Genomic DNA, 72,089 nt, shown 5'->3' with positions numbered 1-72,089 from the left:
ATATTTATTTGTTATATCGAAATATCAAAATATTTTCAATAATCTCTCCCTTTTTGTTATAACAAAGCATTTTAGAAATTTTAAGATTTTCTTTTGTAAAATCATTTTGTGAAAAATTTATTACTCCCCCTTAAAATTTATCCCCTTTTTGTTAAATCAAAAAGACTCTATAAAGGTTTAAACAAGACAACCAATTTATATGTATAGCTGCTAAGATCAAGCCAAGAGAAATATTAGCCATTAGTCCACATAATCAATATTCATCAACAATATGCAATAGGAATTGGTCATAATATTTCTAATATGTAAAAGGTGCATGAACTAAAGAAATAAACATTCAATTAAGTTCAAAATAAAAATCATTCAAAATCAAACATTCAAAACACAAAATATCCAAACAACCAAATATTAAAACACACAAATCCATCAAAATGTTAAGACAATGTTTAGTTCTAAGACATAGTTTAACCAAAGAAAACTAGCAAGATTAAGTCAGTCATCCATCAGAGGATCGGATGAAGATAGATGTGCTCGAATCACAGCCACATCTCGTGCAAGATCATCGATCCTATTATTGAGTGCTTGATTTTCCCGCTGTTGCTCTAGATGTTGAGCAGTGATTTGGGACTCTAGAGATGCAAACCTCAAGTCGAATATCTCCATGAATGATCGAAATTATGAACGCATCTGACTATCTTGCTTGGTTGGCTTGTCATCGGGCTGGTTTACAGATCGTCGACATCCCGTAAGAGATCTTCAAGCTCTTGAGCCGGAGCCGGAGCAGCTCATGAAGAGCTAGCACCGGGGGTTTTCTTTGTTGAGCGAACCCATTCGTCTTTTTCTCCATTCTATCCCAATTTATGAAGAAATTTGAGGTTAATTTCGATTCCTAAAGGGATGGCTACATCTAGGTCTACCTTAAGACTGGCTTTGAGGAACATGTTACTTAGTAGGCAACCATACACTAAGGTTTTGACTTGTTTCGAAGGAATGCTATTTACGGTGTCTACAAGTTCCCCAAAGATAATTTGAGGGAGATTTATTTTCTTATTATGTTGGATACAATGTATCCACCATAAGTCAATAGCTCTAAAAGTGGAGTATTTTCCTCCGGATGGTCTAAACCACCAAGAGATCATGAGATGAAGGAAACGTTCTTGGTACTCTAAAACACTCGCACTCGACTTGACATAATAAGGAGAAGGCACTAAATCTCGCCTATTATCTACCCCTCGATTATCTAATCCAAATGCATTAACTATATAGTCAGAGTCTATAGTAATGTATTACCCCAAGAGATAGGAGTGAATACTTTCGATCTCGGTTTGGGACTCATTTTGTACACACACGTCATTGGAATAGAAAATTTGAACAACTTGCTGGTAAACAACTGGTTTTACCTTAAAATAGTATCAAATTTCCAAGATTTGAGGGTATAGAGGTATTTGAATTTAATCTCGTCCATAGCTTGTAGAGACGGGATACACTCTTCCCTAATGTTGTATGACTCAATATGATTGACGTACCTAGTGTAGAGACCCCTATGGTTAGGTTCATTGAAACAAGAATTTAGAATAGTCATATCGGGTTCATTAGGATTGAGATTTGGAGGTGGAATAGGAGGTGGATTTGGTGGTTGAGAGGAACGACTAGATGACGACCTAACACGTTTATATATTATTTAAATCAGAATAGGATGGGATACTTGCAATTAAACAACATATGTATGCAAAAATTAATCCCAAAACTCAATATGAGTCCTCAAATTCAAGGTTCTCTAAAAACTAGTGCCTAATGGGAAAATTTGAAAACTATTTTGAAACTAAGTTTGAAAAATTATAATATGTATAGTTTTCAATTAAATCAAAATCAACAATTTATATATATATTAATTTCAAATTTCAAAAAAATAGAAAAATTATGTTTTTGATGAAATTATTTATAGATTCTAGTGTAAAACCATAATCTACGAAATACACATTCACTAGTTTGAACTAGAACTAACTAAAACTAGTCCTATGTTCAAAAATCAATAAAATAGTGCTTTAGAAATTTGCCTTGAAAAATTGGATTAAGATGGATGTGTTGTTGTTTGCAAGATATTAATGATACTAGCAGGATTTGAAGGAATTCCGATTAGAAATCTTTGATTTTAAGCAGTGTGGAGATTTGGGTAGAGAGGGAGAGGAACGACATGAGTGATATATTTGGGGTTTTTTGGTCAAATGAAGAAAATTTAGGGATTTATGGCCTAAACCCGATAGGTAGTATCGGTACTCCTCGAGAAGTATCGATACTTCAAGGCATTTTCACGTAGTATCGATACAGGGGTATCGATACCCGTTGAAGAAGTATCGGTACTGGGTGACCAATATCGATACCAAGTGCACAAAATGGTCAAAAATCTGTATTTAAACACTTTGCATGCATAATTAATCAACTCTAGTGGTATTGGCAACTCATATTACAAAAATTAATTATGTTCAATCAATCAAAATATACTTAAGCCTAATTTGAACATATTAATTTTCACTAAAGATCATAAACTCCCCCTAACTATTAACATAGAAGGCATTCAAAAATGTTATTTTTACATGCATTTTTCCTTAATCATTAAAAATGCTAAAATTATTTTAAACACAAAATCAAGTTAGGTTTGTCAGACTTAATTCTCTTCTAAGTGTCCAAAATCTATCTTTATCCAAGGGTTTTGTAAACATATCGGCTAATTGATGCAAAGGTTTTATATATTCTAGAATTACATCCTCTTTTAAGATATGATCTCTAATGAAATAATGTATAATTTCAATGTGCTTAGTTCTAGAGTGTTGGATGGGATATTTAGTGATACAAATAGCACTAGTATTGTCACACTTGATAAGAATGGTACATACTTCAATTCCATAGTCTAAAAGTTATTGTTTCATCCATAAAACTTGTGCGCAATAACTACCGGCTGAAATGTATTCCGCTTCAGTGGTAGATAATGCAACTCTATTTTGCTTCTTTGAAAACCAAGAAATCAGCAAATTTCCTAGGAATTGACAAGTACCGGATGTGCTTTTACTATCTATTTTGCATCCTCCATAATCCGCATCTGAGAAGGCATGCCAGCTAAAGCTAGATCTCTAGGATACCAAAGTCCTATACTAGGAGTGTCCTTAAGGTATCTAAAGATTTTCTTGATGGCTTGTAGATGTGATTCCTTAGGGCATGATTGAAATCTAGCATATAAGCAAATACTAAACATAATGAATGGTCTACTTACGGTTATATAAAGTAAAGAACCAATCATTGACCTATAAAGTTTAACATCAACACATTTACCTCCTTCATATTTGTCAAGCTTTGCCGATGAACTCATAGGAGTGGCTTGGGGTTTCACATTCTCCAATCCAAACTTTTTGAGCATATCTTGAACGTACTTTGCTTGATTGATGAAGATACCATCTTTTGTTTGTTTGATTTGGAACCCCGAGAAAAATGAAAGCTCCCCCATCATGCTCATCTCAAATTCACCTTACATTAGCTTAGAAAATTCTTGGCAAAGAACATCATTAGTATAACCAAATATTATATCATCAACATAAATTTGAACTACTAATAAATATTTACCTTTTCGTTTCAAAAATAATGTAGTGTCAACCTTCCCTTTTGAAAACCCTTTTTCAATTAAAAAGTTTGACAATCTTTCATACCAAGCTCTAAGAGCTTACTTTAAACCATATAGTTCTTTTGTCAATTTAAAAACATGATTTGGAAATTTTGAATCTTGAAAACCATGTGGTTGTTCCACATACACTTCTTCTTTTATAAAACATTTAAAAATGCACTTTTAACATCCATTTGGTATAATTTAAATTCATTGAAACATGCAAATGCCAACAACATTCTAATTGCTTCCATCCTAGCTACGGGAGCATATGTTTCATCAAAATCTATTCCTTCTTCTTGAGTATAACCTTGAGCAACAAGTCTAGCCTTGTTCCTTACTATGTTACGACTTTCATCAAGCTTATTCTTAAACACCCATTTAGTACCTATAGTAGATTTATTACTAGGCCTTTCAACTAATGTCCATACTTTACTTCTCTCAAATTGATTTAACTCTTCTTGCATAGTCATAATCCAATTTTCATCGGTTAATGGTTCTTTAACATTTTTAGGCTCTATGCATGAGATAAATGCAACATAATTACAAATATTCCTAAGAAAAGATCGAGTAGTTACCCCTTTGGATTGATCACCTAAAATATCACCATCCTTAACATAGTTGTAATCTCTTGGGTATGTGATTTCCCTTTCTTCAATGGTTAGATTCTTGAAGGAATCTTGAGTTTCCTTATCCTTCATTTCTTCATTTGATGATGATTCTCTCACGTGATTTGCATTTATTATACCTACGTCATCATCAACACAAGAATCCTTCCTCGGAAGGGGATTATCATCGAAAACAACATGAATAGACTCTTCTACCAATAAAGTTCTTTAATTAAATACACGATAAGCTTTAGAATTTAAGGAATAACACAGAAAAATTCTTTCATCACTTTTAGCATCGAATTTGCCAAGATTGTCTTTACCGTTGTTTAAAACAAAACATTTACAACCAAAAGGATGAAAATAGCTAATGTTAGGCTTTTTATTTTTGAAATTTTCATATGGAGTTTTCTTTAAAATAGGTCTAATTATTACTCGGTTAATAACATAACACGCGGTATTTGTGGCTTCCGCCCAAAATATTTTGGCAAATTATTTTCACAAAACATGGTTCTAGTCATTTCCTCTAAAGTTCTATTTTTCCTCTCGACAACTCCATTTTGTTGAGGGTTCTAGGTGTTAAAAAATTATGGCTAATCCCATTTGAATTACAAAAATCTGTAAATCCAAGATTTTCAAATTCAATACCATGATCACTCCTAACACTTGAAATGGAGTAACCTTTTTCATTTTGAATTATTTTTTAAAAAGTGATAAAATTTTCTAATGCTTCATCTTTAGTACTTAAAAATAGAACCCAAGTAAATCTTGAATAGTCATCAACCAATACAAAAAGCATATTGTTTTCCACCCAAGCTAGTTGTTCTAATTCGCCCAAAAAGATCTATATGGATCAATTGTAATACGCTACTAGTGGATACATCATTAATGGATTTAAAGGAAGCTTTCTTATGTTTTCTTTTTGCACATGCATCACATATTTTATCAAGATTAAATTTCAGTTTTGGGAAGCCTCTTACTAAATTGCCTTGATTTAGTCTTTGCAAAACAATCATGCTTGTATGTCCTAGTCTCCTATGTCATAACCAACTATTATGTTCATCCTTGACAACTAGGCATAAATTAGTCATATTAATTGAATCTAAATGCACCATATAAATATTTCCTATTCTATGACCAATAAGAATAATCCTATTAGATGCAATGTCAATAACTTTACAACTGTTTGTTTCAAACAAGACATTGTATCCTTTGTCACACAATTGGCTAATACTTAATAGATTATGCTTTAACCCATTCACATATAATACATTTTCTATTTTTATGGAAGAGGTATTACATATACCTTTAATGTAACCTTTTGAGTTGTCACCAAAGGTTACTACTCCTCTATTTTTGTCGTTAAGCTATATAAACCGACTCTTGTCTCCGGTCATATATCTTGAGTATCCACTATCAAGGTACCATGAATTTGATCTTGCATTTCATGCCTTGAAGAAATGCTCCTTTTCCTACAAACATAGATTAATTTTTTATTTTTGGTACCCAAACTCTTTTGGGTCCATATTCATTAGTCCCTAAAAGCCTTGTCCCCTTGGGTATCCATTTGTTTAGGATATCCTTACCTTTAGTAGTATTGAATCCTTTAGGAACCCATATAATTCTAATGATTTTACCATTCGAGGTTCTTTGAGGACCTCTATGATTGTAAGATTTAAAATTCTTTCTAATATAGTTGGATTTTGAATTTTCTCCTTTTTCAAAACATTTTGATCCAAATTTATCGAAAGAAGCTTTAAGATCATCAATTTTCTTTTGATGGTCATCATTGACTCTTGAAAGTAAGTTTTGCAAATCCGAATTTTTCTTTTCAAAATCTTCTATTTCGATTTGCAATTCTTTAATTTTACTTTCAAGATCATTGTTGGTCTTGGATATGAGATCTTTTTCAATTTTTAATTTTGAAATATCTTTCTTGTATTTTGAAAATAATTTCTCATAATCCGAAGCCAACCCATAATATTCCTCTAATAACTCATCAAACGAATAATCTTCTAAATTAGATGTGTTAAAGGTTACCTGAGAATCCTCCCTAAAGGCCATTAAGCACAAGTTTATTACTTCTTGTTCCTCTTCATCGGAAGATTCATCATCGCTCCAAGTAGCCACGTGTACTTTAAGCTTCTTCTTTGAAAGACCATTCTTCTTCAATTGTGGCCAATCTTATTTAACATTCCTAGGCTTTTTGCAATCATAGAAAATGATTGGGTCCTTCTCATTGGACTCATTTTTTAAGCCTTCATTTCGTTGGAATTTTCTTCCTCTATTTGGCTTTATTAATTTTCTGAGTATTCTGGAAAGCAAAGTCATTTCTTCATCCTCGTTATCGTTAGAGTCACTCTCATTTTTGGTGGATTTGAGAGCAACGCCAACATTATTCTTTTTCTTTATCTCCTTCTTTGTATCATTCTTTTTCTCGTGATCTACCTCATCTTGAATCATCATTTCATGAGTGAGGAGAGAACCAATGAGCTCATCGAGAGTTAAAGACTTTAGGTCTTTAGCTTCGATAATTGCAATCTTCTTCGATTGTCAAGCTTTTGGAAGAGAATAAATTATCTTCCTCACAAGTTTCTCATTAGGGATTATTTCTCTGAATCCCTTGAGACCGTTGACAATTATGAAAAATCTATCCGTCATAGCTTTGATATCTTCATCTGGTTTCATCTTGAAATTTTCATAGCTATGGTTAAGAAGACTATTTTTGGTTTCTTTTACCTTGTCAGTTTCTTCATGTGTGACTTGAAGTTTGTCCCATATTTTCTTGGCGGTTGAACAAGATGACATTCTCTCGTATTCATCTGGCCCAAGTGCATATAAAAGAATATGAATTGCTTTTGAGTTGAGCTGGAATAATCTCATCTCTTCTTCACTCTGCATTTTCAGTTCTGTGGATGGTTCAGAGTATCCTCTCATCATGATTTTCCATGCTCCCATATCACTAGCTTGAATAAAGAGCTTCTTCCTATTCTTCCAATAGGCATAGTTAGCTCCATTGAAGAAATAAGGCTTGTTGACGGGCTGAGAATCAAGAACGAAGTCGAAGTTTGATGTAGAGGTCATTGATGACTTGAATATTGATTGAACTCTTCCCGGATCCTCTCAAGAGGTGATAAAACCTTCAAATAAGACAAGCTCTGATACCAATTGTTGAGTCAATCGATTTGGATGAAATAGCCAAGAGGGGTGAATTAACAATTAAAATTTTGGTGGAAGCTTTGACAGAAAATAGAAATAATTTACACAGCGATTTAGAGTGGTTCGACTTTCTAAACCAAAGTCTACGTCCACTACCTTAACTATCCACACTAAGGATTTTCAACAAATTCACTAATTTGTCTTTCTTTTGAGGACAAGAGTAACCTTACAACTCCCTCAAGAATTATACCCCAAATTCTTGAGACACTCTCTTCTCAAAGAGAAACTTACAAACTTTGAAAACTTACAGAAAAACCTCACAAGGTAAGATGTTTGTACAATTCTAAAACAAAGAAAGAACACTAGAAAATGAATACAATTGAGCAAAAATTGTGTTCTTGAAAGCAAAATGAATATTGAATGGATGTTGGCTTGAATTGCTCAAACTTGATGTTTAAAGCTTTCTCTCTTGTTTGTTTTCTCAATTCTCAATCACAATTGGCTTCAAGACATGTTTAAATACACCTCAGATCAATTCTAGACGTTGGGGATGATCATGGAGTCAATAGAGTCGTTGTTTTGTATGTTTTTCACTTTAAAAAGTTGTTGGGAGCGTATGGGTGTCGGTACTCCACTAAGGGGTATCCATACTACCTGTATAAAATTTAAATATTTCGACCGTTGTAAAACCAACGATATCGATACCGGTAATGGTATCAGTACCCGTTTTGCATTCGATGTTTATCTCGGAGTCAAAAACAAAGAGGTAGTATCGGTACCATTGACTATGATATCGGTACTACTATATATAAGGGTATCAATACCTTTTAGGGTATGAGTACCTCTTTTGCATTTGATGTTTGGGGGTATCGATACTGTTAAGGCAGTATTGGTACTACCCTATTTAAAACTCAATTTTGACTCAATTATGGTTCAAAATACTTTGTAAAAATTGTTTTAAAAATATTTAAAGTATAAATCACAATTTTTCATTTAGTAAGGAGTAAAAATTGATATTTGAAAACTTTGAGTAATATTTGTAATATTTGAATAATTGAATCAATATAAAATTTGAATCGAATATAAAATCTTAAAATTCATTAACATATTTATTTGTTATATCGAAATATCAAAATGTTTTCAACAATATTCTATAGGCATAACGCAATAAAATAACCCTAACGTTTGACAGTGGTGTTAAACTTGCCTGTATTGTTTTTTTTGGAACATTTGACCACTCAACATTTATTTTTGGGTCAAAATGTTTTCAATTTGAGTTTATAAAATTTAAATCAAGTCGAATTGAATTGAATTTTTGAGTTTCTTTTAAATTTAATTATAAATATTTATCATATTATAATATTATTTGATTTTAATTCAGTTCAGTTTATAAAATTTACTTGAAATTTTTTTGATTTGATTTTATAAAATTTAAATCAAGTCGAATTGAATTGAATTTTCGAGTTTATGTTTAAATTTAATTATAAATATTTATAATACTATAATATTATTTTATTCTAATTTAAATAGTTTTTAACCATATACAATACATATATTTATTCATATTTTTCCATATGTGATATACATATATCATACAGAGTCAAGGGACTTAACTCAAACTTAAAAATTAATCCACTAATTACTAAAAATTTTGAGATATTTGAGTTGTATTTTACAACTCGAATTTTTTAACTTGATTTTTTAAAGTTGAGTTTATGAAATTAGAACTAGTCAATTTGTATCAAATTTTTTGAATCAATTCAAGTCGAAAAATATTTTTTTCGAATCGAATTGAGTATTGTTCACTTATAGTTGGTTAAATCTAACTTTTAAATCCTAAACCCAATATAATTACTTATTGTTATGGACCCAAAATGAACTAAATGTTGTTGATTATGTTAGGTTAATTGGTGGGGAAATTTAATATTTAGGGTTATATTTTGAGGGTTTAGGGTTACTGCTTCAAGTTCAGTTTGTTATGGCAGATTTTGAGAATGGATTATGAATTTGGGGTTGGGCATGCAATTAAAGTATTTTTGGAATTTGAGGTTTAGAATGTAATTGAAGCATTTTGGATTTTGGGGTTTAGAATAAAATTGATGACTGTGTTGCAAGCTTTAAAAGTTAGGGGACCTAAATGCAAGCGCCTGAAAAGTTCATTGACCATTTATACAATTTACCCTAACGGCAATGAATCGGCCACTATGTCGGGGACCATATTGCAAACGAACTAAATGTTTGGTGAATGTATTGCAAGTTTTAAAAGTTGGGGACCTAAATGTATCTGAAAAGTTTGGTGACCATTTATATACTTTACCTTTTATTTTAATAAACACTTCTTGTTGGCTGATTTGGGGATTAAGTAGAAACTCGTTATTGCTTGGGAGAACTATATTTAAAACGATCATATATTTTCCTTCCATCTGTTTGCCCTTTTATGCCTTTGCATTTGTTTGAAATATTTCTGTTTTTGCATATTGCATAATCTGCTCAAGATATTGTTTGCTTCTGTTGCAGGAGTAATGCAAAATGGACACCCCCACAAGCAGCTGTAATTCATAAAATTCATCTTCCTTTGCGTAGTTTCGAGGTTAAAAACAGGTAACTAATAACTTTGTACCAGTATCCGAATCCGATTGCAATTTAAATTGGTAAAATTTATTTTTTGTTTACTGCAGTTGCTCAATTCTAGTGATAATTGTTGCATTAGTATAGCTATGTTCCTACTTGTATTAAAGTGGTCCTTGAAATCTCCATGTTATTTATGTCCTCGTGTTTCTTTGTTCCCTGTTCTGTTCCTTGATCTTATCGCTTCTGTAGGCGGCAATGAATTTGCTTTGGATGTGACGAGACATTTATGTTGTTCTTACGTTTCTCCAAAGGAGTACTTTCTTAGATTCTTATTTAGTGCTTGAATGTCGCTTTAACTTGTCTTATGCAAAGATAAACATAATTGAAACTGTAGACAATAAATTTTTTTCCCGGTTTTATTATTTTTATTTTTATTTTTATTATTATTAATAAATAATTTTATTTATTTATAGGCCCATATATTAAATCCCAAAACCCAGTTTTACAAGCCCTATCAAAATAGGCCTAAGAAACCCTAAAAACCAACTAGGGTTTCTCTCATCCCAGCCGCCTCTTCTTACCACCATTAGATCTGGTTTTGATCCAATGGCTCAGATGATTCCAGATGAAACCCTAGGGTATCATCACCCTAGGGCCCCGTTTCCAGCCGCCTCCTCAGCTACCAAGTAGCGCCGCCTCTACCATGTGCCTCGTCCAGCCACTATCGACACTGCTGCCTCAACCAGCTATTGTCACGTCCCAATCGAAGTCTCCAGAACGCCACGAAGCCACCCACGTTGCAGCTCTATGGTGAGTCACCACCAAAGTCCGGTGACTCACCGAGAAGCTCCTCTGTGACCAGTCCAAGACGAGTGTTGTGATGGCTTATAAAACCATCACCAAACCTGCAAAAAAAAAAAAGAAGGGCGATAGAGAGCAAGCCAAAACACGACAGAGAGCAAGAACCCGAGATCAAGACAATAACCAACAACCAGAGACAACACGAACCCACAAGAACCATGAACAGAAAACAGAAAAGAAAGAGAGAAAAATGAGGAAGGAACCTACCACCGAGGAGCTTCCAAAACCACCTTGGAACCACCGGAAAACCGAAGAGTTGAAGGTAAAAAAAAGATAGATCCATGACGTTTGGTAGAGTTTTAGGTTAAGGTAATATAGGATTTGGCTTTAGGGGAAACAAGGCTTTAATTTGAGGTAGATTTGAAATTTTCGGCCACCGGTGGCGGTGATCAGAGCTGGCATACGGTGGCCGGCCGGGATTGGTTTCCCTCCGGTGAGGGAATTAAATAGAGAAAACAGAGAGAACTCTGGTTCTCTCGGTTTAGAGAGAGAAGAGGAAATGAGAGTTTAGGGCCTTTTTTGGGCCGATTAAAGGGTTTATAAACCCCTTTCCGAACGACATTATTTTGGGGAGAGGTGTATACGTAATTTCCTTCAGGAATAAACCCCGTCCGCAGTGCTCCCAGTTTGTATTCTTTACAAATTAGTCACTGCAATCAACTTCTAATTATTTCAATTTAGTCTTTATATTTTAGTTATTTATAATTTAGTCATTACCTGTATTTTATACATATTTAGGATAAATACTATATTTAGTCCCTCATATTTTAATAATTTATATTTTAATCACCGGTTAATAATTATGGTTAAATTACACTATTAGTATTTATATTTTATGATAATTCAAATTATGTCCCTAAATTTTGATATTTTACATTTTATTTATGTTATTTTTAATATTATTTATTTTAGTCACTATTTAATTACAATTTATTTTTTATTACCTTTTTGCTTTCGATATGTTTACATTTTTTATTATTTTATTATTATTTTCATATTAGTCATATATATATATATATATATATATTTGTTTAAATAATAATATTTATTTATTTTTTAATATTAAGAAATGGCATTCTTAAAGCAACTAGATGTCCTATTATAGTATTTTAAATAAATAAATATTATAAATATTATATATTTAATTTTATTATTTTTTATAAAAAGTTATCATATTATTATATTTATTTATTTTTCAATATTAAGAAATGGGTTGTCTTAAAGTACCTAGAAGTCCTTTTGTGATATTCTTAAATAAATAAATATCATATTCTTATAAATTATATATTAATTTATTTTAATTATTTTTAGAGAAATGTTTTATTAATATTTATTTATTTTTAATATTAAGATATGGGCTATCTTAAAGCACCTAGAAGTCATTTTCTGATATTTCTAAATAAATAAATATCTTATTTATAAAAATAAAAAAAATTATTAATATATTTTCTTAAAATTATATTAATAAATTTGAAATAAAAGGATTATGAATTAAATATATTTTTGAATTTTTAAATTTCCAATAATAGAGAATTTATAATTAATGAGTACCAATTTTGGGCATTGTGGGGGTGCTAATCCTTCCCCAAACGTAATCGACCACGAATCCCTTTTTATTATTAAAAAGAACAAATTTTTGGTTAAAACGCATACCAGTTTATCTTTTAACTGTGTTTTCTTAAAAACTCTTTTAAAAGATAATTTTTAGGTATTCGACCTACCTGACCCAAAAGGCCGATGGTAACTCCCAAAACATTTAAAAAAACTATTTATTCACATCACTTTTCCCGCCAAGTAAAATTTTGTACCCGGGCGAAAAATGGTTACGACAGCTTGGCGACTCTACTGGGGATCTGGTCAAGCTTTAAAATCAATTATAAATTGTCTCTATTAATTAGAAATTAAAAATTCATATATTTAATTTACAATTCTTTCCTTTCAAATATTTTATATATACTTATTATTTTCATAATATTTTATATATTCTTCTTTATTACTGTTTTTATTTTATTTTCAGGAATTAAATTTCATTTTTATTTGTTTATCAGAGGTTTGAATATTTCTCCTCACACACAACATGTACATTGCATAACATAAGCTTTATAATCAAGCTTGTCCCTTTTAAGTGGGAGTGAAACCGACGTCTTCGTGAGAATTTATTCTCCATGTCAGACATAGCAAGTAGCTTTTGGGGTTTATATGCTCTATGTCTTCGTGAGAATTTATTCTCCGTGTCAAGCATAAAGAAATGTATCCCCTCGAATTGAACTCAATCCGCTTAAGTCTGTAATGGACTAGGATTGAGGGTTTGACAGCCCACGGGGCATCAACAAGGACAATTCAAGTACCTTTAATCTTAGAACCAAAACCCTGCATATAATGAACCCTAGAAATTCTCCTGATTGTAGATAATACTGAAACCCTGTCCGTAGGTGTACACAAAGGAGAAATAATCTCTAGCTTTTAATTTATTTTCTTTTCTTTTTCCTGAATAAATGCATGCGAACTAGAAATCATGCAGTTAGGTTAATTTGTCCAAACCAAGCATGGAACTAGAAAGCATGAGGTTAGGATTTATATCTTGATAGATAGAAATTTTTTTCTTTCCATTAGTTGGTACTAACCATTTTTTTTTTTTTCTTATTTTTTCCCATGCATGTTATCTTGCTTTAACTTGTTTATATTGATTTCTTTTGTTTGCATTGCATGATCATGTCATAACCAAAAGGTGTTGACTTGAAAGATTGTTCATCAAATTAGAAATAATTCATAAATGGACAAAAAGTTTTATGATCAAACAAAATATGATGCAACTATGGAATTACATCCTGAGGGAACTTCGAAGAGAGAGGAGAGTTATGCACGCAAAGATCCTGTTATATTGATACCAAAAGTATTACACAAAGATCCTACCAGGTTGATACCAAAAGCAGTCTAAGGTAAGAACATTAGTAGGGGCATTCAGAATAAAGGAGGTTTTTATGAATCTCAAGCATGTTATTTGAAGGATCAAAACAAGAAATTGAGCACAGGAGTGGAAACCATGCATGAAGATTACCAACAGATTAGTCAAGCCTTTCGAAATGCTGGCATAGGAAACACCCCAGAAGAGTGGATCACAGGGGTCACCAAACTGAAAAAGAACTGCAACATATATGAAGGTCTTGTCCAAGAACTTCTTGGACAGAAAGGTTCTCTTACAAGGGAAAACGAGCAATTTTGAGAATTGACACAGAAGATGAAGGAAAAAGAGAATGGCATGGAAGAAGCCACAGTCCAAACAAGCAATATGATCCATAAGCCGATAACTAAGCTGACTTTACAAGGAATTAAAGCAGATTGATAACTCAACTTTTGAGCATGAATGGAAACTAACTTGGCTTTAGAGAAGTTAAGAGGGAAAGTTATCCCCTATATGTAAAGTTTTGTTGAAGTTAAGACTGAAAGTTGTCCCATACATATAAAAGTTTTGTTTGATGCACGAAAACTTTTGTGTTCAATAAAATCTGTTCTAAGATTATCACTCTTGAGTAACACCTTTTCATACATGCATTTGTATTTTGCATCTTTGCATTTTCATTTATACTTTTATATTTGCTTTTGTATTGCACAATTTGCATTCTTATTTTTACATTCACATATTTACATTTGCATTGCATTTTGCATTTTTGTATTTTTACGTTTGTATTTACATTTTCATTTTTGCATTTGCATCTTTGCATAATTACATTTTATTTCAAACTATTTTACATGCATTTAATCATGACAACGTGGAATAATTCGTGGAGAATTCCATGATAGAATTTTTGAAATCAAAGTAGAGCTAACTTGGTCTTCTAAAGAGGGATAATAGCCATGAATGAGATTTTAGCAAGGGTTGGTAGAATCGAGAAACTACAAGAGCAACTTATCAAGACTCAACAAGAGATGTTTGATCAAGTAAAAAAGTTCCAGGATGATTCAAATGAACAAATGGATCAAACAAAAAAATTCCAAGAGGATTCAAAAGAGCAAATGACAAAGCTAATAGATATGGGAATATTGTGATCCATGGAGAGAAACCCTTAGAGGATTCTGTTGTGAAAGATTTGAATGAGATTATGAATGATGTAGCTGATGCAATAAAAACAAATGACCAAGAACTTGGCAAGAGATGTGGAAATCCAATAAGGTTCTCAGAAAAGGTAACAGAGATCAAACTAAAGCGAAATGTACAAGATATTCAAAGGCTATTGAAGAAAGCTAAGAAAGGCAAAAATAAAGTGATACATCTCATACAAATTCCAATCTCATATTCATACTTGTTACATTTTCTCTTTGAAAATGGTCTTATAACACCCATTCCTCCTAGAGCTTATTCTTGGCACCCAAGTATTAATACTATTATTAGTTATTTTATTATTATTACTATTATTATTATTATTATTATATATTATTATTAATTTATCCATTACATTTTGAAGGCCCAATTTACAAGTTAACCCGAACTTGCCCAACAGACCTTAACCCATCAGGTCCTCACCCAAGACCCGGAGCCCAATCCAGACAAATTAGCAGACCCGACTCAAGTGACCAAATCCAGGATCCAACCCACTCCCAATTCGACCCGAGGATCCAGTAACTCAACTCGACCCGATTATTATCCTAGGGTTTCTAAAACCCTAAACCCAAAAAAAACCACAACCATCAAGGAGCCACCTAGATGGCGCGTGCACCTCACCACCCTACTCTCCAGCTGCGTGAGCCACCTTCGTTAACTCCCGAGCTGCAATCGGAGCCGATCATCACCTTTGTCATCCACAGTGATCGAAGACTGCACCCATCAATCAACAACAGTGAAAAAATATAGAAAATCTCCCCCAAATCAACAAATATCACAAAAAATTCGGGGCTGACTATCATCCAGTCATTCAAAATCCATCAAGAAAACAAATCAAAAAGGGAGACATCAAGAGAAAAATGCAAGGGGAACCAAAAAACAGAAAATCGAAAGAGAAAGAGGATATCGAGTGAGAGAACCAAAACGAAAGAAACAAAAAGGAAAAAACAAACAAAAAGAAAAAGAGAGAAGTTGAAAAGCCTTACCTCTTGAGCCATCCCTGTCGTGAGTATCACCGTGACCAAAGCCACGCCACCATTGAAGGTAAAAATTTTACCTTTGGGTTGAGGTTTTTTTTTTTTTCGTTGTGGGAATGGGTTTTGAGGAGTGTGATTTAGGGTTTTTGGATAGAGGAGGTGGGTTGGATAAGATATCCTAGAACATGTAACCTCGTGGCCACCGATTCACGGTGGTCGGGGTAAGGTTGTTCTTTTCGGCAGTGGAGGAAGCAAAAGGGGAAGGGAAATAGAAAGTGAAGAGAGACGCGAGAGAGAGTTTTCATTTATCTCTCTCTCTCTTTCAAGCTGTAAATGGAAATAATGAATGAGGAGTGGTAGATTTAGGGCTTTATTATATATATATTTTAATCGAAACAGTGACGTTTAACGAGGGGATGGATCAGCGTGTTTTTGGGTTGGGTTAATAACCTGTTTGGTTCCTATAGCCTTGTAATATCACTCTGTATTTCAATTCTTTAGGGATAATATCACATTTGGTTCCCGTATTTTGTAATCTTATTGTTTAATCATCAATGAAATTTTAGTTCCTGTTGTTTTGAGTTCCTATTTATTTTTGTTACAAATTCGTCCCCATTTATTTTCTGTGTTTATATTTGGATCCAAGCCACTGTATTTTAGTTCATACATGTTTAAGCAACACAAGTTGTGTTTGTTTTATTTTAGTCATCATCTTCAATGCTTTAGTGTTTTATTATGAGAATAATCTACGAAGACATCTCCCGACTACAAGGGAAGATGTCTTTTTAAGGATTTTTTGCATAAATGTGTATTTTGTATTCGATAAATTCTCTTTGTTCCACGGTTATTTATTTTGATTATTTTCAGCTCATTTTACTTGTATTTTGTTTTGTTTTGTTTTATTTTATCTTTACGAAAATTGCGAAATAACGTTTTGTGAAGGGAATCTATGGAAAAGTCTCATAAATACAAAGGAAGTGCTTTCCCGAAGATTGTTCACACTTTTTAAATAAATTCGAATGAATAATAGGATCGTAATATAAATATATTTTCGAGTTTGTAATTCCCATTATTTAAACAATATATAATCGTTTAGGTACCAAAGTTTGGGCGTTGTGGGGGTGTTAACCCTTCCCCACACGTAACCGACTCTTGAACTCTTAAATATGAATCTTTGGCAAAACGCAAACCATTTTTTAACGTTGAAGGTTTCCAACCTACCTAACTTAATGGTTGGTGGCGACTCCAAAACCAAATTGTTTTCAAAATCATATTTCATCGTTTTCCCCGAAAACTAATTTTTTAAGTATAACGAATCCCCGCGGAAACGTTATGACACCATAACTATAGCCTATGTTACTAGCATTTGGGCGCAAGTGTCCAATACAGGTATGAGCATGGCGTCCATATATTTAACTTTTTTCCATGCACTCTAAAGGTGGAGCAATATACTCACATACCTGTTTCCTTGGGTGTCTGATAAAGGTATTTCATAAAGATGAAAAGTCTAAGCAACTTAAAGGTATATAACAAAACTATATAATACATAATTATACATAACTCAGAAATGCAGTGAAAGGAGACAAACTCCTTTCAAGAATAATAGCAAAAACATAAGTCATAGCATACATAGAATTTCTCATATTTCTTAACCTTAGGATTAGGGCACCAATTGGTACCAAAAAGCATTCCCTAAAGCAAATTTCATAGTCGTAAATGTATATTTTGTCATCTCCTAATATAATTTCTGAACAGCTAGAGGCAGCAGAACCTTCAGCTAGTATTCTTTTCAGGTAAATAAAATCAAAGTCCTGAAAAAGAAAGGAAACATTTGAAGCAAATACAGGCCCTAACCTCCGCCGTTTTAGCGACCTCGTCGCAGAAGATCTCGCACTTAATGTCACCGAGATTTGTATGCAAAGTAACTGACTGCAATACCAAGGAAAACATAGATTACATGTTGGTAACGTATTGTATGTGTTGCTGTTGGATAGAATTACTCAAACAGACCTCACCATGTATGAATAGGCTCAGAAATCAAAATTCAAGGCAGAGGAGTTGTAGGAACTCGTAGGCGTATCTTTCTTCAGAGTTGAGACTTCAAGTTGCCTTTTGGGTTCAAGGGCTTACAGGCTTGAGAATTGCCGGTGTTTCATTTTGAACATCTTTCTACACTGCCGTACCGACCGCCGACACTGCCTTTAAATACGATAATTGGACCACTGGCTAGTTCCGCTCCATCCCACTTGCGGACCTAAAATTAGAGAATAGCTATTCATTTTAGGTTAAAGTATCATACTGTAAATTACTTATTTGGTACCTACTTCTCAACTTTTCTTTTAATCATTTAATTATTTATTTTAAAAATTATATCTAATGTTATTTTTATTTTTATTTAATATCCTATTTTTAAGTTTAGTCGTTAATTTAACAAAAATATAATAATACATGAAATAATAATAATTTTAATTTAGCCAACTAGTGTTGGCACAAGTGATTGAAATTCAGGAATTTGAGTTTATAAGGCCAAGTTCGAATTATACTATTATCACTTTTGGTGGACAATCTGTAAATTCTTATGTAATTCACAATTGGTTCTTAAGTATGCCTGACCTTCGATTGGGAAAGTCACCCCAAACATAAACTTTAGTGTAACAAAAATAATAATAATTTTAATTCCAAAGTTTACCCATTCTATCAAATTTGTTTTAATTCTAAATACTAAATATTTAAAAAAGTATTATTAAATATATATTGAGTTTTTATATTATTAAAGTTTTCTTATAAAATTTTAAAAACTTTTGACATTATTTACCACACAATACTTCTCCTAAAATGTCAAACATGCATCCGATTAAATTTTTTAAAAATAATCGATTCGAAAATTTCTTGAAATATCAAAATAATAATGGAATACAGCTAAAAAGGCCAAAATACCATTTAATCTTTTATCAAATTCATGGTTGAACGCCTATATGGACAACAGTAGAGCTTAATGTGTCAGAAGAGAGCCTTGGCTTCTGCAATTGATTACATGAAAACCAATGAAAGTTGCTCCCCATAAAAACCAATCATTCAAGGATGTAGGGTTATGATAAAAACCCATCATCAACTCACTTTGCCCTTTAAAAGCATTTATAACACTGCATCTGAAGCTATTAGAGGTCCTATTTTTTGCCAATACCCTTGGGGTTTGCATTCTTAACAATCCAAGGATGCTCCATGATCTTCTGAAGAGAGAGCCGTTTTGAAGAGTCCTTCACAAGAAGCTGCAGATAAGATTCAATTTATTGTATTCAGAATTTCATATGCCAAAGTTTGCACACTAATTTTCCATAAAAATTCATATTGTTACCAGGCTGATGAGATTTTTAGCCTCCATTGAGACATTAGGTGTGGATGGGAAGCTCAAGTCAACCTTCATAATCCTGTAATACCACACAGCTCGATTATCAATCCACAGTAGGTTAATGCATAAGAAAACACCCTTTTCTACTTACCTTTTGAATGTATCGCTTTGACTCTCGGACTCAAATGGAGGAGCCCCGTAGAGGAACTCATAACAGAGAATACCCTATGTCCAGTTATCCACTGCATAGTCATGAGCTTGGTTTTCCACCATTTCTGGTGCTAAATAATCCAGAGTTCCACACATTGTGTGTCTCTTGCTTCTTGATTGTACCGACCATCCAAAGTCTGCAATCTTCAACCGACCCTATGTGCGTGTATATGTTTGTAGTCATAAGGGGATTACTCGAACACAATTCAAGTAACATATGACAACATTAATGATAAAACCCAACATATAATTTCATACAAAAATACCCATGCTGAGGACAGAGTTCAGTTTATACTAGGGATTTAAATAGCGGTCATGGCCGTTATATAGTCGTAAAGGTGTTGTCCGAAACCATTATTTTACTACAGCGATATTTGCAATGACTGCTATTGCCGCAATGGCATTTTAAATCTCTGGTTTATACTTACAAAATGGATTTCTCAACTATGCAAAAGAAGCGGATGGAGGAAGAGAACAAAGGAAATGCATCAGCTTACCTCATGATCAAGCAGCAAATTTTCTGGTTTGATATCTCTGTGAATTACATGTTTCTCATGACAATAAGCCAATGCTGTTGTCAGACTAACAATGTACTGAAAAAAAATGTTTCAGATCATAAAATTGAATGAACTCAAATAATTAGAAACTGAAATCTATTAATAAGTTGAAAATAATTTAAGCAATTGAAACACACAAAGAGAAGAAGAAGAAGAAAAGAGGATTGGGCCATTACTGTAGCAGCTTGTTCCTCACTGAGATGACCATGTTTTCTAAGCTCGTTATAAAGCTCACCCCCATAAGCAAACTCAAGAATCAAGAAAATACGTACGCTATCATGAAACCAGCCGAGAAGGAGCAGTATATTGGGATGGCGAAGGCTGGTCTGGATTTCCATTTCTCTCCTCAACTGGTGGTGGATCCTGTATTTTTCTAACTGTTCCTTGAATATGATTTTCAATGCCACAATGTATTTGCTCTACCAGAAACAAAAAAAAAAACCCATGCAATCCTTCAGAAATAGACGGTGTAAAGAGACAACGAACGTGAATTTTAGAGAAAATGAAATTGTAAACTAAAGTTTAAAACAGTTGATAAATTGAATGAGAAAAGAAAACCTTGACTTCTCTGGCGAGATAGACTCTACCGAATTTGCCTTTTCCGAGGGGTTTTCCGATCTCGAAGTCTTTTAAGGACCATTCTCGTTTCGAATTTCCTTCTCCTTGGCTTAGAGAAATCATTTCAACTGATTCAGAAGGACAGAAAATCTTTAGTGTTTTGGCATTTGGGATCGGAAAGATTATGAATTTGAATTTTGGAAAGCGCGCATATGAGCTGGGCCTTTAGCTTTTAATGGGCCTCAATGCCATATCAGATAACAAGTAATTTTAAGCTTTTTTTATTTCATTTTATCATCAAACTAATTGCAATTGTAAAAATGTCATCACCTCAGTTTGATTTGAAACATGGACATCTAAAAAAGTACAACGCCCAACCACTTAAAATCATCTCAAAATGTAATTCTATAGGATCGAGAAAGAGGTCCATATAAAAGACTCAAATGTTTAATCATTGAACCAAACTATATACTAGTGATTAATACTATTTTAACCAAATTAATATTTAAATTAAAACTAACCACCTTCGTTATACTATAAAAACAATTCTCTCTAGTCTTGCTTCTTATTAATTTTCCCTTTTTTTGTTTGGCAATGGTGGCATTAACCTTAGCGTTGGTTGTTGGGGGCATGTACTTCCTTTTTTTTTCTTATATAACATTTTATTTTTCTTAATTTTTAATAACTTTGTCTCTATGACACGCTTCTCTCTGCCTTTTGGCATTTTTTCAATCATTTGGTTATTTTTTGTTTAATTTTCTCAGGGTTGAATTTGACAATGTTTCAATCGATTAAGATGATGCTTATTTGTTATCTTGTTATTCTTCTCTACTTTAGACTCTCAGATTGAATTTGGTTATGGGATCTGCGTTCAGTGATAGTTTTCTCACGAAGCTCGACTCTAGTTTGTGATTGTCGGTAGTTTTTCAATAGTTTGATATCATGTTGTGGTTCATTCGTTGGTGAATTAGATATATTAATATCTATCTTTTGTTTGAGTTTTTTATATGAGGTTTTAATCTTTTCTTTGTATGGTTCATTATATGATTTCAAGTAGCTAGTTTCTTGTGTTAATGGTTATAGGGATATGTCATCATTATAGGTTTATGGTAATGTTGAATATTATCTCATTTTTTAATAAAACTAACAGCTTCTATTTTAATCAAAGAAAAAATATCTAACTTAAAAATATGATTAAAATTTAAGATCAAATTAAAAATATTTTTTCACTTCATCTAAAAATAAAAATAAACTAATTAAACAACCATTTATTTTTTTTATAAAATTAATATCAAAACATTCTAAAAATTGCATATAAAACGATAATTAATTCAAGTTTATAATCCTCAGTTGAAAGGTTTCTCGTATAAGCTTGAGTTGCTTGTGGAACCATAGCTGAAGGAAGTTTAAACAGAATTGTATGATGAAATTGGTTTGGAATATACCAGGCCAGGAGCTTCTGCTGATGAACTTTGGACCTAGTGTTGGCAAGTTTAGTGATTTTTGCAAGGGTTGGTCAGTTATTGTCTGATCTTCCCCACTTGGGTCACTTTAATAGGTTCTCTTATCTACATTATCCATTTCAAGTTGCTCATTCAGTAACTCCATTGAAATTGCTTCTACTGGTAGAATAGGGGCATTACATGAGCTTATATCATTCTCTTTATTATTTTCTTCACACATTACATCAAAATGAGTTTCTAGTGGCATTTTTAGCAGCGTTTTATAAACAAACGCCGGTAACTTTATACCTCTCGTGGCGTTTTTAGAACAAATGCCACAAAATAACAGATTTCGCAGCGTTTGTGGGAAAGCGCCGCAATAGTCATTAACCTATAGTGTCGTTTTTTGTAAAACGCCGCTAAAAACAATTTAGTGGCGATTCTTGAAAGTGCCGCAATAGTCATGTACCTATAGTGGTGTTTTTTGAAAAACGCCGCTAAAAACCACTAAAGTGAAAGAGGTATGTAGCAGTGCTTAGAGCGACGTTTTGATAGAAAGCCAACAATGGTTTGCATATCGCGGCGTTTAGAGCCAAAACGCCATAATCTGATAACATTAATGGTGTTTTTGAAAAAATGCCACTAAAAATGCCACAACATATTTTAATGGCGTTTTTTAGTAAACGCCACAATTGATCAGTACATTAGTGGCGTTTTTATTTACAAACACCACAAGTTTTGCGTTTCCAAGTCCCTTTAACCTTCTTTATTTTTTCCCTTGACCTATTTGCCGCTTCTAAGTTTTGCATTTCATTCCCGCCGTTTACCCAAAACCCACACGCAGCTAAAAACGCCAATCTCAGTTTCTCTTCGTCGAATCTACTGCTTCTTCACCTATTTCTCTTCATTGCCGGACAGCTTCATTATCGGAAGCAGTTTTTGAAGACCCCAAATTTAGGTGATTCATTTTCTTCTCAAAATTGCTTCCTCCCCTTGCCTTGTTTGTTTTATCCAACTTCTACGGAGAACCCGCTGCTGCTAAAGGTCACTTTATTATTTTGTTTCACTTGTTTCGTTCGGTTGCGGGGGAAGTTGTGGTAAATAAAAAAAGGTAACGATTTTTAAAATTTACTGAAATATTTTAATGGTATCCATTTATTTTTGTTGTTTCTGGAAACTTAATAAGCTCATGATTTTTTTCTAGGGATCCTTTAACTAATATAATCTCATTTTCCGTTTTCTGATTAAGAACAAGTTGTTGATAAAACAGTGATCGGTTAGCTTTAGCAGTTTTGTTACGATGCTTGTTGTTTTTATTGATGAAGTTAGAAACAACGGTGGAGAAAAATCTGGGTTGTACTATGATCCAGACGCGGAAAGCAACGAATTCAAATACTGTGTTCTTTTTCTTAATGAAATTTATAATTGAAGTATGAATATTTGAATTTTCCTTGATTTTTGGAATCGCAATGGTCAATAGGTGCTTTGTTGAAGAACTGATTAGCATGATTCAAAATGTTACTGCTGAATTTGTGGCAGTAAATGAATTACAATGAAGAATTTTCTAGTTTTTTAAATGAAGAGCAGAGTTAAATCATAAATGTGAAAGTGGAATTTTAAAAAAGGATGTTGCAGTGTAATAGCAGAAACCATCAAATGGAAAGAGATATTTTAATTTTGCAGTTAGGGAGCTTTAAGCAGAAAATACAAATAATTTATTTTGAAAATGTTATATAGGCGAATAATTGCTGCATTATCAACCTATTTCCAATATGACCCTGTCTTTTGGTCTCTCTTATTCTCTAATGAAGATGGATCTGAATTTGCTAGTATAATTTTTGTACTGTCAAAAGCATTCTCTGTGGGACACTGATTTGATGCTTGCTTGTAGGGAAGATCATTGTAGGAAAGTCTTTATCTGATTCATACTTTTCATCCTTCACTGTTGCTGCATCCAAGAACGTGTCTGCTCTCGGTGCCCAAGGTGATGCTTCTTCATCCTTGACAGATCAGTTGCAAAGTCTTAGCACTATTTCGGATGATCCAGTTTGTGAGCCTATGAGAATACTGCACAACGTGTTTTGAATATTATGGAAATATTACACTCTATTTCATGAAATATACTTGGAAGTAATGAAAAATGAGATGTGTTTATACAATTTCAGCTTGTTGATTCTTGTGATTCTGAGTCTGACCACAGGTTTGTGCACTATTTCGGATGACCCACAAGTTTGGGAATGATTTTCTCTGTTCTTATATCTTCGATGAAATCATCCAAGCTTGTTGGTTCTCTAAAACAGATTTAACTATTTTTCTTTTAAAAAATGTGTTATTCTGATTGTGCACTATTACTCTTTTGGAAGAAAAATTATACTAATAATCTACGTAAAAAGTTGAGGAATAAGGTTGGGGAATGACAGTTTCTTGGTTCTTATCTTCAGGTTCATTAGCAGCTAACTTTTGATGCACATTTCAGGTAAATAAATCAAATACAAGAGAAAAAAAATCCTTTAGCAGCAGAACATTTCACTTGTTTAAGGATTTTTAAAAATCCTTACAAATTTGATAACTTTGTTAACTATGATACTTTATTTTTATCTTCCAAAACATCTACCTTCAACCTCATATTCCATGCCCCGCCATTGATGTTTGAAAATGAATCATGGGCATATAAGACATGGACAATGGTAAGGATTTTCACTTGTATCACTTGTTTCGTTTGGTTGCGGGGGAAGTTGCTGTTAATTAATTTAGATACACCAATAGAAGTTGCATTATGATTATATTGAATTTTCCATCACTTTTGGTGCCAGTAGCTTTGCTGTGATTTATTGCTTTCTTTAAACTATTATTAATTGTGTTTTAATTTACCGTTCAACATTCGATCAAGGCTTCAAAGATTTTTTATGTCCTCAAACATTGCTGAGTTTATGAGGTGGCATCATGATGGAAGAACTGATGACGGTTCTCAAAGAAGTCTTTCAAAATCAACTTCAAACTATGACACAGATGATAATACAAAATCAATCCCAGAGTCCACCATCGTAGGTGTTGTTTTAGATATATGCTTTTGTTTATTCTAGTTAACAATGTTGAACTACATTATATTTTACTTTAATGTAAACTTTGATTTATTATTATGGATTTCAGGTTTGTTGTTATGGAAGTCAAGTTTATTAGATAATGTTACAGGTTAAAATTTTAAATTTGGGTAACAAAAGAGCATAAAACAACATTTGAAAAATTAGTTTTAATTAGCGGAGTTTGGATAAAAAACGCCACTAAATGCATAGGCAATACTGACGTTTTTGAAAAAAACGGCATTAAAGTTTAGATCTTTTACGGCATTTATAAAGAAAACACAACTATAAAAGTAGTCAATAGCTGCATTTAGCAGCGATTTTTGGAACAAATGCCGCTAAAGAAAAGATAAATAGTGACATTTTTTAAAATGTCGATAAATATCATAACCTTTACCGGCGGTTGTAAAAAAGTGCCGCTAAAAATATCTGTTGAAAACATTTTGATATTTCGATATAACAAATTAAGTTAAATGAATTTTAAGATTTTCTAAGTATATTCGATATAATTATTCGAATATCAAAATTTACTCCAAATCTTTCAAATGTCATTTTTAATCCTTACTTAAGTGTAAAATTAAGTTTTAATCTTAAAATAATTTCAAAATAATTTTACAAAGTATTTCGAACCGTTTCAAGCTAAAAATCCAATTGTCCAGAGGGAACCGATTCTCCCCCAAGGGGGTATCGATCCCCCTGAATGGTTTGGCTCCGAGAAAAACAGAATGCTCGGAGGGAACCGATTCTCCCTAAGGGGGTACCGATTCCCCCTGTTTAACGGCCGAAATATTTGAATTTTACACTTAGGGAATCGATTCCCTATGAGGGGGTACCGATTCCCCCACGCTTCAAGTTGTTTTATTAATTGATTCTCATCCCCAAACGGCTCCAAAACATCCCCAACAGCTATATACGACTTCAAACACATTCCAAGCTATAAATACAAGCTAAGGACACTTGAAGAAGCAAGAGAGAACAACCATCCAAGCAATCAAACACAAGAGAAGAGTTTTTCATTCTTATTTCATCTTTCTCTTGTAAATATTTTGTTCTTGTGAGCTTAATTCTTGTAAACAGCTACCTTAGAGAGGTTTCTTGTTTACAGTTCTTATTCTTTTGTAAAGGGGAAAGGTTCTAGCTAATCCCATGTAAAAGCTAGGGAAATATTCTAGTTTAGCCCAGAAAAACTAGGGGTTTGTAAGGTTACTCTTTATCCTCAAAAGAAAGAACAAATTTGTGAATTTGTTAGAACATCCTTAGTGTGGATAGCTAACGTAGTGGACGTAGACTTTGGTTGAGAAAGTCAAATCACTATAAATCGCTGTGCAATTCTCTATCTTTCAATATCCTTACTCCCTAAACATAAAACCATTCCGACCCCTCTTTGCAAACCGTTCCGGTTGTCAATTCGAGCTTCCAAAAATCCTAACAATTGGCATCAGAGTCTAACTCGTTAAGAAGGTTTAACCACCTTGAGACGATCCTCGAAAAAGCTCTACCAATTCCCGACGCAACCGACAAAGAAATGACTTTTTCCTCTGGTGCTTATTATCTTGAAGAATATCCTATTATGGATTCACAACCGATCAACAAGCCACCCTTATTCAATGGAGCAAATTATGCATATTGGAAGAATAATATGATGTACTTTATTCAATCCTACAATCTAGGAGCTTGGAACTCAATCATGGACGGTTACTCCTCTCCACCTGGCAAGTACAACGATTGAAGTAGAGAAGAGCAGAAAAATTTTCAACTTAATTCTAAGGCTATACATATTCTATTTTGTGCTTTAGGCCCAAATGAATATGGAAGAATCTCATCTTGTTCCAGTGCCAAAGAGATTTTGGATAAGCTCCAAGTCACTCATGAAGGAACCGACGAAGTGAAGGAATCAAAGAAAAGTTTTCTCAACCATAGCTATGAGAACTTCAAGATGAAACTCTATGACGGAGTGATTGTCAACAGTCTCAAGGGATATGGAGAAGTAATCCCAAATGAGAAGCTTGTGAGGAAGATGATCTACTCTCTTCCAAAGGAGTGGCAATCAAAGAAGACGGTCATTATCGAAGCAAGAAACCTAAAGTCTCTCACTCTCGATAAGCTAATTGGTTCCCTTCTCACTCATGATATGATGGTGAAGGAAGATGAAGAAAGGGAAGAGAAGAAAAACAAGAAGAAGAAGGAGGAGGAGGAGGAGGTAGGTATTGCCTTCAAATCTACCAATGAAAGCTATCAAGATTCAAGTGATGAGGTGGATAAAGACGATGATGAACAAGAAGAAGAGATGGTAAAGCTCTTGAAGGAACTCAAGAGATTCATGATTTCCAAGGAAGTGAAACATGAATCAACCAAGAAGAAGAGTCCCCGATATGTTTCGATTGTCAAAGAAAGGGGCATGTCAAGTATGAATGTCCTCTTCTAAAGAAAAAGGGGAAGAAGGCATTGTTGTATCTTGGAGTGATGAAGATGATTCCAATGATGAAGATGAAGTAGTCAACCTATGCCTCATGACCACTCAAGAAGAATTCGAGGTATCTTCTAACTCAAATGAATTTAATTCATTTACTTTTGATGAGTTACAAGATGCTTATAATAGGTTGTATTTGGGATTTGAGACCATGAATTCCAAATATACGAAATTAATTTCAAAACTCAAAATTAAAGATAATTTGATTTTGAAAGAAAAAGTTTATTTTGAACTTTCAAAAATCAAAATAAATGATTTTGAAAAAGAAAATTTTGAGTTAGGAGTTAAGTTTGAAAGCTTAATAAAAGAAAAAAAAAATTAATTTCTAAAAACAACCTATTATGTTTAAATATGGAAAAATGCTCACATTGTCATTATCATGGTCATATGGAATATACTTGTCCTTTGAAGAAAGGAAAACATTTTAAAATTAGGCAAGTATGGGTTCCAAAAGGAACAAGGGGCATTGAAACTAACGTCAAGGGGCATTGAAACTAACGTCAAGGGGCATTGAAACTAACGTCCAAGGATCCAAAGTAATTTGGATACCAAAATCTACTTAAATGTCTCTTGTAGGTGTGTGGGAGCAGTGGTGATGAAAATGATGATATTCAATATGCTCTAGCCACATATGAAAAAGGAATGGGTAACCTCTAAGCTTAATACTTTTAATTTTGGTTATTTCGTTGCTCATTTGATTTTAAGCATGCATGAGTTTTGGTTTTAAATGATTATGCATCATTGTTTTAATCTCATTGTTGAGTTAATCGATTGACGGAATTGGCCAAGAGGGGGTGAATTGGCAATAAAAATTTTGGTGGAAGCTTTTGCAGAAAATTGAAAGAAATTGCACAGCGATTTAGAGTGGTTCGACTTTCTCAACCAAAGTCTACGTCCACTACCTTAGCTATCCACACTAAGGATTTTCCACAAATTCACTAATTTGTCTTTCTTTTGAGGACAAAGAGTAACCTTACAAACCCTCAAGAATTATACCCCAAATTCTTGAGAACACTCTCTCCCAAAGAGAACAATATAAATTTCCAAACTTACAAGGAAATCCTCACAAGGTAGATTGTTTGCACAATTCTAGAACAAAGAAAAGAACACTCAAGAATGAATACAATTGAGCACAATAAGTGTTCTTGAAAGCAATGAATATTGAATGAAAAATAGGCTTGAAATGCTCAAACTTGAGGTTTGATGCTTTCTCTTTGATTCTCTCTTGATTCTAATTGCTTGATGTTTCTTGTTGTTGATCAATGGCTTCTAAGCTTGCTTAAATACACCTTGAATCACTTCTGAACGTTGGGGATCATTAATGAAGATAATATAGTTGTTTTAGTGTGAAATCAATTAATAAAACAGTTTGGAGCGTGGGGGGAATCGGTACCCCTATGGGGAATCAGTTCCCTAAGTGTAAAATTCAAATATTTTGACCGTTACACAGGGGGGAATCGGTACCCCCTGGGGGGAATCGGTTCCCTCCAAGCATACTGGAATTCTCGGAGCCAAACCATTCAGGGGAATCGGTTCCCTCTGAGCAATCTGGAATTTTTGGCTTTGAAATGGTTCGAAATACTTTGTAAAATTATTTTGAAATTGTTTTAAGATTAAAACTTAATTTTACACTTGAGTAAGGATTAAAAATGATTTTTGAAAGATTTAGAGTAATGTTTTGATATTCGAATAATTATATCGAATATACTTAGAAAACCTTATTGCACAATCTTAAAATTCATTTAACTTAATTTGTTATATCAAAATATCAAAATGTTTTCAACAATCTCCCCCTTTTTGATATAACAAAACATTTTAGTAATTTTAAGATTTTGAAATCAAAAACCGATGTTTTTGAAAATTACTCCCCTTACTTTAACACTTACTCCTCTTTAAAACTTTAACACTTCTCCCCCTTTTTGTTAAATCAAAAAGACATTTGTAAAGAATTTTAAACAATGTTTTGAAATCATTTAGCCAATTGATTATATAGTTTAAGCTGCTAAGATCACAATCAAGAGAAACTTTAGCCATTAGTTTCATAATCAATATTCATATTTAATGTGACATGAAAAAATTGGTCATATTGCTAAAATGATGTAAATGATGCAATAATGAATAAATTTAACCACACCAAATATATAAGTTCTCACCATCCATAAATCCAAACAAATTCAAAATCAATCAATCCACAAATTCAAACATTCCAAAATAATCAAAATGTTAAAACAATAATCTTTTAGTTCAAAGTTTTTTAAAGCTAAGCACAGAATCAAACATCCGGATCGGGAGGAGGAAAACGAGCTCGCATAGCGGCCATTTCGTGAGTGAGTTCATTAATACGCGCGTTGGTTGCTTCATTGTTTACACGCATCTCCCGTAGAATTTCTAATTGTTGAGCTCCCATTGTGGATAAATGGGACTCTATAGAAGTAAAGCGCGAATCCATGGTAGCATATCGGAAATCGAATGTCTCCATAAAGGATTGAAAATATGGAGCCATTTGATGTGTTTGTTGTGCTTGCTCCTCGGGCTGCTCAGGCTCATCTTTGGCTTCATCGATGTCTCGCATTAATTGTTCAAGTTCGGGATCGTCGTCAGCTTCTGGTTGCGCTCGTGAAGAACTAGCTCCCGGAGTATTTTTAGAAGATCGAACCCATTCACCAGTTTCCTTATCATTTATCCATCCCTCTCTCGTTAAGGAAAGAAGATTAATTTGTTTCGTTAGAGGAAATGAGGCATCTAGACCAACTCTAAGCCCGGCTTTAGAAAATAGGTTACTCAAAATGCAACAGTAAACTAGAGATGAACAGAGTTTCTTGTTAGGAACAAGATTTACGGTTTCAAAAATTTCAGCAAAAATGATATGAGGTAGGTTTATTTTAATACTGTTTTTGAAACAATGTAACCACCAAAGATCCAAGGCTCTAAGAGTATAATAACAACCTCCGGATGGTCGAAACAACCAAGAAATTATTAGATTAAGAAAACGTTCATGAAGGTCTAAGACACTTGCACTATCCCTTCTTTTATAACAAGATCCTAATATTTGTTTTTCATTTGAAATACCATCATTATCTAATCTGAATGCATTGGCTATGTAAGCCGAGTCAATATATAAGAATTGTCCTAGGAGGTAGGAACGAATTCCTATGGTTTCGGTTTCAGTTCGGTTTTTAAAATAAACGGCATTAGAATAGAAAATACGAACAAGTTGATGGTAGACAATGGGTTCAAGTTCAAAGAGTTTGTCAAATTTCCACTCTTGTAAAAGAGAAGTATATTTAAAATTAATATCTAACATAGCTTGACGAGAAGGAATACGTTCTTCTCTAATTTTGTAAGAGTCGAAATATTGATAATACCAAAAACGATGATTTCTAGGACCAGGATGATTGAAGCACGAGTTTTGAATAGACAAATAAGGATCAATGGGATTAGGATTAGGAATTGGATTTTCAGGAATAGGAGGTGGATTTGGTTGACGGTGTGAGCGACTAGATGATGACCTAGCACGTTTAGGATTGGACATGGTTTAGGAAATCGGAATAGAATGGATAACCTGCAATTTAGAAAAACATGTATGCAATTCAATCAATCCCAAAACTCAATTGAGTCCTCAATATTTCAAGGTTCTCTAAATCAATCCTAATGGGCAAAGTTTTTGAAAACTTTTGAAAAATACGATTTTCAGAAACAATATGTATAGTTTTTATAACAACAACATAATTCAATCAAAACACAATAATTTGAAAAACATTTTTTTATTTCAAAATTTCAAAATTTTGAAAATTCTTGTGTTTTTTATGAAATTAGTTGTAATACCTAGTTTCTAATCACTAAACAATCAATGCCCGATCTAAAGTTCAACCTAGAACTAATTAAAACTAATTCTATGTTCATAAATTGATGAAATAGAGAGTTTAGAAAATTTTACCTTGGAGGATGAGATTGAGTGGATTTTGATGTTCTTTGCACGATTTTAATGATCATAGCAAGCTTAGAAGATGATATTTGAAGTGAATTCCGATTAAAACCGATGATTTGAGGCAAAAATGGAGATTTGAGAGTTTAGAGAGGAGAAATGGTGGAAGGAAGAAGAAGAATAGGGTTTGAGCAAAAATGTGAGGTTCTGCCCGATAAATCCAGAACCCTAAGGGGGAATCGGTTCCCTCATGGGGGTATCGATTTCCTCTGCACCAAAATACTAAAATCCGATTTTAAACACACAAAATGCTAAATTAATTTTCTCTAGTGGTATTGGCAACTCATATATTGAACATTAATCATGTTCAAACATTCAAATTATTCTTTAAACGATATTTGAACATAAAATTAATTTTTCATCAAGAATCATAAACTCCCCTAACTAATAGCAATGAATGCAATCAAAAATTAGCATTTTTTTATTTAGTCTTAAAAGTGCTAAAATTATTTTAAACACTAAGTGAAGATAGGTTGGTTAAACCTAATTATCTCCTAAGTGTCCAAAATCTTTCCTTGTCTAAAGGTTTTGTAAAGATATCCGCTAATTGGTGCAAAGTATCAACAAATTCTAGAACTACATTTCCTTAGTGACATGGTCTCTAATGAAGCGATGTCTTATTTCAATGTGCTTAGTTCTAGAGTGTTGGATGGGATTTTTAGTGAGACAAATAGCACTAGTATTGTCACACTTGATAGGAATGGTACCAACTTCAATTCCATAATCAAAAAGTTGTTGTTTCATCCATAAAACTTGTGCACAACAACTACCAGCTGAAATGTATTCGGCTTCAGTGGTAGATAATGCAACAAATTTTGTTTCTTTGAAAACCAAGAAATCAGCATATTTCCAAGGAATTGGCAAGTACTGGAGGTGCTTTTCCTATCTAATTTGCATCCTCCATAATCCGCATCAGAAAAAGCATGCAAGCTAAAGCTAGAGTCTCTAGGATACCAAAGTCCTAAACTAGGAGTGTCCTTAAGGTATCTAAAGATTTCTTAACAGCTAGTAAATGTGATTCCTTAGGGTATGATTGAAATCTAGCACATAAGCAAACACTAAACATAATGTGTGGTCTACTTGCAGTTAGATAAAGTAGAGATCTAATCATTGACCTATATAATTTAACATCTACACATTTACCTCCTCCATCTAAGTCAAGCTTTGTTGAAGTGCTCATTAGAGTGTCATGAGGTTTGCCATTTTCCAGTCCAAACTTCTTGAGCATATCTTTGACGTACTTAGCTTAATTGATGAAGATGCCATCTTTTCTTTGCTTGATTTGGAGTCCTAAGAAAAATGAGAGCTCCCCTATCATGCTCATTTCGAATTCACTTTGCTGGAAAATTCTTGGCAAAGACATCATTAGTAGAACCAAATATTATATCATCAACATAAATTTGAACTACTAATAAATCTTTACCTTTATGCTTTAAAAAAAATGTAGTCTCAACCTTCCCTTTTGGAAAACCTTTTTCAATTAAAAAATTTGACAATCTTTCATATCAAGCTCTTGGAGCTTGTTTTAAACCATAACATGCTTTTGTCAATTTAAGAACATGATCCGGAAATTTTGAATCTTCAAAACCTAGAGGTTGTTCCACATACACTTCTTCTTTTATAAAACCATTTAAAATGCACTTTTAACATCCATTTGATATAATTTAAATTCATGAAAACATGCAAATGCTAGTAACATTCTAATTGCTTCCATCCTAGCTACGGGAGCGTATGTTTCATCATAGTCTATGCCCTCTTCTTGAGTATACCCTTGAGCAACAAGTCTAGCCTTGTTTCTCACTATATTACCACTCTCATCAAGCTTATTCCTAAATACCCATCTAGTACCTACAGTAGATTTATTACTAGGCCTTTCAACTAATGTGCATACTTTACTTCTCTCAAATTGATTTAATTCTTCTTGCATAGCCATAATCCAATGTTCATCTTTTAATGTTTCTTTAATATTCTTAGGCTCTATGCATGAAATAAATGCAACATAATTACAAATATTTCTAAGAGAAGATTGAGTTGTTACCCCTTTGGATGGATCACCTATAATCTCACCATCCTTGACATAGTTGTACTCTCTTGGATAAGATACTTCCCTTTCTTCAATGGTTGGATTCTCAAGAGGATCATGAGTTACCTCATCTTTTGTTTTTCCTTTTGATGATGGTTCTTCAACGTCATGTCTAACTTCATTTGTATTTATAATACCTACATCATCATTCACACAATAATCCTTCCTCAGAAGGGGATTATCATTGAAAACAACATGTATAGGCTCTTCTACAACTAAAGTTCTTTTATTAAATACTTGATAAGCTTTAGAATTTAAGGAATAACCCAGAAAAAATCCTTCATCACTTTTAGCATCAAATTTGCCAAGGTTTTCTTTACCGTTGTTTAAAACAAAACATTTATATCCAAATGGATGAAAATAGCTAATGTTAGGCTTTTTATTTTTTAAAATTTCATATGGAGTTTTCTTTAAAATAGGCCTAATCATTACTCGATTTACAACATAACAAGAGGTATTTGTGGCTTCCACCCAAAAATATTTTGGCAAATTATTTTCACAAAGCATGGTTCTAGCCATTTCTTCTAAAGTTCGATTTTTCCTCTCAACAACTCCATTTTTTTAGGGGTTCTAGGTGATGAAAAATTGTGACTAATACCATTAGAATTACAAAACTCAATAAATCCAAGATTTTCAAATTCAGTGCCATGATCACTCCTAACACTAGTTATAGAGTAACCTTTATCGTTTTGGATTACTTTTGAAAATGTGATGAATTTTTTTAATGCATCATCTTTAGTTCTTAAAAATAGAACCCAAGTATATCTAGAATAGTCATCTACCAAGACAAATGCATATTGTTTTACACCCAAGCTAGTAGTCCTAGTTGGCCCAAAAAGATCTATATGGATCAATTGTAATACTCTACTAGTTGATACGTCATTAATAGATTTAAAAGAAACTCGCTTTTGTTTTCCTTTAGCACAAGCATCACAGATTTTATCATTATCAAATTTAAGCTTAGGCAACCCTCGAACTAAATCACCTTGAATTAGCCGTTGCAAAACACTCATACTAGCATGTCCTAGTCTCCTATGCCATAACCAACTATCATGTTCATCCTTAGCAACTAGGCACAAATTAGTCATATCAATAGAATCTAAATGCACCATGTATATGTTTCTTATTCTATTACCAACAAGCATAATCCGATTAGATGCAATGTCAATGACTTTACAACCATTAATATCAAACATGACATTGAATCCCTTATCACAAAATTGACTAATACTTAATAGATTATGCTTTAATCTATTCACATATAAAACATTCTTAATTTGTATGGAAGAGGTATTACCAATAGTACCAATACCTTCAATGTGACCTTTTGAATCATCACCAAAAGTCACTTCTCCTCCATTTTTGGCGTTAAGCTCAATGAACCGGTTTTTATCTCCGGTCATGTGTCTTGAGCATCCACTATCAAGGTACCATGAATTTGGATTTGTTTCCCGTGCCTTGTAGCAATGCTCCTTTTACTACAAACATAGATTAATTTCTAATTTTGGTACCCAAATTCTTTTGGGTCATATTCATTAGTTTCCAAAATCCTAGTCCCCTTAGGTATCCATTTGTGTAGGATATCCTTATCTTTAGTAGTAATGAGCTCTTTAGGAACCCATATACTTCTAATAATTTTTCCATTAGAGGTTCTTTGGGGACCTCTATGATTGTAGTTTTTTAAACTTTTTCTAACAAAGTTGGATTTTGAATTTTCACCATTTTCAAAACGTTTTGTTCCAACTTTATCAAAAAGAAGTTTTAAGATCATCAATTTTCTTTTGGTGATCATCATTGACCTTTGAAAGTAAATTTTGCAAATCCAAATTTTTCTTTTCAAACTCTTCTAGTTTGATTTGCAAATCTTTGATTTTACATTCAAGATCGTTTTTGGTTTTGGATATGAGTTTATTTTCATTTTTTAATTTCGAAACATCATTTTTATATTTTAAAAACAATTTCTCATAATCCGTAGCCAACCCATTATGTTCCTCTAATAACTCATCATAGGATAAATCATCAAAATCAGATAAGTTAGAGGTTACCTTAGAATCTTCCCCGAATGCCATCAAGCACAAGTTTGCTACTTCTTGTTCCTCTTCATCGGAACCTTCTTCATCGCTCCATGTAGCCACAAAAGCCTTGTGCTTATTCATTGATTGACCCTTCTCTTCAGTTATGGGCAATCATATTTGACATGCCCCGGCTTTTTGCATTCATAGCAAATGATCGTGTCCTTCTCTTTTGGTTCATTTTTTAGGCCTTTATTTCATTTCAATTTTCTTTCTCGGTAAGGTCTCATCATTTTTCTGAACCGTTTGGCAAAAAAAGACATTTCCTCGTCATCATCATCTTCATCTGAATCACTCTCATTTTTTGTGGATTTGAGAGCAACTCCAATGTTTTTCTTCTTCTCCTTCTCCTTTGGTGTCTCTTCAATCTTATCAAGGTCCACCTCATCTTCAAGCATCATTTCATGAGTGAGGAGTGAACCGATTAGCTCTTCAAGAGTTAAGGATGTTAGATCCTTAGACTCGATGATTGCCGTCTTCTTTGATTGCCACGATTTTGGGAGGGAGTAACTAACTTTCACAAGCTTTTCATTTGAAATGATCTCTCCATATGATTTGAGACCATTGACAATCGTTGAAATATATCCGTCATAGCTTTGATATCTTCATTTGGTTTCATCCTGAAATTTCATAGCTATGCGTTAGAATACTAATTTTAGATTCTTTACCTCATCGGTACCTTCATGAGTGACTTGAAGTTTTCCCATATTTTTTGGCGGTTGTACAAGATGAAACTCTTCCGTATTCATTGGTCCAAGAGCAAAATATGATATGGATGGCTTTGGAGTTGAGCTGGAACATTTTTGTCTCTCATTCACTCCATAATCTTGGATGAGTGAGGGACTTGAAGTATCCTTCTTCTACGACATTCCATGCTCCCATGTCACTTGCTTGAATGAAGTACATCATCCTATTTTTCCAACAGGCATAATTAGCCCCATTAAATAAATGAGGCTTGTTGACGGGCATCGAATCGAGACCGGAGTCGAAGTTTGAAGTAGAGCCCATTGATGACTTTGATTATCGATATAACTCTTCCCAAATCGACTCAAGAGGCGATTAAACCTTCAAATGAGTTAGGCTCTGATGCCAATTGTTGAGTTAATCGATTGACGGAATTGGCCAAGAGGGGGGTGAATTGGCAATAAAAATTTTGGTGGAAGCTTTTGCAGAAAATTAAGAAATTGCACAGCGATTTAGAGTGGTTCGACTTTTCAACCAAAGTCTACGTCCACTACCTTAGCTATCACACTAAGGATTTTCCACAAATTCACTAATTTGTCTTTCTTTTGAGGACAAAGAGTAACCTTACAAACCCTCAAGAATTATACCCCAAATTCTTGAGAACACTCTCTCCCAAAGAGAACAATACAAATTTGCAAACTTACAAGGAAATCCTCACAAGGTAGATTGTTTGCACAATTCTAGAACAAAGAAAAGAACACTCAAGAATGAATACAATTGAGCACAATAGGTGTTCTTGAAAGCAAAATGACTATTGAATGAAAAATAGGCTTGAAATGCTCAAACCTGAGGTTTGATGCTTTCTCTTTGATTCTCTCTTGATTCTAATTGCTTGATGTTTCTTGTTGTTGATCAATGGCTTCTAAGCTTGCTTAAATACACCTTGAATCACTTATGAACGTTGGGGATCATTAATGAAATAATATAGCCGTTTTAGTGTGAAATCAATTAATAAAACAGTTTGGAGCGTGGGGGGAATCGATTCCCTAAGTGTAAAATTCAAATATTTCGACCGTTACACAGGGGGCAATCGGTTCCCTCCGAGCATACTGGAATTCTCGGAGCCAAACCATTTAGGGGGAATCGGTACCCCCTTGGGGGGAATCGGTTCCCTCTGAGCAATCTGGAATTTTTTGCTTTGAAATGGTTCGAAATACTTTGTAAAATTATTTTGAAATTGTTTTAAGATTAAAACTTAATTTTACACTTGAGTAAGGATTAAAAATGATTTTTGAAAGATTTAGAGTAATGTTTTGATATTCAAATAATTATATCGAATATACTTAGAAAACCTTATTGGACAATCTTAAAATTCATTTAACTTATTTTGTTATATCGAAATATCAAAATGTTTTCAACACTCATGTATGTTGAAAAGATGATTATGATGAACATTTTAAAGTTGTAATGATTTTTCAGAATTTTTAGTTCATCATAATAAAATTTTGGTCAAAATTAGTTTTAAATGCAAATGATATCTCTCTAACAATTGATATCAACTTTTCAAATACTTTGATTTTATAGATTTTAAATTTTTGACCTAAATTTGAATTTTATGCATGTGGTTTAAATGAAAATGATATCATTATAACAATTGATATCAAAATTTTTCAAATGCATAACATTTTTGAAAAACTTTATGCATATGCACTCAAATTTCAACAATTGGTATTGCATAAAGTATTTTAGTCTTGATATATTGAATTTCATGTGCTACTAACATGTTCGTTATTCTTTGTTGAAATTCAATTTTGTTTAAGTGTCAATATCCTAAAAGCATAATTTTATTTGGAATGCATTTATTGAGGGGGAGCTTTGATTTTTCAAATGATTTTTAAAAATGTCAAATTTACTACTTACTCTCCAAAGTTATTTTGAACTTCAAAGATTGAATTCTTTTTGATTTAACAAAAAGGGGGGAGAAGATGTATTATAGTAAGGCGGAGTAATTTCAAACTAATTTCAAACTTGATTTCCAAATCTTAAAATTACTAAAATGTTTTGTTATATCAAAAAGTGGAGATTGTTGAAAACATTTTGATATTTCGATATAACAAATTAAGTTAAATGAATTTTAGATTTTCCAAAAGGTTTTCTAAGTATATTCGATATAATTATTCGAATATCAAAATATTACTCCAAATCTTTCAAATGTTATTTTTAATCCTTACTTAAGTGTAAAATTAAGTTTTAATCTTAAAATAATTTCAAAACAATTTTACAAAGTATTTCGAACCGTTTCAAGCCAAAAATTCCAGATTGTCCAAAGGGAACCGATTCCCCCCCAAGGGGGTACCGATTCCCCCTGAATGGTTTGGATCCGAGAAAAACATAATGCTCTGAGGGAACCGATTCCCCCAAGGGGTACCGATTCCCCTGTTTAACGGTCGAAATATTTTAATTTTACACTTAGGGAATCGATTCCCTATGAGGGGGTACCGATTCCCCCACGCTCCAAGTTGTTTTATTATTTGATTCTCATCCCCAAACGGCTCCAAAACATCCCCAACAGCTATATACGACTTCAAACACATTCAAGCTATAAATACAAGCTAAGGACTTGAAGAAGCAAGAGAGAATAACCATCCAAGCAATCAAACACAAGAGAAGAGTTTTTCATTCTTATTTCATCTTTTTCTTGTAAATATTTTGTTCTTGTGAGCTTAATTCTTGTAAACACCTATCTTAGAGAGGTTTTTTTATTTACATTTCTTATCCTTTTGTAAATGGGAAGGTTCTAGCTAATCCCGTGTAAAAGCTAGGGAAAGGTTCTAGTTTAGCCTAGAAAAACTAGGGGGTTTGTAAGGTTACTCTTTATCCTCAAAAGAAAGAACAAATTAGTGAATTTGTTGGAAAATCCTTAGTGTAGATAGCTAAGGTAGTGGACGTAGACTTTGGTTGAGAAAGTCGAACACTATAAATCGCTGTGCAATTCTCTATCTTTTAATCTCCTTACTCCCTAAACATAAAACCGTTCCGACCCCTCTTTGCAAATCGTTCCGGTTGTCGATTCGAGCTTCCAAAAATCCTAACAATAACCTTTAGCGGCATTTGTCGTTCAAAAATGTCGCAACTTTTTACAGCGTTTGTTTTAGTGGTTCTTTTTGTGGCGTTTTTTTTTTGCGCCACAAGGGATTTTAGCTACGCTTAAAATGTCGCTATATGACTGGAAAAATACCGCTAAACACCTGTTTTATTTTAGTGACATCATTTTGATCCTCGAAACACCAATATGATCTCAGTCCCTCTATGATTCCTTCTCATTCTTGACGAGCCTGGATAAGTTTGGGCCATGCATGCACGTATCCCACCAACTAAACCTCTCGTCGCTGAATGTTTCTTGCGAAAGCAAAACATGAAACAAGGACTGCAATATATTTATTTATAGGATATTAAAATCTTTCCCATAGACATAGACTGTTCTTGTATCAAATGGTTGCAGACATTCCATCCAAGTAACCCCCATGGCTTAAAAAATCATTCCATATTGTTAAAACATATATGAAGAGCATTATGTGTTTAACTTACATACAGAACAAAGATAGGTGCAAAGAAACGTATGGTTACGGGTGATATGTGGTTATTGGTTCAGATTTCCTTTGTTTAGCTTACATAAAGAACAAATCAAAGGGCCTTGTTTGGTAATAGAACATGAAAAAGTGAGAAACAACGTGTATCATAGCAAGGAATTGTGGACAGGAAGTTAAAAGAAATGTTCAACTAGACATTCCAAGAAATATACATTTTCTTTAACTTCAAAGAATGAAAAAAACAACAGGCCTAACAACTATCACATGTCGAATAGCACCGGTCATGAAACTGAGGTAGACATTCTATCAAATAAAGGAACGATAGAATATGGTGGAAGTTTTACATATAGGACCAAAATCAATCAACTATGAGCAATTTCAGGTGTGCAGCTCAGATGTGTCTTTGAGAAGACAGTGTACATACATCCACAGCGAGTCCAGCAGAAGTTACACACCTCCTTTCATCTTCAGCTTTAGATGATTCTCTACCAATTGATTCTCTAAGATATATTTGTACATAGCTCTTATGGGTCAGGATTAATTATGCGAGTTTGACATATTATATATATGTTCTAATTTGAGGGGGAGTGTTACAATATATAGGCAAAATATTAGGATATACATATTGTAATTAATGTAGGTTACGTTGCATATTATAGAATCAATATGCCCGTATACATACCCATAAGGTTTGTGAATAAAATATATAAGGAAGTATTTTCTTTCTGATATTCTACAGGTACTATCGAAACACTTTGTCTATGGAAATACAGACTTGGGATTATCATAAACTAAATTATCCCACAATGATAACTACATTAACATCAAGATGGTGTAGTTCAGCCAGGGATAAAGTTGTAATGATCTTTGAGATTTAAAATTTGACTCAAAATTAATCATTTTTTATTAACCTTACATTATTTAAATTCATTCAACTAGTATTTTTAAGATATTTTCCTGTATTTCATATTCTTGTGTATTGTAATCAAGTGTTTCTGCTTATTAAAAGTATAAAGAGAAAATTCAATTAGATTCAACCGAAAGACTGAAATATTTAAATTTAACTCACTACAATTCAAAACTGTTACAGCTCGATACCATGATAACAAAATTGTATTATAAGATATTTTTCAAACTACCTAATAATTTGGGTTCATTTACATCCCAAGGAAATAACGTGAAAAAATAGATCCACTAAGGGCAATATCTTGCATGATATGGACTCCCTAACGATACACACCAAATTTATCGTGCATGTACTGTCTTGGATGTTTTTGCAGCTTGTTCTTCATACATACTCCAATTACTATCAAAAAAATACTACCATCTCAAAATTTTCTAAAATAAAACTTGCAAAACAGTTCTTTTAATTTTTTTTATATACTTTAACCCTGGGGTGATAATGGCCAGAATCATAACGCATTCAAGCCAAGTAAAGACTCTTAAGAAATCGATTCATGACAGCCTAATAGTCGCCAAGAACAAGAATAACAGTTAAAGTCAGATTCGGTTCGGAAAGTCAAATGAAAAGATGGATTTATATTATCCTTTTACAAGGTAGAATTTACTTGCAAGAAAAGAAAACTGCTTAAAAAAGCAAAACCTCTAATTTTGAAGTATGACATGCTCATACATATTAAATCTTCAAGACGAGCCCTTGTTGGACAGTGCACTCCATTTCATACGAAGTTCAATCTTCTGTCTAAATTGAACTTATATCCAAAACGGAGAAAGGATGAAGAAGATCATAGTGTGTCTTCACATGTTAACATTCGTGCAACTTGTTAACTCATTCCAAAGGCCGAGTGCTTAAGGGGATGAATTTAATGAATTACAATGAAGAAGAATCAATGTGGGAAGAGAGAAGCAAAAATAATGTCCAACTTTAATTAATCAAGTTCACTCACTAAGGTTGCAGCTGCGTAGGTAGGTGTTATCATACTTGATGTACTTGGTCCAGTATGATCGATATTTGGTCATTGCCAACTCGAGCCATGGTTTCATGTTGCCATTGTAGTGGATTACTGCTGCATGTTCGATTTCCTTTTTGTCTACACTTGGATTGTAGCCCAGACCAAGTACGTGCCAAGACTTCTCAAGCGGATGCGTGAGACCATAAAATGTAATCAGCCCTGGAGGGAGCGTCCCAAGCTTCCATAGCGTTCTATCTTCATTCTGATAAACAGTTTTTTTTATAGAAAAAACAACATAACAATTATACTTGAGCCTGCTTTAATGTCAGCTATAATGATATATGATAAGCAAACTCTTGGGTTTGACCCCATATCAATTACATGCATGCCTTAAGGGGAATAAATAACATGTAATCAGATAAATGATCAACCCATAGACTCACCATATTTTGCCACTTGTGGTAAATGCCAGTGATATCCCTCTTTTTCCACTCCTTGAGATCAAACATATTCATCCCATATGCCACCCGCAAGCATTGGGATCAAAGTTTCGTGAAATATGAGGATTTGAGAAGTTTAGATACTTATCATAGCGGTGAAAACTTTCACCACAAGTTTCAACTGCACCATTTACTTTCCAATGGAGATCCACAGACCATAATCCAGTCAAGTCTTTCTGGACAACAATGTCATCATCAAGAAAGAGAATCTTATTTAACTTTGGGTATACTTGTGGCAGATAGAACCGCAAGTGGTTAAGCATTGATAGGTACTTTGGGTTTCGATACTTCAAGTTTGAAGATGCAGATTTGGTTGGATTATCTGCCTTGAAATAATACTCTTTCATCGCAGCAGTCTTAAGTTGCCGTAGGACAGGGCAATAGGATGAATTAATCCACTTGAATTCATCAACATTTTCAACATAAATGGTTGCTTTTCCAGGGGGATTCAACAGAAACCACATGTTCATTGCTCCAAAATTAAGTTTATCGGTAACAAGATGGAAAACATGTCTTGAAGGATCCTGCAACATCACAAAGACGAAAATTTAGTCAGGACTGCAGCCAAGCCTCAAATCTTCAAGATCTATGAATCAGCTTTTATTCTAGAAGTGCAAAACAAAATAACAAACAAGACAGTTGTGCAAGACTCTTTCAAAAAAAAAGGAAAGTTAAACAAGATAAGGCAGCTTATATCACCTTGGAATTCATGATAGTTGAGTTGACAACAACTGATGCAGCCAAGACGTTATCAGAGAAGAGAGCATAATGGAAAAGGTTTGGATTTTCCAAATTCTCAGTTTTAGTAAACTTTCTCTTCTCTATGGGAAGGAGATAATATTCTATGGTCAAACGCATTGATAAGCAATGAATTGCATTGGGAATTGTTTTGGCAGCTAATTGACTCAGGAATGTGCTCTGTTTTTTCAATCTTCTAACTTGTTCTTCTGATGTCTGAAGCATTGCTCTGAGCTTTCCAGTAACCAACTTGCAATCATACAATTGCTCTCTTGCTTTGGATAGAACCTGGCCCATTGGTTTAATCTTCTCGGGTGCACTAAACAAAGTTGCATGAGAAAATAGAATAAGAAACTTACAGAACCACCAAGAGTGAAAATAGCAGGAAACATAGACTACACATTGCCAATGAGATTACAGAAATACTATCCTTTTACCTATGAGGTAGATCAGCATCAACTGTTGACTCTCCAACGGCACGCTGATTCTCCTTGAGCCTGATCTGCAGTTCTTGCTGCAAATCAAGGTTATTTTTCATCTTTGCTATGCTTATATAAACCTGTGCCATTATAATTTGATCCCTCATCAAGCGTACTGTGGAATCTGAGTTATCATTCTCAAATTCTCTCCTCCATATGTTGTATCTTCCCAGAACAGCAGAGTCCACAGCTTTGGATCGCTCAATGGCAGCATTTTCAAGTTTCAAAGTAGCTGCATTATCTTGTTGTACCAATTCAGCAGCCCGCTTCACACGTCTACTATCTCTAAGTTGCTGGAAGAAAAGTCAGATGCACATTTATAATATACTTCATTACGATATAAATACATACTGTATCAAAAGATGATAATTACCCTTCGAAGTGTTTTTGCAGGTGTATCAGATGAATGATCATTGCATCAAATAGGTAAGTCAGAATGAAAGAAAGTTACATCAAGAGAATTATGCATATATTTCTGGTTAGACATTACCATCTAGAAGCCTTCCCTCTTTAATTTGAGACATTTCTTGTTTCGAGTCTGTAGCCTTTTGATTTGACTATGAACATGTGAGAATCCAATAAACATCAATCAATCAGCAACTATAATTGGAAAAAAATATGGAAAAAGACTGTAAAAATAGAAAAGCGCCCAGTAAATGTAAGTATATAACTGGTGAGGTACAGCTTTACTATGAAACCAACCTGAGAAGAAGCATCATCTTCAATTGATGTCTCTACACCAACAACTTTCCATGATGCAGAAAAGTTGCCTTTTCTGAAAGAAACTAAACTTAGTTGCCCCAAATCAGCCGTGCTTGTAGTTACAACATCAATAACCTAGAATCAATTCAAGTATGCCTCAGAAAATAAAATAACTGACAACTTAAACCTATCACTTGTTAGAGCAAGATATATGATTAATTCAACTTGCATTTTCTCTGACATGCACTAACCTCTTTAGTGAAAAGGTTTTTGATAGATTGCAATGCCAGCCTTTCCCTCCAATCAACATTCTACAAAACTCAAAACATATTAAAACCGTGTAAAGTGAGTATAAAGAGGCTACATGAGTCTGTCATTATAACAGCAATGTAAATGAAAAGCTTTTAAAGAACAAACCTGCTCGGTATAACCACTTTGAACACTATTCTTATCTGCACAAGAAACAAAATCAGCAAAGATCAGATGCAATCAATTGGAAAACACCAAAACTTATGAAAAATTAAAAGGCAAGATATTCAACATGGATAACAACAACACAATAGAAATCATATCTCAAATTTAGATTCACAAAGCAACTAAACAGAGATTAGCTGGGCATATTAGATGGGGATTGAAGTCTCCCGTTCAATTAATAATCGCTGAACTTTTTGGTTAAAAATTCTATTAATACAATTTACACGAAGTGGAGGTTTCAGTTAAAATTGAAACTTACTAGGAACAAGCATTCACGAAAACTTGATCTCAACATTTTCTAACGAAACCACATGTCAAAAACGTCTAAAAATTCACCAACCTATTATCAAAACCAATCACTAGAAACATTTATCAACCAATAAAACAACGAATTAATTGATATCATTTCGAAATTAATTTTCCGAATTGCATAAACTAAATGTATAACGATACCAAAGAGAGATTTGCTAAATATACTTAAAATGCGGAGAGAAGTGAAGAAAAAAAGCGAACCAGATAGATAAAGTCCACGACCGACTAAGAAAACAAGCGGAGCGAGAACTGAGAAGAGAACGAGATCACAATAGGGAATCGATATCCAGAACTTCTGTTCCTGTGGACGCCCGCACTAGATAGTCCCCGCTTCAACGCCATTGGCAATCAAAGCCTAAGAAAAACAACAACAACAACAATAACAACAAAATCACTCGGATTTTTTAAAAGAAAAAGTGATCAGAAAGCGAGAAAAAAGGGAGAATTACGAGTTAACAGCGAGGAGATCTCGTGAAACTGAGAGCAGCAGATCCGTATCAAAACTAGTAGTAGAAATGAAAATCCATAGCAAATCAATCATCAGATAAAAGCGTCAAACAGATGCCTTTTATTAGCGTGGAGAGAAAGGAAAATGCAGCTCAAAGCGTTGATTTGGAGTTTGCCCTAAGAAAGCAGGGAGAGAGAGGGAGAGAGGGAGAGAGGGAGAGAGGTGATTAAGTTAATCGGCTGAGGATGGACTTTTTCTATCGTTTTCGCTCTCGCCCTGGCTTTGTGAGAGAGAGAGAGAGAATTACCTTTTCTTTTTTAAAGTAACGTCATGTAGCCGACACGAACGATGTCGTTCAATAACCGGTCTGGCTGGGACCGCCCGCCTGTTTCTAATCAATTAATATACTCCGTTTACGTTTGAGTTTTATAAAGTTTTCTTTATTGAGTTTAAAAACATAAGATTTGATTATTTTTATTTTGTTTTAATTAAAATTATTTATTTTCGTTTTGTTTTAATTAAGATGTAATCACTGAAAGTTAACGATCATTAAACTGTTAATGTTTTGTTGACATGAAACAATAAATATATAAAATTAAAATTATATCATTTTCACGTAGATAATACATAAATTAAGTTTTGGTCACTTTTCTTTCAAAAGAAATAAATTTTGGTCATTTACGTTATTATTTTATTAAGTTTTGTTCACTTATATTATCGTTTTATTAAGTTTTGGCCACTTGGATGTTAAATGATGTTAGTTTGATGATGTGACTCATTAGTAAAATGATTTAATTTTTATTTTAACACCTAAACTTTAGAAAAAATACTAATTATGGGTCTTTGTAAATTCAAATTAGTTTAGGGACAATATTTCAATTTATCTATTTTTTTAATATTTTTCCCCAACCCCGAATATTGCTCATATTCTCCCCACTTCTTCTTCAATCATCTCTACTCCATTGCAATAGCCTTCTTGTTTCTATTTATAATTATTTTAAATCAAATTAGGTGGTTTTTCAGTTGTAAGAAAAATGTATAAAAAGAAGTAATGAAGATCATGAAAAATGTAGAGAATTCATCATTCAAATTCCTAAAAGACTCACCATCAAACGATGCCACTGCCTCAAGCCGATAAAAGTAGAGTTTTTTCAATGATGGTGTTTTTGATGACACAATACTGATTTTTATCTCCGAAGCGTTGTAAACTAACGAAATCCTCGTGATGCAAAAGATCATTAAGAAAGTTTCTTCATATCCGAATGTGATCGACCTGCACGACGGTTACAAAGGTCAAGCCAGCGTTCACTTAGTATTGGAGCTTTACTCCGACAGTGATTTGTTCAATCAGGTCATCGTAAAAATGAGGTACTCAGAGGCTGATGAGGTGATAGTGGTGCGATAGATCACGCAGGCCGCAAGTGTTAATTGTGATTCACAAGGATCTAGAATTAGAAAATTATATATTTTTGAGAAAAAAAAGATTCGACGTTGAAGATCATGGATTTTGGATTGAGTTCGGTGGATGAATTGACATATCCACTTATCGGGTTGTTTGGATTCATTGATTATGTTTCACCGGATGCACTTTCTCAAGGGAAAATTACCACAAAGAGTGATATATGGTTATCGTGTTATTTGGATCCATTGATTTGTCTTCTTGTTCCTTGTTGGATTTAGCATTCTGCAATCTCAATCTTTGAAAATTAAATTTTAGTTTGTATAATTGAGATTGCCCAACTTTATTTTATTTCTAGATGTCTACCCTCTTATTTTTTTCTGAACTTGCGGTGTTATTATTTGTTATTGAAGCTGGAAATCATTCATTATTCTTGAAATGCAACATGAGTCCTTGAAAAAAGGCAAATGGAGCAATGGAGCAGAGATGTATGAAGAAGAAGCAGAGAGAAGATGAACAATATTGGGGATTGGGGATAAAAATATTAAAAAATTGGTAAATTAAAATGTTGTCCCTAAACTAATTTGAATTTACAAAAGACCCATAATCAATATTTTGTCTAAAGTTTAGGGTTTAAAATAAAAATTGAAGCGGTGGTCCGTTAAGGGGAACCAAGATCGAGTTCGATTCTCGGTGAGATGCTATAACTCGAGTTAGAATTCTCTAGAACATAAAGCTATTTTGGATCTAACGACGATAGATGTGACTAGACCAACAAGGACTGAATTTCAGAGATAGACTTGAAAATTTCGGTTAACTGGAGAGAAGAGTTACATGCATGGGTTAGGCCTTGTTGATTATAACCGACATACATAGCGAAGGAAAAGTTTTATTTCGATGATCGATCGAAATTGAGGCTAAGCAAAACCGAAGGCTATATCATCTATATTGAATTCTTCAACTTTATGTACATTTATTTTCTCATTATTTTTTATTATTCACTTTCATTAATTTTAAAATCCCCCATTTTATTTTTTTACAGTTAATTCAATATGAGAAACAACATTATCAAACTTCTTAATCCTTGTGGATTGACCCTACTTCTTTATACTACTTTATTTATTTATTTGAGAATTAAGAATTATTTTTATTTGGAAAATTTGACGCTTATCATAGAATCATAAAAAATCATTTGTGTTTGAATATTCAATCCATTTTGAAAAGTGCGACTCCATCCTCCTTATATAGGTGAAATAGTCAATCATTCAGTTAATAGGAATGGCCCACAAATATCAAGATATTTTAGCCAACTGATAGTTGTCCCAATTGCATAAATTTCCATAATCGTCCAATGACTCAGTAGTTGCTACTAGTTTTGCACATCGATTTGGTGCAACGTCGCACCACAACATCACCTACAACATAGATCATTTCCACATCATTAGCGTACCATATTTCAGCACAAAAATAACCCAAGTTTCAAAACTACTCCAATAATGCATATAAAATAGGGTAAAATAAACCTAAAATGATCCTAATTTAATCCTAATGATGCTAAATTTCAAGGTTAACCTAGGTAAAAAGATACTAAAAAAATATTTTTTTTGGAGAGTTATCAGTCCTTAAAAGTATATTTTTATTCAAAACTATACAAATTATTTCTATTTTTGTATTTTACTCCAAACACTGTACAATTATAAATTACAATTCGACGTTCATAAAAGGTAGAAAATAATTCATTTCAAAATGACTTAACTTGCAATTCATTTGTATATGGTAAGATCTTAACTGAATTTTGTTTATCGATGACGTGACTCGGTCTGAATGAGATCCGACCTGAAGTCCATTGAACCTGAATTAACTTGATATTTAACTGATTCAAACCAAACTGTTTTAACCTGGACTAAAATTAACATGACCGAACCCAAACTGAATCTGATTTCAAATCAACCTGAAAATCACTCGAACCTGTGTCGACCCGAACTGGACTTGATTCTAGTCGAACCATTGAATTGATCTAATATAACATGTATCTGATTTGACCTGACTAACATGATATGACCTGAAAGTTGAACATTAACCTGATTTCACATCCATAAATGTGTGACATGTTAGTAAAAGAGTTTAATTTTTACTTTAACCATTAACTTTAGATAAAATATTAATAATGATACTTTTTGTAAGCCGAAAGTAATCTAGGAAAAAATTATTTGGCATCTCTGTCCGACTTTGTCTAGATTCCCGATTGGTTGATATCAAATAGTGTTTCTTCATAAGTCTGTATTTATGATGCATTTGGCATTAAAACATTTTCCATATCTTCTTGAAAATTGTTACTTTGTTGAATATTCTTAGAAATCAATCCATATGGTGCTTTAGGATGCTTTCAAATCGAGAGTCCGCAAGGCATTGTAGAAGAAGAAAACAGACTCATTTGTCCCAATTCATCGACAATGGTGCATACGTTTACAATAGGGTTTGAAAGCTGATGTTAAACCATTGTAAGCAAAGGTAAATGACTTATTTGATATATTGGTTTCTTACCGCACAGGGGATCCTGTTTCTATTCTACAATGCTCAAACCAATCATTTTTTTTTTGTCGAAAAGCTTATTCGTATGAGCAAACCAGAACGTTTAGATATCTTTGTATGCATGATGTAGTAGAAATATATAGTTAATATTATATAGATGATGAACTTTTTTTTCTAAGTGAAACTGACAATGAGAAAGATGAATAGCGAGAAACTTAGGAATAAGGTTGTGCAATGCAAGTGATGGCTAAAGAAAAACATATTCTAAAAAATGGATAAATTGAAAACTTGAGGGTAAATTGCTTTGGATTTATAAAAAGACTTGTAGTTAATGTTTTATCTAAAATTTGAGGGTTAAAATAAAAATTAAACATTTTATTAAAATGTCACATCCTCAAATTAATGATATTCAACATCTTAGTGACCAAAACTTAATAAAATGATAATATAAGTGATCAAAACATAACTTTTTTAATTCGGTAAGTGAAGTCTATGGATAAGTTAAGTGACATTCTAATAGTTTGGCCATAAATATTAGGCATAATGACTAAATTATCTCCCAACGATTGCACAAATTGTCACTTTGCCTCCTATATTTCTTTTAGATCATTCCTCAGTTATATTCTTATGATGGTTTGATACACGATGGTCTTATATGGAAACTCTCTCTGGTTAACTGATCTTGATTGCTGCTTGTTTTATGAATCTTAGATTTCAAGGCAATATATATATACATATATATTGCAGAGTTAGGTTAGAAGGGTTTTAATTTAGCTTTAAAAACCTTACACGGCTTCCGCTAATTTCACTTCAAATTGTTCCACTCTAAGTAAATAGGGACAGAATTCACCATATTAATACAAGCTGAATAACATTGTTAACAGAAGGATTGAAAAAGGAAACTTTATTAAAGAATAATAGAATCATCATTCTAATAGGACTGCCATGATAACTTGAAATGCTTTTATACTACCTAAGAATCGTAAATAATGGAAGCTTCTTGAGTTCTGAGGCTGTCTTGTGTTCCCATGGCGTAGTTGTTTGAAGTTCTCTCTCATTTATCTTTTCTTCAACATCGTGGAGATGAATACGGCGAGCTTAGGTTGGCAATCAGGAGAGCTGTACCACTAAGAAATTGCCTCCCTGAATCAGTTATCACAAAACAGAATTCGTATCCAAATGTTCTTTCTCCGGTGGCTAATGCATTATCAAATAAAAGCATGTTTCATGTCTTCTACAGTTCAAGGAAAGTTTCTTTCCACGGTATTACAGAACCCGTATTCTGATGTCATGTTTCAACACAAATAACGGTAAATACCTTAAGAACATAAATCGCCTTACAGATCCTTCTCTTTGTTTCCAAATGAATTTTTGGTTGCTGGGATTTCTGACTCTTGACAACTACAAGTAGAAACTACAAGTCAATGGTAATTGCCAGAGGCGACTCTCCCTTGTCAACAACAAAGGTTCTGTTGATTTTTCTGGTAGGGTAATTGATTTGTATGTTGCACGCTCCGTAAAAGCCTCAGAATCTAAATTCACCTTGTGCATCGATATAACCACGAGCATGAGACAACCATTCTTACTTAAGAGCAAGATACCTCTTACCGGCAGCATTGATCCTACCTTCAACGTTCATCATTTGCAGGGATGGACTGAAGAATGCTACGGAATATTGTGGCATTCCTTAGAAATTTTATTTTTTATTTGTATTTTCTATTCATTATCTAATTTCTCACCCCTAAATATTTTTAACTTCGCAATCACTAAATTTTTAAATAACTTCTAACTTCGACCTCTAACTTTTTGAGTCCGTCCCTGATCAAATGAGCACTTTCCCGAACGCGTAAAGCTCCCAAAATCCCCATAACATTATGTCTTCCACTAAAAGGATGAGATGATCCTAATGTGTCAACTCTAACTACAAGTTGTTAACTTGAGTGAATGAACAACTTGGATAGCTTCAGTATAAAACACACCCTTGATTTCTACAAGGGTTTACTTGTTTATACCGCGGGTTTATGGTAGAAGGATGAAAAGATTTTAAAGCACATGTTTCTTCTAATTGTCATGTCTGACTTTTGTTACTGGATTAACGGGAGTTAACGATTGAGTGATCAAAATATATTAAATCGATAATGCAATAGAGCAAAATCAATCATTTTTTTAACTAATAACCAAAATCGAATAAACCAAAAAATACAAAAAAATATTGGTGTAGTTTACCCTTTTAGGCGTGTGATATTATTTTCATTAATATGAGGTGCCACCAAGATTGCTTAATTCATGTTTAGGCGTGTAATATTTCCTTTCGATGGTTTCAACTAGGCTTGTAATTGAATCGTTCGACAGGAAGTTCGTTTATTTATTAAACGAACGAACATGAACAAGATTTTATGTTCATTTAATTAAATGAACGAACACGAACAAAAGTCTTGTTTGTTCATTTACGTTTGTGAATGTTCGGTAATATGTCCGTTTAATGTTCGTTCATTTATGTCCGTATTTGTTCGTTATGTTCATTTGTTTATATTTAGCCCAATCTCCATACTAATTTAAAATATTAAGACCCTATCATTAATATTTTAAAACCCATATAATTTTAAGCTTAAATCAATTAAAGAAAATATAAACCATACCCATTTAAAATCTAAATAATTTTATCTCTGAAGTTGTATGTTACATTAAGAAATAATGAATTTTATGTGGTTATTGTTGTTGTTTATGTTCGTTTAAGTTTATTTATTGTGTTCGATTATGTTCATTTGTTATGTTTTTGTAAGTTCGTTTATGTTCGTTTACGTTCGTTTATTGTGATGATTTATGTTTGTTTACGTCCATTCATTTATGTTCGTTTATTTGTATTTTGTTTTTCATTTAAATGAATAAACATGAATGAACACTGACAAGCTATATTCCTTAACGAACGAACACGAACAAGAAATTTTGTGTTCGTTTATGTTGTATTAATTCATTTGTTCGATTAAAGTTATACGAATGAACATGATAATACTCGTAAATAATTGGACCCGTTTCGACTATGAGCAAAACAATTTTTTAATAAAAGACAACTTTGTCGATTTTACAATTATTAGTTTGTCGATTTTATAATTATTTTTTCATATAATAATTTTTAAGATGAAATATATAAATATTTTTTTAATTATAAACCGTTTTATAGATATTTGATAATAAAAAATATAAAACAATTATTTAAATTAAATAAATAATAAATTATTTATTTATTAAAAATAAATAAAAATAAATAAATAATAGAATAATATATTTAACTTTTAATTTTATATTTTATTTTAATTTAATTATAATAAAAAATTTTGAGAAATATAAGATTTCTCCTTCCACTTGAACTAAAATATATAAATAAAACAAGTATAACGAAAATATAATGAAAACTAATGAAACATACCTTGAGTAGTTAGAGCGCGTTTGATTCACGGAATGTAAGATTATTTTTAGAGGGTGTTTGGTTCGCGGAAAAGATTATTATCAAGTAGAATACTTTTTTTTCATAAATGCATTCACACGTTTGGTTGAAGGAAAAGGTTATTTCCAGGGAATAATCTTTTCCTAATAGTAGTATTTTTCTACTAAATAGTGAGAATGTCATTGCTTCCAAATTCTTAAGTATTAGACAATTCCACCACTTTGGACAAGAATACCAATAAACTAATGAATTTTTTTATAATGATCCTTTTTAATTCTTATTTTTGTACTTTACTCAAAATTATAAACATAATAATAATTTACAAAGAGTTTAATTTAGTAAAAAAATTAATAAATTTTAGTTTTTAAAATTATTTTATATTTTTAATATTCAATATATTAATTATGTTTAATTTTATGAGATAAAAAATAATATTATTGTAAAATTTTAATTATTTAAAATAGTATTTAACTTTGAGTTATTAAAAATACAACTTATTTATTAAAAAATAATATATTTACCCACTTGAGACCACAATATTATTTTTTCATAATATAAACTATTTTATTAAATAATATGATACTTATGAAAATTATTTAAAAATATCAGTTTAATATACTAATCATATATTAAATGTATTTTTTCTCAAAAGTTAGATAGTATAACGATTAATTTTTTATGAATTTTAATTCAAATATTTATAATTTAATATTAATGTTTAACTTTAAAAAACATATATAATAAGATAATTTGATAAAATATGCATTCAAGTAATCTTATATTCATTTAACCAAACACTGTAATTTTACATTCTTGCTAGACAAACCAAACAAGTTAATATAACATTATCATAATAATGTTATTCCCACATGTAATCTTACATAAGATTACTGGAATACAACATTACTATGAGAATATTGTATTATCTTGTTTGTTTTGTTTAGCATGAATGTCAAATTACATTGTTTAGTTTGAGGAATATAAGATTATTTGGATGTATATTTTATTAAATATTTTAATCGTTACACTATTTAACTTTTGAGAAAAAAATAGATTTAATAAATAGTTAATATAATTAGTATATTATACTTATATTTTTAAATAATTTTCTTAAGTATCATATTTATTTATATAAAATATAATATGAAAAATTAAAATTATGGTCTCGAGTGGACAAAGATATTATTTTTCAATGTATAAGATCTATTTTTAATAACTCAAAGTTAGATATTATTTTAAATAATAATATTTTTCATCACATAAAATTACAAATAATTAATATATGTATGTGTGTGTGAAATACATATGTTGATTGCATTAGTCATAAACCACATCATTTAGAACAATATCAAAAATACATTCATGACAATCATAAATAAAATATAATTGTGATCGACTAGTTATTGCCTGATGAGCAAAAGCGAAACTGGAAAATCTAGAGAGTATCCAAAGCGGATGAATGATTAACTATTTTCCCTTTAACCAAAGTCTCATCCTATCATCACGAGAAGAATCGAGGGATAACAAATGACTAACATTCTAAAAGAAGTTACGACCTAGAAAAAGGCAAACACATCTAAAGGATGGCATCACTGTCTAAACAAACCAATACATATATATGGAAGCCAACAAAATATCATATGCAAACAAACGAAGATACCATGCATCAAGAAAGAAACCAACAAATGAATCTCGTAGAACCATAGGCCAATAAGAAGACCGATTAAAAAAACCTACATCGGGAGTCCAAAGGCACTGATAGCCATGATACCTTTTATCAGAGAAGGGGCAGAGAGAGAATATTATTATAAATGCGTTAAAATAAAAACTGAAAAATATCAAAATTGAATAATAATCTATTAAACCAAAACATAAAAGGAAAGGAAGTGTTAGAACAAAACCATAATAAGTACGAAAACAAACTAGGATCTAATCATGTGAAATCATCAAGAATAAAATATTAGATTTATGGAAGCGTACCTGGATTAATTGATATGTTCAAATCCTTGAATCTTTATTTGGTTGTGATCTTCCAAGAATATAGAATTATTTTGAGTATAAACTCTCTAACGAAGATAAGAGAAAATATGATATATCTATTTCTTGGGGACCATAACTCTTTTATATAGTTGATTTAAGAATCACTCATTGTTTGTACTTATAATTGTGTCCTTCATCAAATTATAAATAAAACTTTAATATTATCTACACTTTTATTTCCATGACACTTATAATACCTTATAACTTTAAAACATAACTGGTCACTTAATTTATGCCATATTTTATGATAACAACATACACTATATATATGTGCTCATAATTATGGATTTTAATCCAACAATCTCTCACTTGGGCAATATATGTTTCCTGATAAATGTATAACCTTATGATTTTAAAATTTGTTATCATGCAATATGTATTCTATAACATTCTCATCTATCTACTATATCTATATGGGATCAAAGCGGCCTTCGTCATATCAATCATGACTAGACCCATTAATGGTCATGTATAAAAACACAATCAAATGATAAAGATCAATCATGGAGCGTATCATGAAAATTATATGCAATGTGAACCAAACTTGTCTATTTTCAATTGGTCATCTTTAAACATTAGTGAGACCAAATTTTACCAAAATCAGAGTGTGGATAAACAAAAACAAACTTTATTTCTACAGAAAATAACTTAAAATAAATTTCCTTAAACTGAAATTATGTTTAACACAAATGAATATTTTTAAAGTTACAAACTCTCACTAAAATTGAATATCCTTAAGTGATTTTACACCCACATGAGTAGTGTGATCATGAAAGACCTAGGGTGACAATTCTTTAGTAAGCGTGCAATAATGAGTTTGTACCAACATGCTCTATAAACATGTAGCTACTCTGTTCTTTCTTTAACAACTAGAAACATAATGTCTATGTGCTTACACTTTAAGGTGTTTTTGTTGTATATAGAATAAAGGATTGTAAATTTATTGTCACAAAATAACTCAAGTGGTCTTTCTTATCAATCCATAGTTAGTAGTTCTTGTGAAAAAATTTTGCATCCATATTCTAATAAGTCGAATTCTATAAACTTGTTGATCTCTATTTAGTAGACCTTCGATATGTGAACATGTAACATTTTTGTTCCTAAACGTATCATATGAATCAATTTGGCTGCTATCCAATGATCCATACCCAAATTGCTTAAATGTATACTTAATATCCTAAAATCACACGATATATCCTAATACGTATAAACTTGAATATACATTAAACACCTCATTTATTTTTGAAGCATAAGGAACCTTTAATATTTCCTTAGTTTCAAAATCATTCTTAGGGAACTGATCAAGACTAACCTTGTTTCATTTAGCAATAAGGGGTATCAACCAAATTCATCTCAAAACCAAACAAGATAATCACTTGATGAAATTTATTATACAATTAACATGGGTCATATTTAAACTCATAAATAGATTTTCCTAATTTTCATATCATTAATTTTGTATCATGATACACAATTTTCTAATTGCACCTTATAAAACATCTCATCAATGTTACCATTTTGATATCTAACTTATGTAACTTAAGATTAAATATGAGCAACAAGTATCATGATTATCCTGAAAGAACTTTTCAATGAAACCAAAGAGAAATCTCTACAAAATTAATGTCTTCTTTTTGAGTATATCCTTCAGATACAAGATATGCCTTATACTTATTTGCATCCATCTTGGTTTTAAATATCCATTTTCAACCAATCCATTTTGCACCTTTAAGATATAAGAAAAGTTCTCAAAGTTCATTACCTTGTATAGAACTTATACTCTTTTTACATTGCATTAATCCACTTTTGAGAGTCATAATATTTATGACATGACAAAAGTTGATTAGATCATCCTCATCCATTCCACTTTCATCTTTATTTCTTGGAGAAATACAACATGGTAATCTAAATATCATTTCTCTCATCTCGTGGATCCTCTTAATTACACTTGTTCTTTGAGGTTGTTGACTTTATTATTTCATAAATTTCTCATCTTAAGTTGAAAGTTATTCAATATTATCTTGTTGAGGTTCCCAACTCACTTCTTTATTAGCATGTATGAACACATGAATATCATCAAAAGTGATAATAGGAATTGAGTTATAATTTAATTCCCCCTCAAAAGCAATTCCTTAAATATTATTTCCCTTCCAAACTCAACATCCTAAAAAATAATGTTATAGATCTAACTTTAAAAATATTTTTAATTATGAGATCATAAAACTTATAACCCCTTAAATTGCTCAGAATAACCAAAGTAGTTACTTACTATTTTAGAATTCAATTTCTCTTCATATGTCTTAACTTATTACAAAAGAGAACAACACTTCGTAACATATTGTTGTCTCTTTTGAGTTGGACCCTTAACAACTACATTTTTTATTTTTTTTACCCTTATCTTTATGTGCACTTTTTATGTGAGTACTTTTACACTTATTATGCTTCAACCTTTCTTCCTCTTGCGCACAATGAAAAATCAGCTCATTTTGAATTCATTTCTCCTTTTAAGTTGATTAAACTCAATAGGAAGCGATCCTAAAATTATAAGAATAAGTAATTCTTCAGAAAAAACCTTGATCTTAAGTTGCTTAAGTCTTGAATCAATATGAAACATATTCATAATTTACTCCCTCACATTTCCTATAACACCCTAATCCAATCTGACCCAAAATCCGGAGGATTATGTCACATAAAACCACCTAAGTGGAGAACCATTTTTTTAAAATCGTTGGACACATTCATAAACTCAAGAAAAATAAAATACTAAATGCCAATACTTTTACAAAATATAAATTAGTTTACAATATGTGGGGAGCTCCCACAAGTTAAGTTAGAGTTTACGAATCAAATAAATAACAAGGGTCTATGATAGTACATGCCCACTATAATACTCGAGACATACTCTGTAAGGTGATCAAGTCTAGAAATCTTGAATCTGGTGACGAGCTCCTTAACTGGTACCTACGAACCTGTGCACGAAAACACATTCCATACATTGAGCTCACAAGCTCAGTGTCACACAAATAACCTGACTAAACTACATGCATTCAACATATAAGCATACGACAAGTATGTTTATGAACACTTGAATACATTCAAACAAAAACAAAAGTAAGCATCATAGTGTAGCTTGGGGTCAGTTAGCATCACGGAAACCACACCCCTATTTTCTTACTACAACACCCTAAGGTGAGATCTGGGTCACATAACATCATCATCACCCCTATACTTCAGGCTAGGTCCGGTCACAACATTCTTACTTTGCTCAACTAGTTTATTCCTCTAGAGTACTCAGAACGTGTTTGGGTCACATAGCGTCAACACAATATCCAACTAGTATTTTAAGTGCACAAACACGAAATTGGATATATCCAAATAATCCACAATCTATCACACAATCGTCATACAAGTGACTCAAGTGTCCTAACCGTTTCCTGAGAATCATAAAAGGGCATAAGTCTTATGGAATCGTACTTCATTAAAATCTTATGTTATCACACAATTCATTAATGTTTCCACTTATAAGCTTATTAGATGGCTTTCTTCACCAAACCTCTTGGTTTCATCTTTATAATCCAAGCTAGGCTTGTAGCCTAAAATTCACGATGGTACCGATACTCATTGTTGGTTATCGATACTCCCCTCTTGTGGTATCGATACTTACCCGAGTATCAATACCAAAATTACCTTCGTTGTTTTGGAAAATACCTCAGAATCGATACTCCTACTGGGAGTATCGATACTCTACCCTTGTATCAATACTCCCATGAGTTTCGATACCAAAATGGCCTACTAGAATATGACCAAGTCCTCGAGTATCGATACTAGGCTCTTGAGTATCGATACTAACTGAGTAGTATCGATACCTCTTAAGGTGGTATCGATACTCTCCTCACAAACCCTTTAAATTTTTCCCATTCACGATGAGTAGTATCGGTATTGTTCATACAGTACAATATCGATACCCTCTGCTTAGAAAACTTTGTTTCGCTCGTTTAAAACCTCTCAAACACTCCTAAAGCATCCTCAAGGCCCCCAAATGATGTTTAAAGCTTATTTAAAGTTTAAGGGACATGAAAGGTCATTACTTTATGCATGAATAACATCAAATTCCCGTTTTCATGCTTGAACCCCCAAATGATTCATAAACTCATATAAGCATCAAAACTACACATGTTGGTCTACAAGTAGAAAGGAAAGGTTGACTGTGTTACCTTACACCTAGTAATTGTAGGAATAACTTCAACCTTACTCAATGACCTTTTTCTCTTTTCCTTTGCTTTTAGAGCCTCCACCCATTTCTCTCACTAGAACAATCAAGGGAATGCGTTATTAACTCCTCTAAAAGCTTAAAAAATATAAGGACATAACTCCTAAGGTTTAGGAATAATTTAGAGTCACCCACAAAGTCAAAAACAAAAATATACCTCTAAGTACGATGATAAAACTCTAAGGTTGAGAGCTTAAGATGAATCTTAAAGCATGAAGATTTCCAAGCATACCTCTAGAATATTAGACTTGAGATAAAAGATAACAAATTTGTCTCGTTTGTTCAGCTCACCAAGGAATGATAGAGAAACTATGAAATAGAGAAGAATATAAGAATGGGTTGAAAATATGAAACACCCATAGCCTTTTTCCTTGTTTATTCTCTGGGTGACTTAACCAAAAATTAATGTTTTTAGCCTTTAAAGCTTTTTAGGGGTTAATTTCAACTTTAGTCCCTTTACAAACTTCTTATGTTAAAAACTCCCTTTTTAAAACTATTTGGGCCTCAATCCAAGCCCAAATCACTTTATATTTGGATAAAGGTTTCTCACAAACCTATTAGGTTATTTAATTCTCTCTCGAGTTAGCCCATAAATTTTAATCTGGGACTCGGGGCGTTAAAACTCTCCCTTCCTAAAAAGAGATTACGTCATTGAAAATGAAATGAGTATATCAGATGCAGATATTGAAGTTGCATATCTTTCTCAGTCTTTCAAGTTGATTCTTCGGTTCCATGGTTCCTCCATAAGACCTTCACCAACAAAATCCGATTGTTTCTCAATTCATCGTCATCTCGATCCAAAATCTTTATCGGTTATTCTTCATAAGTCATATCCTAACTTACTTTGATTTGCTCTAATGGAATGACATGGGAAGGGTTAAAACGATGCCTCATAAGCATCGACACATGGAATACATTATGAATGTGTTGTATCTCTGACGGTAAGGCTAGTCGGTAGGCTACAGGTCAGACTCTCTCGAGAATCTTGAAGGGTCTTCTCTTTGCACCCAAACCTAAGCACCCTCTTCTACGAAGACACCTTTAGAAAAACCTTGTCACCCACCTTAAACTCTATGTCCTTGCACTTTAGGTTTACGTACAATCTTTGATGATCAAAAGCTTCCTTTAGTTGATTTTGAATCAATCAAACTTTCTCTTCAGCTTATCTGGTTAGATCGGGACCAACTAACTTCTTTTCACTAAGCTTTGTCCAATACAAGGGCGTCTTATATTTCCTCCCATACAAGGCTTCATAGGGAGCCATATGGATAATCTATTGGTAGTTGTTGTTGTTGTATGTAAAATTGACTAATGCTAAGTGATCCTCCCAACTCCTCTCGAGGTCTATCACATAAAATCTAAGCATATCCTCCAAGATCTGAATTACATGTTCGGCCTGGTCGTCGGTATACATATGGAAAGTGATACTGAAATGCAATAAGGTACCTAGAGCCTTATGAAGTGCTTTCTAAAACCTCGATGTGAAATGCGAATCTCATAGATATAATCGATGTCAGTACTTTTGTAACACCTCTGACCCGTACCCGACCCAAATACGAATCTGAGATGTCACATTTGACTTTTCAAACTTATAAAATTTGCAAATAGCCATAATTTTGAAAATTATTGTTCCAATTAAGATAAAGAAAATAATATCATTCCAAATATAAAATCATTTCACATAAAATCTTAATAATTTACATAGATAACCCAAAAGTAAGAGTTTACAAAATACATAATTTTACAAGTTTACAAAATCGATTAGAGCATTTCCAATTAAATGTATAATACATGCCAACATTTTACAAAATAAACAAAACCTACATTCAATTGGTACTGATCTGATCTTTAGAGGTGTATGCTATCCTCAACTCCAAGTCACTCATCAGCTTTCTTAAAACCTACGCGTGAGAGAACACACGCTAAGTCGATGACTTAGTGAGGTAATATTAATAGTGCTAACTTATGAACATAAATCTAATTTGTTTTATTCAAACTGTTTTTCAAAGAGCTTTCTTAACTTCCATATCAAAGGTATACTTATGTATAATTATACTTTGTACACTTTTGTTCCAAGTGTCTAAGGTAAACTAAAAATCTAGGTATTTGAGTACAATGAGGTTGTACACTAATGTTGTCACCACAACTCGTATATTTGCACCGAAGTGCCACATAATTGTCCCGAATGACCACATAGTTTGCACCAAAATGCCACATAAGGTTGCACCGAAGTGCCACATATTTGTCCCGGAGGACCACATAATTATCCCGAAGGACTACATAGACCCTCGACTCTTGGCTGCCATCTATACATGTAATCCCATACATATACAATGGGCTTTAATCACATAATTAGATTTAATCTTTATTCAAAGTGTTTCTTATTCACATAGCTTCTCTGTCATAGAGTATGTTCACATTCATTGGTTCGAAGTTCATAATCACATTCTCAAAGTTCATAACATAATCATAATACATAGTTTGTAACAATTGGAAATTGAATAAAACATTTAAATAAAACATAAAATAAATATAGAGTTTTCGATCAAAAACACTGAGGTTGTCTTATCGTAAGCCTTCCTCAATTCTATTATGAAAAGAGAAGTTGGACTCACCTTTGCCTCTCTAAGATCTAATCCAAATCCTTTCGAATCGATGTTCAAATGCTAATCTGACTGAAAATTCACTTGTGCTCGATCACTACACAAATAATCTAGAATTAATATCGATCTTATTTTAATCATATCAAATCATAATATCTTGATATGCAAGAACCCTATATTTCATTTCATGCTTGGGGTGTATCGATACATATGCATGTACCGATACCTAAATTACATTCGAAGTGGTAAGGGTATCGATACACTTCTCAGTGTACCGATACACAAATAGCATTTGATGTTTTGAGGGTATCAATACATTCCTCAGTGTATCGATACACACTCACACACTCATACAATTACTCCTGTTAAACTCATGAGGTATCGGTACTTCTCTTAAGTGTATCGATACACTAGGCCCAGAATGGCCATTTTTAACCCAAAAATCACCTAAAATCCACCCAAAAACTCTCTTAAACACATACTTGGAGTTTATAAACTCACCTTTATACCTTCAAACCCACTTGTACACATTTATAACTCTCAAACATCCCAAATTATCATTTAAACACTTGAATCTTCAAATCATACTCAACATTCAAACATGTTATTACCCAATTCTATTACTCCTAATCTTTTAATTAACCCATTGACAAGTCAAAAATCTTATTCAAACTTCAAAAACTCATCCATAACAAAATTTAATCTAAAAACCCATTTTACAAATCCTTGTCTAAAATACTCATGTTGTTGTTTTAATGCAATATAAGCTTTCCTGAAGCTTATATACTATCCAAACTTCCATTAGCCAACCAAAATACAAGGAAACTAACACAATTGAAAAACTTACCTTATAAAAAGGTTACACGTAGAAAAAAATAAGATAAGGAAAAAGGTTCCAAAACTTGCTTTGTTTTCCCTCAAACCCACGTGAACATCTCCATTAAAAAGGGAGGATAAAATCCCTCTAGCAAAAGACCACTTTGCCCTTTTTTTAAAACCAAAATTCCTATTAAACCCTATAAAAATCATCCATAAAGCATTAAACTTATCACTTATTCTAATTTAACCACTGAGTTTAGAAGTTCTTATAATTTGGCCACTGACCCGATAGTTGGGATGTTACAAATCTCCCCCTTAAGAAAATTCTTCATTGCACAAAAAGGTGGGATATTATTCCCTTATATCTTCCTCATGCTCCCACGTAGCTTCTTATACTTTATTATTTATGCACAGAACCTTAACTAACGGAATCGTCTTATTCCGTAACTGCTTGCTCTCGAAACCTAGAATCTAAATCGGTTCTTCCTCATATGTCAAATCAGATTGAACTTCTATTTTATCTAGAGTTATGATGTGAGCAGGATCAGATCGATACCACCGAAGCATTGAGACATGGAATACATTGTGAATCTTTTCCATCTGTGGCAGCAACGCTAGTTAATAAGCTACAGGTTCGACTCTTTTCAAAATTTCTTAAGGTCCAATGAACCTAGGACTTAGCTTTCCTTTATGCACAAAACGAAGCACCTTTTTCCAAGGTGATACCTTCAAAGACACCTTATCGCCCACTCTCTATTATTTTAAATTAGCGTAAGTCTTTTGTCTGTCCAATGAAACTTTTAAATTATGCTGAATCACTTGAACCTTTTCTTCCACTTCTTTAATCAAATCCGGACCATGAACTTCTCGTTCCCTTAACTCATACCAATTAAGTGGGGTTCTGCACTTCTTTCCATACAATGCTTCATACGGTGCCAACTTGATATTGGATTGGTAACTGTTATTATAAGTAAATTGCACAAGTGGCAAATATTTTTCCCACGATCCAGCAAAATTAATCACACACACTCTTAACATATCTTCCAGAATATGAATTGTTCGCTCTGACTGTCTATCAGTCTGAGGATGGAACGCAGTACTAAAATTCAACCGGTACCCAAAGATCCTTGCAAAGATTTCCAAAATCTTGTAGTAAATATGGGATATCTATTAGAAACTGTCGAAATTGGAATGCCATGAAGTCGCACTATCTCTTTAATATACAATTCCGCATTTTTCTCCATAGAGAAATCCATCTGCATAGGAATAAAATGTGCGATCTTTGTAAGACGATCAACAATTACCCAAATCGAATCCTTTTTACTCGGTGACAAAGGAAACCCTGTGACGAAGTCCATCGTAATGTTTTCCCATTTCCATTACGGAATTGAGAAGGGTTGCAATAACCTAGAAGGCACCTGATGTTCAGCTTTCACTTATTGACAATTTCAACACTTTGCTACAAATTCTATATTATCTTTCTTCATTCCAAGCCACCAATAACGCTCTTTCAAATCTTGATACATTTTGTTCCCTCCTGGATGCAATGTTAAGAGACTACAATGTGCTTCATACAAAATATCTCGTTTTAGCTCATAGTCATTAGGAATACACACTCGATTTTTGAAATATAAACACCCATTCGACTTAACCTCGAAGTTGTTAAGTCCCCCATTCTCTAATTGATCAAACCAAGCCAAACACTTATTATCTTTCTTTTGTAACTCCTTGATCCGATCTAATAGCAATGATTTTAACCTTAACTCAACATCAATTCACTATTTTCTTTTAACACCAATCGAGCGTTCAAACTACGCAAAGCAGTAAAAGTCTTTCGACTAAGAGCATTTGCTACAACGTTAGCTTTTCCTGGATAGTAATCAATGATCACGTCATAATATTTCAACAATTCCATCTATATTATTTGCCTCAAATTTAACTCATTTTGAGTAAACAAATACTTCAATCTTTTGTAATCGGTGAAGATGTAGCAACGCTCACCATACAAATAGTGCCTCGAAATTTTTAATGTAAAAACCACAGCTGCTAACTCCAAATCATACGTCGGGTAATTCTTTTCTTGAGGCTTTAACTGTCTCGAGGCATAAGCAACTACCTGCCTATCTTGCATTAAAACACAACCCAAACCATTATGGGAAGCGTCACTAAAAATTTTGAAATCCTTGTTTGATTCTGGTTGCACCAACACCAGAGCTCAGTCAAAACTTTCTTCAATGTTTCAAAACTTTTCTGGCAATCAGGAGTCCATTCGAAATGTACATTTTTCCTTAATAATTTGGTTAAAGGCAAAGATATCATTGAAAAGTTTTTGACAAACCTCCGATAATAACCTGCGAGACCCAGGAAACTTCGAACTTCCTATACATTTTGTGGAATCTCCCACTCTAACACAACTCTAACCTTTTGTGGCTCTACTCAAATTCCCTCAACGGAAACTACATGTCCCAAAAATGCCACTTCGATAACCAAAACTTACATTTGGAGAACTTCGCGTAAAGCTTCTTATCTCGTAATGTTTGAAGAACTACACGAAGATGAACATCATGCTCCTTCCTTCGACTTAGAATACACTAAGATGTCATCAATAAAGACGACCACGAACTGATCAAGGTACGATTGGAAAACTCTATTAATCAGGTCCATGAACGCTGCAGGTGCGTTAGTTAACCCGAATAACATTACTACAAATTTTTAATGACTATATCGAGTCCTAAACACGTCTTTGGAACATCTTCTTCTTGGATCTTTAATTGATGATAACCTGAACGCAAGTCATTCTTTGAAAACACGACCACTCCCTTAAGTTAATCAAATAGATCGTTTATCCTTGGAAGAGGATACTTATTCTTTATGGTCGCCTTATTAAGCTGGCGATAATCTATACAGAGGCGTATCAAACCATCTTTCTTCTTAACAAATAGCACTGGAGCTCCCATGGTGACACACTATGTCTAATAAACCCTTTATCTAAAAGCTCCTGCAACTGAGCTTTAACTCTTTCAACTCATTTAGAACCATCTTATATGGAGCCATCGAAATTGGTGCCGATCCCAACATCACTTCAATCTGAAATTCAACCTCCTATCTGGAGGCAACCCAGGCAAATCATCCGGAAACATATCTGGAAACTCTTGGACTGTCAGAATATCTTCAAGCTTACTCCTTGTAACTCTTGTATCAATCACATTAGCAATGTAAGCTTGACATCCTTGTAGGATCAACTTCTGAACCACATCACCGATATCACATCAGCTAAATGATGGATTCTTTCACTGACCACACTAACTTCCAATCCTTCAAGACTTGTTAACTGCACCCCTTAAGTCGACAATCTAAGTTGGCATAATAATTATAAAGCCAGTCCATTCCCAGAATAACCTCAAATTCATCAAAGGGTAATTTAAATAGATTAACAGGGAATTTAATTCCCTGAATCCTTATAGGACACCCTTTACAAACTTGTCTCACCCGAGCACTATTTCGTAATTGATTCATCACAATCATCTCACTATGAATAGGCTCTAACGAAGGCCTAATTCTTTAACCACTTTACTACTAACATAGGAGTAATTTGAGCCCGAATCAATCAAAACTAAGATAGATTTACCAGCTATCTAAAAATTACCTGCAATGACTTCCGGGTCATCACAATCTTCAATGGTCTTTAAATTATAAACCTGAGCTGTAGAACGCACTTCAGGTTGAGAAGTAGACTCAGATTGATTCCTTCATCTTCCTCGACCTCTACCTCTCACTGGTGCAACCATAGATCTCTCTGAGTAGGATCTCCAATCATCATTGGGCAGTCGCGAATAAAATGCCCTACCTCTATACATTTAAAACAAGCTCCGGAGACCCGCCTGCACACTCCACTATGGTTCTTCCCACAGTGATGACATTGTTTTGGCTTGTCCACTCCGAATTCCACTGAATAAGCTTGTCTTGCTCTTCTTGGATTTGATCCTCTACCCGATGATGCTACAGATTCTGCTATGGTCTGAGGTTGAGAACTTAAACCTCTACTCTTCTTTGATTATGAAGAACCGGATGATGCACTAGATCTTTTATTCCATTGCATCCACTGCTCTGTAAACCTTTCATTTTGAGCTCGCTCCAGGGCTTTAGCTCGATTTGCAACCTCTTGGAAAGAAGAGAGGTTAAGTTCCAATAATAATTCTTTCAATCTGGGTCTCAAACCCTCCACAAACCAATCACAGAGTTCTTCTCTATAGAACTAGCTCAGCATCAAATCTACTCAACTTGTTGAATTCGCACTCAAACTCATACACTGTGCGATTCCCTTGCTTTAAATTCATGAATTCCTACTTCATATGCCGAATGAACTGATCTTATATATCTGTTATTAAACTCCTCCAAAAAGAATGACCAAGTCACATGCTCTTTTTCCATTCTCATCGTCACATTAGACCACCAAATCCTAGTTTGGCCTCTTAATAACAAAACTACACCATCCACTTTCTCCATTTCAGAACAATGGAGATTCTCTAACATCACTTTCAAATCATGAAGCCACATATCTGCAATAATTGGACCTTCTTCTATTTCTCCCTTAAATTCTGGCGCTCCCAGACTTCTTAGCTCTTTAGGAACATTCATCTTAGGAGCTAAAGAGACAGACGGTTGGAAACATGTCAGAATAGCATCCAACGTCTGAAAGAATGTCCTCTGATCTTGAACAGGCACTCCAGGTTGTGCCTGCTCCTCGCTCTGTCTACTAGGGGTAGGGGAGTTACTACTCTACTCCATCCTATCTCCCACATCCCTTCGGAGCCTTCAAAGTTCGACATCTATTAAGATCAAATCACTAAAGGTATTAGTGAAGATAACATATTGATTCCCTTATCAAATCAGAAAACTTTATTAAAAATTGGCATGTACTTTTTTAAAACCAAAAACAACTTCATGTCGAACTTAAAATCACTTAAACTATAGCTCTGATACCGTTAAATGTAACACCTCTGACCCATACCCGACCCAGATACAAATTTGAGATGTCACATTTGACTTTTTAAACTTACAGAATTCGCAAATAGCCATAATTTTCAAATTTATTGTTCCAATCAAGATAAAGAAAATAATATCATTCCAAATATAAAATCATTTCACATAAAATATTAGTAATTTATATAGATAAATCAAAAGTAAGAGTTTACAAAATACATAGTTTTATAAGTTTACAAAATTGATTAGAGCATTTCCAATTAAACGTATAATACATGCCAACAGTTTACAAAATAAACAAAACCTACATTCAATTGGTACTGATATAATCTTTAGAGGTGTATGCTATCCTCAACTCCAAGTCACTCGTTAGCTTTCTTAAAACCTATGCGTGAGAGAACACACGCTAAGTCGATGACTTAGTGAGGCAATATTAATAGTGGTAACTTATGAACATAAATCTTATTTATTTTATTCAAACTATTTTTCAAAGAGTTTTCTTAACTTCCATATCAAAGGTATACTTATGTATAATTATACTTTGTACACTTTTGTTCCAAGTGCCCAAGGTATACTACTGAGAAATCTAGGTATTTGAGTACTATGAGGTTGTGTACTAATGCTGTCACCACAGCTCGTAAATTTGCACCGAAGTGCCACATAATTATCTCGAAGGACCACATAGTTTGCACCAAAGTGTCATACAGGTTATACCGAAGTTCCATATAGGGTTGTATTGAAGTGGCCACATATTTGTCCCGGAGGACCACATAATTATCCCGAAGGACCACATAGACCCTCGACTCTTGGCATACCAACTATAATTCTAATCCTCATACATATACATTGGGATTTAATCACATAATTAGATTTAATCTTTATTCAAAGTGTTTCTTATTCACATAGCTTCTCTCTCATAGAGTATGTTCATTGGTTCGAAGTTCATATTCACATTCTCAAAGTTCATAACATAATCATATTACAGAGTTTGTAGCAATTGGAAATTGAAAAACATTTAAATAAAACATAAAATAAATATATAGTTTTCGATCGAATACACTGAGGTTGTCTTATCGCAAGCCTTCCTCAATTCTATTACGAAAAGAGAAGTTGCACTCACCTTTGCCTCACTAAGATCTAATCCAAATCCTTTCGAATCGATGTTCAAATACCAATCTGACTGAAAATTCACTTGCGTTCGATCACTACACAAATAATCTAGAATCAATATCGATCTTATTTCAATCATATCAAATCATAATATCTTGATACATAAGAACCCTATATTTCATTTCATGCTTGGGGTGTATCAATACATATGCATGTACCGATACCTAAATTGCATTCGAAGTGGCAAGGGTATCGATACACTCCTCAGTGTACCGATACACAAATAGTATTCGATGTTATGAGGGTATCGATATACTCCTCAGTGTACCAATACACACTCATACAATTACCCCTATTCAACTCATGAGGTATCGATACTTCTCATAAGGGTACCGATACACTAGGCCTAGAATGGCCATTTTCAACCCAAAAATCACCTAAAATCCACCCAAAAACTCTTGTAAACACATACTTGGAGTTTATAAACTCACCTTTCTACCTTGAAACCCACTTGTACACATTTATAACTCTAAAACATCCCAAATTCTCATTTAAACACTTGAATCTTCAAATCATACTCAACATTCAAACATATTATTACCCAATTCTATCACTCCTAATCTTTTAATTAACCTATTGACAAGTTAAAAATCTTATCAAACTTCAAAAACTCATCCATAACAAAATTTAATCTAAAAACCCATTTTACAAATCCTTCTCTAAAATACTCATCTTGTTATTTTAATGCTATATAAGCTTTCCTTAAGCTTGTATACTATCCAAACTTCCATTAGCCAACCAAAATACAAGGAAACTAACACAATTGAAAAACTTACCTTATAAAAAGGGTCACATATAGAAGACTATAAGAGAAGGAAAAAAGTTCTAGAACTTGCTTTCCTTTCCCTCAAACCTACGTGTACATCTCTATTAAAAAGGGATGATAAAATCCCTCTAGCAAAAGACCACTTTACCCTCTTCATTTAACCAAAATTCCCATTAAACCCTACACAAATTCATCCATAAATCATTAAACTTATCACTTATTCTAATTTAACCACTGAGTTTAGAAGTTCTTACAATTTGGTCACTGACCCGATAGTTGGGATGTTACAAATGCAATCTCACTATCTCCTAAATGTACAATATATCCAACCTCTCTAGGGATCCATGTAACTGGAAAAAATTGACAGACTTGGTTAATCAGTCGACCACTACCCATATTGTGTTGTGTTTCCTTCGTTTCAGTAGTAAACCAGTCAAAAATCCATGGTCACTCAATCTTACTTCCATTCTGGAATTTGGATATGCTGAAGCAACCCTGATGGAACCCAATGTTCCACCTTAACTTGTTAACAAGCCAATCACTTAGACTTGAAATCAACTATTTCTTTTTTTATACTCAGCCACCAATATGATTGATGAAGATCTTGATACATCTTATTCCCTCTACGACAGACTGAAAACGGGCTAAAATACGCCTTACCAACGATCGTAATTCGTAACTCTTTGTTTGATGGAACACACAAACATCCCCAGAAATATAATACATCACCATTCTTAAACTCAAATCTAGGCATCTCACCATGACGAGTTTGTTCCACCTTAACTAATAAGCGGTTGTCGGTTCTCTGAAGTTCCCTCACCTCCTTAACCATCTCGGGTTCAACTTGTAACCCGACTAACAATCCACCATCAACGATCAAACTAAAACGTGCAAACAAGGATTGAAGATCAACACTATCTTTCGACTTAAGGTGTCTGCCACTACAATAGCTTTACTGGGTGGTAATCAATGAAACAATTATAATCTTTAAGCAACTCCAGCCAATGTTGTTGTTGCAAATTTAACTAATTTTCCATAAGCAAATACTTCAAACTTTTATGGTCGGTGAAGATGTAACACTTGTCTCTAAAGAGGTAGTGCCTCTAAATATTCTGAGCAAAGACCATGGCAGCTAGTTCCAAATCATGAGTAGAGTAGTTGAATTCATGCGGTTTAAGATCGGGACGTATGCACAACCATTCTACCATCTTGCATCAACACACAACTCAAACCGTTTATTGAAGCGTCACTAAACACAATATATCTTTACCAGACTTCGGCTGAGTCAACACTAGTGCTTGAGACAAAATCTCCTTTAGTCTCTCGAAACTCTACTGAAGCTTATCATCTCATACAAACGGTATTCCTTTTTTAGTAACTTAGTCAGGAGTAGCAATCATAGAAAACCCTTTTATAAAGGAACGATAGTACTCAACAAGACCTAGAAAACTACACACCTCAGATACATTCTGCGATGACTCCCACTCAACCACGTCTTAAATCTTTAAAGGATCAACAAGATACCCTCTGTTGACACCACGTGGTCCAAAATTGATACCTTTGATAAGAAAAACTAGGACTTACTAAACTTGGCAAATAACTAACGCTCCCTCATGGTCTGAAGTACAATATGGAGGTGGCGATCTTGCTCTTCCTCTTAACGCGAGTACATCAAGATGTCACTGACAAACACCACTATGAATTGGTCCATATACTAGTGGAATATCCAATTCATCAAATCTATAAACACGGTTGGGGCATTTGTGAGATCAAAAGGCATCATTAGGAGCTTGTGGGCCTTCAAGGTCGAAACAATCCTCATAGTACAATTGAGCCTTATTTTCCATCACGATTTTAGTCTAATCAGATTTACAAAGTTTAAATTGTCTAGCTTTACACATCAGACTGGCGTCATTCTCAGATAACTAATACATCTCAAGAATCACATCAAACTCTCGAAATGATAGCTCCATCAATCTTCTGGAAAAGTTTATCCTCAGATCTCTATTGGGCACCTACGATGGACCTTTTCCACTAACACATTTAATCCTAAAGGACCTAAAACCTGAACCTTGACTTCTAAATCCTTGATTGAGATATCTACCTCTCGGATAAGATCATAGCAAATATAGGATTAGGTTGACCCCATATCTACTAAAGCATTAACATGCAAACCAAAAATTGTAAAGATACTTGAGATGATATCAGCGGTCTCACAATCTTGATGAGATGCTTGATAACCCCTAAAAAATGCTATAACTTGTGCCTTTTTACTTAGTTCTACTTAATAGGAAATGTTGTACTCTTATGTTAATGTACAAGTGACGAGGGTTAAAGGAGAATAAGTTATTTTCTGTAGTATTTTGTATTAGGAGACTCGATGAAAGACCATAGCATTTTGGATGATATTTCTGGATAGAAAAGGGAAAAATGACGAAGATATTTTTATGACAGCTGTCAGTTGTCTATGTTTAAATGTGAATTCCCTA

The 72,089-nt window shown here is 33.2% G+C and overlaps 2 pseudogenes; both read right to left on the bottom strand.

Moving 5' to 3' along the window:
- Window positions 1–18,977: 18,977 nt before the first annotated feature.
- Window positions 18,978–20,736, bottom strand: LOC120183112 (annotated as a pseudogene).
- Window positions 20,737–41,709: 20,973 nt separating this feature from the next.
- LOC120183162 lies at window positions 41,710–45,767 on the bottom strand (annotated as a pseudogene).
- Window positions 45,768–72,089: the final 26,322 nt, after the last annotated feature.

Source organism: Hibiscus syriacus, unplaced genomic scaffold (genome assembly GCF_006381635.1).
Source record: "Hibiscus syriacus cultivar Baekdansim isolate YM2019G1 unplaced genomic scaffold, ASM638163v2 tig00112738_pilon, whole genome shotgun sequence".
NCBI classification, from domain to species: domain Eukaryota; kingdom Viridiplantae; phylum Streptophyta; class Magnoliopsida; order Malvales; family Malvaceae; genus Hibiscus; species Hibiscus syriacus.
Note: the sequence above shows the minus strand (reverse complement) of the source record. Positions and strands in the feature narration are given on the sequence as shown.